The sequence below is a fragment of the Hevea brasiliensis genome, chromosome 9, assembly GCF_030052815.1.
Source record: "Hevea brasiliensis isolate MT/VB/25A 57/8 chromosome 9, ASM3005281v1, whole genome shotgun sequence".
In the NCBI taxonomy this organism is placed as follows: domain Eukaryota; kingdom Viridiplantae; phylum Streptophyta; class Magnoliopsida; order Malpighiales; family Euphorbiaceae; genus Hevea; species Hevea brasiliensis.
Genome location: NC_079501.1, coordinates 18975514 through 19047120, shown reverse-complemented (window position 1 = coordinate 19047120; position 71607 = coordinate 18975514). Strand labels below are relative to the sequence as shown.

The window sequence follows — 71607 nt, the reverse complement described above, 5'->3', positions numbered from 1 at the left end:
GGCAAGTAAAGTTCATTGGTTCTCCCTCAAGGAGGACCTGATCCTTTGATAGAAATATGAAAACAGCTCAAAAAGTAAAGAAATGAATTGAAAGGGAATTAGGGTACCTTTACAGTAGAACCCGCCAAGATTCATTCATAATTCTCAACACATATTTTAAATAATTTATTATTATTATTATATAAAATGATATTACCTAATTCTTAAATTGATGCATGAGATTCACTTATCTTTTTAAAATTACTTTTATTAAATAAAAAGATATAGCAGCTTAACCCATCATATGAATTGCAGGTTAAACGTATTTTATACCAACAATTAACCAATAATTGAGATTGAACCATTCATACATAATATTATATCAAAATAAATAAATAAACATATTGAAATGATTATCGTACTATGTCCAAACACTGTCACTAATTTTAATTGTTGAAATGATGTTTTGCAGATGGATGAAGGCCAACATTATGGATTAGAAATGTAATTAAGATGAGAAGTCAACACAAAAAAAATTTACTTAAATTTAACTCCAACTATAAATATGTAAATTTTATTACGTGAATTTTTATCATATTTAATAATACATGATAATCTAAATTTAAGTAAAAATTTTTCAATTATTATATGGTGTTTAACTATATATGAGTTAAATCAATGAGAGATAGAGCACAATTGATGGGATTTGGGAGGATTTCACCCCTCAATTGATGGGCACGAAGTTGGGGATTTAGGGAATTTGGAGTTGATGGTGAGCTGGCGGAGGAAAATGGATAGTTCAAGTGTACGTGGATTTTGAGGATACGTTGCTGGAGATCCCTTTTGGATGGCCTTCTGCAATTAGAAGTCAGAATTCATATCCAGCCAAACTATATGTTCACATCTCAAAAAAATTAGTTACCGTAAAAATATCCGAATTTTTTTTTCATATTATACAAGAATTTATGGTTTATTAGATAAATTAATTCGCTCATATTTGATTGATTCACTAAGAAATGAAGGGCTCTCAACAAGTATTATTATCATTCATGAAAATCGAATACTCAACATCATTTAATGGATAAAAGTGTCAATCTATTCATACCGAATAATTATCGGTAATGTCTGAATTTTAATTTTGAAAGAAAACTGAATTTTAATATTAAATTTAAATTTATGATATCATAAAGAGTGATTCTGTGAATTATATTTTTCAAATAGCTTTTTTTTTTTTTCAATTGTATAATAAAAAATAATTTTTTAATCTCCTAACTGCAATGACAAATGGGATTTTACATTGCCTCTTCTTCTTCTTGGTCTCGCTTCTTCTCCAAGCCAACCATCTGATGAAGCCGGAGTAAAACCAGTCTTTGGAGTTGGGGTTGAACCTGCTTACCCCGCCGAAGAACTATAAGAAGCTTTGGACGGAGTAGGGACCTTAAAAAAATATACATTAATTATGAACGTATTAAAAAATTAATAAATTACTACTTTTTAAAATGAAAGTAGATTATAATTTAAAATAATGAAAAAAAGCCTATCTTTTTAAAAGAGAAAAAAATAAAAAAATTTTATTTATTAATTATTATATTTTACTATTAATTAATTAAATTTAATAATAATAATAATAATAATAATAATAATCCCAAAATTAATTATTCTCTACTCGTTACACTCAGAGCCTGTGGCCCCATATACTGTAACACCCCAAAATTTTATTATTTATGAGTATTTTTGGTATTTTAATTTTATTTGAATTTTAGGAATTTTTTTGAGATTTTTCAGATTTTAAAAATCGGGTTCGATTTTCTGAAAATATAAACTTTGATGATTTTTAAAAATTAATTTAAAGACCACGTGGCAAAACTAAAAATATATTTGGAGTCTATGTATTTTTCTGAGTTTTATGAAATTTTTTCGAAATTTTTGGACCTCGTTTTCGGTCCCGAGGCAGAGTAAAAATTTAAAATTTTGTATTTCGAATCGAACCGGCCGAATCGAACCGGACCGGATCGAACCGGTCGAATCGGACCGGTCTCTTCTCTTTTTCTTCCTCCCGCGCGCGACGCTCCCTCCCCTCTTCTCTCTCTCGTTTCTCTCTCCTCTCCACCCCAGTAGCGCCACCGCTTAGCCCACCAGCCGCCTCCATTGACCACAATGGCCACGCCCGAACGGCCGAAAACGCGCTGAACGCCCCTGCGCGCTGCGCCGATTTCCTCGGCCAAATCCGGCCGATCCGGCCACCGATTGGACCGGGTCTTGTGTCCAAAATCATCTACTCGGCGAGAGCTTTCCATAGACACCAAGAACGCCGAAATCCATCGAGCGGATTGTCCGATTTTTGCTCGGGAAGATTTTAGCCCATTTCGACTTTTGGGCTAGATTTCTCGAAAACCGTGAATCCCACTAGAAAACCGAGGCCACCAGCACGCTCCAACGACATAAATTTCGAATTTTTTCGACACCGTTTTTCGGTGGGTCCCACGGAACTTCGCAGTGTATTTTCGAGCATTTAATGAGCTTAGAAAATTCTGAAAAATTTATGTACTAACCCCCGTGTTATGGGCTTCGTGTAGGTATCCTCGATTCGCGGAAATTCGACGATTGGCCGGTGCGCAAAATTAGGCGAACAGACCCGTTACCGGAAAAGTCTCCGAATTGGACCGAGGTTTTGGCTAGCCCCCCATTGTCAGACGTCCCGAGCGCGTTCCCGAAGTCGGAATCGGCAAAGGTAAACCCGAACCTTACTTTTTCGTAATTTTCTAGTGCTTAAATAGGATTAAAAATCCATAAAATATTCATGGTAGCTTAGAAAATTACGATTCTTTTTGCAATAGCTTAGTAATATTGCTAAGGACCGCGGGGCAAAGTTTTATAATTTTTAGAGCTGGTTTAGGCAGTTTTTGCAAAAATGATCAATAATAAGGACAAAATTGAAATTTTGCATATTGTGATGAATGACTGATTTGATGGGCCCAGGAGGGGCTGTGTGATATGATTGAACTGTTGATGTATGGATTGTGAGTATAGAAGTGCGTTTTTAGCCCTTTTGCAGGTTGGGTAGGTCCTAGTTATAGGAGAGACTCTGCCGGATTTTCGGCACGACTTAGGACGTATTGGTCTTTTTCTTTGTTTGTATTGAGTCAGACTGTATTAAATAATTGTAATATAATTGTCAGGTGAGCCGGGACAACCTTCTTCCTCTGCCCAGCCGCCACAGTGATTGTCGTCAAGTCTGTGAGTAAAATATTAATTTTAATTGTAATTTCGATATTATTATATGTTCAGCATGCCCATGCATCACTTATATGCATATATTTATGTAGTTAAACTCTAGGCACGATTTATGTTGCATTCATAACTGTTAATGTGCCATGAGTGTTGTTGTGGTAATTTGGAGCAGTGTGCGTGCGTTGGCGTGCGTGTGATGTGGTGTGGACTATGGATAGGACGGGGTAGTCACGGCTTGAGTTCTTCGCTGGGACCCGTTCCTTCGAGGGGTAGTCACGGCTTGAGTTCTTCGCTGGGACCCTCGATTTGGTTTATTAAGCGAAAGTCCGCTTGAGTTCTTCAGCACCAAAGTTGGATTTAAGAGAGTGTATAGGGATCGGCTCCCAATATATTATGATTGATGCTACAGGTGTGTGAGTGCTCCAAATTACCTTTTGATGCTATGATGTGAATATGATGTTGATGTTGCATTTCACTCTACAGGTGCATTAGTTACTGAGATAGTTATAGAGATTATGGTTAAAATTGATATTTTACTCTCTGAGTCGAACGCTCACTCCTGTTCAAAAATTTTTACAGGCCGCAGGAGGATATTTTATTCTGGGTTAACCTGCTTTTATACTTCGCAGGTTGTTTATCGATATTTGTGTAATTTTATTTACTCCTAGAATTTCCGCATGTGTTAGCAGTAATTATTTGAATTTGGTCTGTAATATTATTATTATGTCGGACCTGTAAACTTAATATTTTAAGTCTGTTTTGATGGATTGGATGAGGGAGCTGAGCTCCCATTTATTATTATGTTGATGAGTATGTGGAGGGTGAGCTAAGCTCCCCAATGGATTGTTTATTGTGTTTACAGGTCGGGTGAGTCAAAAACTCCCCATTGGTAAGTCCATTTTATGGCCGGACTCTGTCCGTTTGTTTTCTTGAAATTGGGCCCAAATGGGCCTCAGCATTGGGTAAATGAACAGTTAGGCTTACTACGGGCCTCGGGGGCTTTAGGCTGGCCCAGGTCCTAGTGCCGGTCCGGCCCATAGGTTGGGTCGTGACAAATGTGGTATCAGAGCCAGGTTTCAGATTCTTAGGGAAAAGTTGTCTAAGTGTTGGGAAGAGTCTACTAGGAGTCACATGCGGAAAAAATTAGGGTTCACATTCGTCTTGCATTGTCATCTTTGCTTCTAGTTTCTGCTCCATATGTTATGTATAAATATGAGTCTATAGAGTCATGTAATGTGCGCTTGAATTTTGTGGGCTAATGCCTTGAATTTCGTGAAAATGCGTAGAAGGTGAGAGCTGCCATCGCACTGTAACGGATGTGCCTGACGAGGTGTCGGCACAGGATGAGGCGCCTGCCCCAAGGAGGCGGGGTAGGAGGCCTAGAGCTGCTCAAGTAGAAGAGCAGCTACCCACAGTTCAGGAACAGTCTTTCATGGCACAGGGTCCCATGGACCCCATGGCAGCTACTCTAGCTGGTCTGCAGAGAACCATCGACATGATGGCGCAGTATATGGTCCACCCCCCACAGCAGCAGCAGTCCACCGCACCAAGAGGGGAACCTTATAAACAGATAATTAATTTCAAAAAGTTGGTGCCTGGTACTTATGATGTGTCAGACGATGCATATCGGTTTCTGGATTCCTGCAGACAGGCAGAATGTAATTACGATTGGTGATGGAAGACTGATAGAGTGTATGCAGCACGTCATGGGGCCTATGCCTAGACAATGGATGAATGACTACGTGTTACCTCGGATGGAGGGTTTGACATGGGCTCAGTTTGTGGAACTTTTTATCAATCGGTTTGTGCGTAAAGCTTCAGAGATCGAAGCGGTGGGCCTTTGAGGCCTTAAGACAGAATGGCGTGTCCAGAGATGAATATGCTACTGCACTTCGAATTGAGCAGATATGCCCTACAGCAGATCTACAGAGACTATGAAGGTGAAAAGATTCCTAAAGGGGCTTGACAGAGATATGCAAACACCGCCATGATGTCCGATCTTTTGATGTGGTGGTTGATCGAGCTAGACAGATTGAGATCGGTTATCTTTGTGGATGACAAATGAAGAGCAAAGAAAACAGAGCAGAGGGTTCCTCAGGTGTCCCTTCCATGGGTACTCCGGACAGTGGTGGCCAGAGTAATTACAGAGGAAAAAGTAGGAACAAGAAGAGTGGTTTTAGACACAAACCTCGAGGATTCAGACCAGGGTACGGATCCAGCAGTGGTCACAGTTTAGGGTACAGCAGTTCTGGGTCTGGTTCAGGATCCTCCTTGGCACCTTGTGCACAGTGTGGAAGAGGACATTCAGGACCTTGTTTGATGGGATCAGGAGTATGCTTCAGGTGTGGCCAACCGGGTCACTTTGCTAGAGAATGCCCCGTGTTCAGCGAGCCACAGATGGGGTCACAGGGTTCTGTTGCAAATGTTCCTCGTCAATTGTATCCGGGTGCTTCCAATATGGCAGGCTGTCAGTTCAGTGGCCAACAGGGCCGAGGACAAGGGGGACGTGGATTTGGAGGCGGTCAGAGGTAGAAGTCGATGTCGTGGTTACGCCACTCAGGTAGGTCAAGCTCGGGTTTTCACCCTGACCCACCAGGATGCTCAAGCTTCAAATGCAGTTGTGGCAGGTATTCTTCTGGTCTGTTCCTATGAAGCTCGTGTTTTGATAGATCCGGGTGCTACGCACTCATTTGTCTCCCCTGTGTTTGCCATTAGGTTGGGTAGAAACCCTATAACTTTAGAGTGCCCTTTGTCGGTAGCTACCCCGCTTAGTGACAACATAGATGTAGACATGGTATTTCCGGGTAGCCCAGTGGTAGTGGATGGAAAGATGCTCCCAGCAGACTTGGTTCCTCTACCAGTAATGAATTTCGATGTAATCCTAGGGATGGACTGGTTGGCAACTCATTATGCCACCTTAGACTGCAGGAACAAAAAGGTATACTTCCACATACCTGGTGTGGAAGAGTTTAGCTTTGATGGTGACAGGAGCGTGGCTCCATATAATTTGGTGTCAGCAATTAGTGCCAGAAAAATGTTGAGGCGTGGATGCCAAGGGTATTTGGCATTGGTGAGAGATACATCTGTAGAAGGTGTCAGCATGGAAAATGTTCCTGTTGTCAGAGAATTCATGGATGTCTTCCCTGAAGAGCTTCCAGGGTTGCCACCAGAAAGGGGAATAGAGTTCTGCATTGATGTTATTTCGGGTACAAACCCCATATCCATGCCACCTTACAGGATGGCACCAGCAGAATTGAAAGAGCTGAAGGAGCAACTACAGGAGCTTTTGGACAAGGGTTTCATACGTCCGAGCACTTCACCCTGGGGTGCTCCTGTTCTATTTGTGAGAAAGAAGGATGGGTCATTGAGGTTGTGCATTGACTACAGACAGCTGAACAAGGTGACTGTGAAGAACAAGTATCCACTTCCTCGGATCGATGATTTGTTTGATCAGCTCCAAGGAGCTAGATTCTTTTCCAAGATAGACCTGCGATCAGGCTACCATCAGTTGAGAATCAGGGATGAGGACGTGTCCAAAACGGCTTCGTGACAAGATATGGTCATTATGAGTTCTTGGTGATGTCTTTTGGACTCACTAATGCACCGACCTTCATGGACTTGATGAACAGGTGTTCAAGCCATTTTTGGACCGCTTTGTCATCGTATTCATAGATGACATTCTCGTATACTCTCATCGAGGAAGAACACGTGTGGCACTTGAGGATGGTGTTGCAGACGTTGAGGGAGCACCAGCTATATGCCAAATTTTCAAAATGTGAATTTTGGCTAGAAAGCATCTCATTCTTGGGACACGTGGTTTCAAGTGATGGTATTCAAGTGGATCCCAAGAAAATTGAAGTCAGAATCGATTGGCTTAGGCCTACAACCACCGAGGTGCAAAGTTTTACTGGTTTAGTAGCTACTACAGGCGTTTTGTGCAAGATTTCTCCAGAATAGCGGCTCCCCTAACCAAGTTGACCAGGAAGAATGTTCCATTCATTTGGACAGATGACTGTGAGGAAAGTTTCCAGAAGCTTAAGGAGTGTCTAACCACTGCCCCTGTGTTGACACTACCTGTGAGTGGTGAAGGATACACCGTGTATTGTGACGCCTCCAGAGTTGGCCTAGGGTGTGTTTTGATGCAGAATGGAAAGGTAGTGGCTTATGCTTCAAGGCAGCTGAAGAGGCATGAGCAGAACTACCCCACCCATGATTTGGAAATGGCGGCTGTAATCTTTGCACTAAAAATCTGGAGACACTACCTGTATGGTGAAGTGTGCGAGATATACACCGACCATAAGAGTTTGAAGTACATCTTCCAACAGAGGGACTTGAACTTGAGACAGAGGAGATGGATGGAGCTTCTGAAAGACTATGATTGCACCATCCAGTACCACCCAGGAAAGGCCAATGTTGTGGCAGATGCTCTGAGCAGAAAATCTTCTGGCAGTTTGGCGCACATTTCAGTAGAGAAGAGACCGTTGATTCGGGAGGTACATGAGTTGATGGATCAAGGTTTAATCCTAGATCTGTCAGATGAGGGGGTATTGTTGGCTCACTTTTCAGTGAGGCCAGACTTGAGGGACAGAGTTAGAGTTTCCCAAAGACGAGACCAACAATTGATGAAGATCATAGAAAGAGTACAGCAAGGCGAAGGTGGTGAGTTTGGATTTGCCAATGATGGCGCCCTAGTGCAAGGTTCTAGGATATGTGTGCCCGATGTGGACAATCTCAGAAATGAAATCATGCAAGAGGCACACTACACACTTTACAGTGTCCATCCAGGTTCCACCAAGATGTACCATGATGTGAAAGATAGCTATTGGTGGAATGGCATGAAGAGAGACATCGCAGACTTTGTGTCCAAGTGCTTGACTTGTCAGAAGGTGAAGTTTGAACACCAGAGACCGTCAGGGAAGCTGCAAGAGCTCCCTATCCCAGAATGGAAGTGGGAAATGATTACTATGGATTTTGTGACTGGGTTGCCTCGTACCACGTGAGGATATGATTCGATATGGGTAATTGTAGACCGCTTGACCAAATCAGCTCACTTCTTACCTGTAAAGACTACATACTCTGTGGCATAGTATGCCCGACTCTACATTCGAGAAATAGTCAGATTGCATGGAGTTCCGGCTTCCATAATATCTGACAGAGGGCCCCAGTTCACTTCTCGGTTTTGGAGAAAGTTGCAGGAAGCACTTGGCACACAGTTGAACTTCAGTACGGCTTTCCACCCTCAGACAGACGGACAGAAAGGACAATCCAGACATCGAAGACATGCTTCGCATGAGTGTCTTGGATTTTGGAGGTCAATGGGATGAGCAGCTAGCTTTGGTGGAGTTTGCCTATAACAACAGTTATCACTCCAGCATAGGGATGGCACCCTATGAGGCACTATATGGAAGAAAGTGTAGGTCTCCTCTGTGTTGGACAGAAATGGGGGAAGCAAGGATGCATGATGTAGACCTAGTGCAGTACACTTCAGAGGTAGTTCCTTTAATCAGGGAACGACTGAGAACGACTTTCAAGAGATGTAAGAGTTATGCGGACCCAGACGGAGGGATGTGGAGTTTGCGATGGCGACTATGTATTCTGAAGGTATCTCCAATGAAGGGAGTCATGAGATTCGGAAAGAAGGGCAAGTTGGCACCTCGGTATATCGGACCTTTTGAGGTTACGGATAGAGTTGGAGCAGTTGCCTACCGGTTGAAGCTACCACCCAACCTTTCTCACGTTCATCCCGTGTTTCACATCTCCATGCTCAGGAAATACATTCCCGATCCTTCTCATGTACTGCAGCCGGATGTGATAGAGCTAAAGGAGAATTTGACATTTAAGGAGCAACCTGTAGCCATAGTGGACTACCAAGTGAGACAGCTGAGATCAAAACAGATCCCTATGGTTAAGGTTTTGTGGAGGAGTCAGTCGGTGGAAGAGTGCACCTGGGAGTCAGAACGGGACATGCGTAGCAAGTACCCTTATTTGTTCAATGTATAATCATGTGCTTTATTCTGCCTTGTGTAAAAATTCGAGGACGAATTTTCTGTAAGGGGGGAAGAATGTAACACCCCAAAATTTTATTATTTATGAGTATTTTTGGTATTTTAATTTTATTTGAATTTTAGGAATTTTTTTGAGATTTTTCGGATTTTAAAAATCGGGTTCGATTTTCCGAAAATATAAACTTTGATGATTTTTAAAAATTAATTTAAAGACCACGTGGTAAAACTAAAAATATATTTGGAGTCTATGTATTTTTCTGAGTTTTATGGAATTTTTTCGGAATTTTTGGACCTCGTTTTCGGTCCCGAGGCAGAGTAAAAATTCAAAATTTTGTATTTCGAATCGAACCGACCGAATCGAACCGGACCGGATCGGACCGGTCGAATCGGACCGATCTCTTCTCTTTTTCTTCCTCCCGCGCGACGCTCCCTCCCCTCTTCTCTCTCTCGTTTCTCTCTCCTCTCCACCCTCAGCCACCACGCCAGCCAGCCAAGACGGCCATCGCCTTGACCAGCAGATCCGGCCGCACGCCCGAATCCGGAAAAACGCGCCTGAAACGCCCCCTGCGCGCGCGCGCCGCTTCAGTTTCCTCGGCCAAATCCGGCCGATCCGGCCACCGATTGGACCGGGTCTTGTGTCCAAAATCATCTACTCGGCGAGAGCTTTCCATAGACACCAAGAACGCCGAAATCCATCGAGCGGATTGTCCGATTTTTGCTCGGGAAGATTTTAGCCCATTTCTACTTTTGGGCTAGATTTCTCGAAAACCGTGAATCCCACGAGAAAACCGAGGCCACCAGCACGCTCCAACGACATAAATTTCGAATTTTTTCGACACCGTTTTTCGGTGGGTCCCACGGAACTTCGCAGTGTATTTTCGAGCATTTAATGAGCTTAGAAAATTCTGAAAAATTTATGTACTAACCCCCGTGTTATGGGCTTCGTGTAGGTATCCTCGATTCGCGGAAATTCGACGATTGGCCGATGCCGCAAAATTAGGCGAACGCACTGCACGGAAAAGTCTCCGAATTGGACCGAGGTTTTGGCTAGCCCCCCATTGTCAGACGTCCCGAGCGCGTTCCCGAAGTCGGAATCGGCAAAGGTAAACCCGAACCTTGCTTTTTCGTAATTTTCTAGTGCTTAAATAGGATTAAAAATCCATAAAATATTCGTGGTAGCTTAGAAAATTACGATTCTTTTTGCAATAGCTTAGTAATATTGCTAAGGACCGCGGGGCAAAGTTTTATAATTTTTAGAGCTGGTTTAGGCAGTTTTTGCAAAAATGATCAATAATAAGGACAAAATTGAAATTTTGCATATTGTGATGAATGACTGATTTGATGGGCCCAGGAGGGGCTGTGTGATATGATTGAACTGTTGATGTATGGATTGTGAGTATAGAAGTGCGTTTTTAGCCCTTTTGCAGGTTGGGTAGGTCCTAGTTATAGGGGAGACTCTGCCGGATTTTCGGCACGACTTAGGACGTATTGGTCTTTTTCTTTGTTTGTATTGAGTCAGACTGTATTAAATAATTGTAATATAATTGTCAGGTGAGCCGGGACAACCTTCTTCCTCCGCCCAGCCGCCACAGTGATTGTCGTCAAGTCTGTGAGTAAAATATTAATTTTAATTGTAATTTCGATATTATTATATGTTCAGCATGCCCATGCATCACTTATATGCATATATTTATGTAGTTAAACTCTAGGTACGATTTATGTTGCATTCATAACTGTTAATGTGCCATGAGTGTTGTTGTGGTAATTTGGAGCAGTGTGCGTGCGTTGGCGTGCGTGTGATGTGGTGTGGACTATGGATAGGACGGGGTAGTCACGGCTTGAGTTCTTGGCGGGACCCGTTCCTTCGAGGGTAGTCACGGCTTGAGTTCTTCACTGGGACCTCGATTTGGTTTATTAAGCGAAAGTCCCGCTTGAGTTCTTCACGGCACGAGTTGGATTTAAGAGAGTGTATAGGGATCGGCTCCCAATATATTATGATTGATGCTACAGGTGTGTGAGTGCTCCAAATTACCTTTTGATGCTATGATGTGAATATGATGTTGATGTTGCATTTCACTCTACTGAGTGCATTAGTTCTGAGATAGTTATAGAGATTATGGTTAAAATTGATATTTTACTCTCTGAGTCGAACGCTCACTCCTGTTCAAAAATTTTTACAGGCCGCAGGAGGATATTTTATTCTGGGTTAACCTGCTTTTATACTTCGCAGGTTGTTTATCTATATTTGTGTAATTTTATTTACTCCTAGAATTTCCGCATGTGTTAGCAGTAATTATTTGAATTTGGTCTGTAATATTATTATCATGTCGGACCTGTAAACTTAATATTTTAAGTCTGTTTTGATGGATTGGATGAGGGAGCTGAGCTCCCATTTATTATTATGTTGATGAGTATGTGGAGGGTGAGCTGAGCTCCCCAATGGATTGTTTATTGTGTTTACAGGTCGGGTGAGTCAAAAACTCCCCGTTGGTAAGTCCATTTTATGGCCGGACTCTGTCCGTTTGTTTTCTTGAAATTGGGCCCAAATGGGCCTCAGCATTGGGTAAATGAACAGTTAGACTTACTACGGGTCTCGGGGGCTTTAGGCTGGCCCAGGTCCTAGTGCCGGTCCGGCCCATAGGTTGGGTCGTGACATATACAGTGAGCCAGACACCATTAATAAAAGCAAGTTTAATGCTTAAGGGTCAATGTCTTACCATATAATTTAATTTAACTCAATTAAATTTTTATTCTAAAAATTTAAATAAATTCTCTTTCTCCACTCTAAATAATTTTAGGTTAAATCTTAAAAAATATATAATACTTCTAGGTCAAATTGTATTACTCTTTTCCAAATCAGTTTAGATCAATATCTTATAACGAAAATATTTGAATCATACAAATAAAATAAATAAAAACAGATTTTAGAATTTAAAATTTTATATTTTATATACGTTAATTTTTTAATTATTAACTGTAATGATTGTTCTAAAAATTACAAATTAAAAGCATAGAAGTAATCCATTTATCAATTAAGTTGTAAAAAATACTGTGAATGTTGGTCAAAAAGTTAGTGAAAACTGAGTCAGGCAGCCATGACGAGAGCCGATAATGATGCATGAATATATCATGAATATAATGATAATTGCCTGACTGGAACTTACGCAATCAAAGAAGAGGCCTCAATTGCTTCCCCAACAGTCCTTTCTCCTCTGAATAAATACCACTCACAACTCAAGCGTGAATTCATCCATTCATTCACATATTAGAAATTTTTTAAAAATAGAGAATTTTGTTTGAGAATGAATTTTTTAAATTTATGTGCAAAAATATTAGATTCATTAAAGGTGAAAATATATATCAGATATAATAATTGCTTGGATTAAATATAGAGTTGATTGATTGAACAAAAAGCAGTAGTTGAGATATTTTCTTTGGTTTTATTAACTTTTTCATTGATTAAAAAAAATTGCATGTGAAATGTGGGGGTGTGAGCTTCCGGCCTATTAAAGGACTGGATGGTTTGACATTTAGGTAAACAGAATAACAGATGGAGATTTTATTTAATTTATTGTCACTTGTTTTTTTTTTTTTATACATAGTAAGTTGTCATCACTGCATAAAAATCCAGATCATCAAAGTACAGCTTTCTAAACAATTATAAAATTTTTTTTTTCTTGGCTTTTTTTTTATTTTTTTATTTTTTTAAATAAATGGAGCACCATTCAATCATTAAGGACAAGCTGCTCTATGCCTATGCAAAGCCCTCTTAACAAAAGCTCTGACTGCTCTATCAAGCCCAAGCTCAAACATGTAGAAGCCAAGGCCTTACTGTCACAAATATTACAAACTAAAGCCTAGACAAAAAGAGCCCAGAAGCCTAACTGCAAAAAACTTAAAAAGAGACTCGTGACTCTTCCCCACACATTTACAAATTATCGCAGACCTCAGAGAAGAGCACCAGCTTGCAGAGGAAAACAAAGAAGCACAGACTAATGGGAGCTCAACCACAACAAAAGGGCATGCCGCAGGTCAATGTGATGAACAAAGTCCGCAAAACAAAGAGCCCATAAGCAGAGTATCTAGGCAAGGATTAGCTTTGTTTAAGGAAGCAACAAACCAAAGAGATGCCGAACGAACTGGCAACGTTTCTGACGTCTCAATTTTATCTAGCCAGGACGGTCACACGTCCTTTGAGAGTACTGGTCAACAGGCCAAGCAAAGGAGAGTACTACTGTACCATTCAACCATCTTAGATTCAACCTTTCCACTCTTTTTTCCCTCACACTCCTCCTTACCTCTACTCTAATGCGTTGTTTATTTTGAGAGAATTGAATGAAAAAGAAACAAAAATTTTTTTTTTTTTTTTAATAATTTAAGTAACAATTAGAGATAGAAAAATAAGAAAAAAAAATCAATAGAAATTAGATTTCTTAATATTCCTCTAAAACCTCCCAAAATTTCCGACTAATTTAGAGGGAAAAGAGGTAAAAGGAGAAAAATTTAAAATTAAAAAAAAATAATGAAAACTAAAGTGACAAATATATTATTGACACCAGGTTACATGATGCCTGTATAACAGGAAAAATATATATTTTTCCTTGTATTTTAAGTAAAGTAATCAAAAAATAGAAAGGAAAATAAAATTCTTTTTCCTTTTTTTCTTTTTTTATTATATAATTTTTTTTTAATTTTCATTACAATTTTTTTTTAATAAATTTTCATTACACTAATTAAAAAATCAAATAAAGAAAGTCTCTCTCTCCCTCCATCCCCTCGTGTCTCTCCTAGTGTTGGCTACTTTTCTCTCTTTAAAATTCTAAATCGACAAAACAAAGTTAAATTAAATTCAACACAAATCTTTATTTCAAAAAAAAAAAAAAAAATTCAACACAAATCTCATCTAAAGGGTATCTTATGATTACTTGATTTCATATAAAATAAAATTATTTTATTAAAAAAATAATTTAACATAAATTTAATTTGCAACTCATTTCATGAAATTTTTGTAAAATAATTTTTCTATAAAATACTTAATTACAAAAAATTTATTAACTTTATAAAAAAATAATTTTTCTCACAAAAAAACATATATATAATATTTTTAATAATATTAAAAAAATTAATTACAAATAACACACAATAGTAACTTTTTCCTATAATTTTTAATAAAATTTGTCATATATAAGTTATTTATTAAAAATTATATGTAAATAAACTTTACTTATTTCGTTAATTTAATAAATTTTTAGTGATTAATTATTTTATGAAAATTATCAGTTTATAAAAATTTTATAAGACGAATTGTTAAATTTATTAAATTTTATTATTTTTTATCACAAAATAATTTTATTTTGTAATAAAATTAAGTAATCATGGAATATATCTCATCTAAAGTTAAAAAAAAAAAAACGCATATTCAAAACAAAATTAAAATGCAAAATAGCAATTTTATAATAGCAAATGGTGTAGCAAAATCCATAATTTTATAATAATGCACTCAATATTTTTCTCTCAAATTGTAAATTTAAAATTAAAATCAAAATAATAATCTCATTAGATCAAAATAATAATTTCAATTAGTGAATATAGTGTGTGACAATGATCACCATAAACTTCACAAAATATTTTAACTCAAAATATTTTATTTAGATCACACTATCAAATTTTTAAATCAGATAATAATTTGAGCTCATGAAAAACTTTTTTAAAATTTAAGCAACATCATAACCCGCATATCTTTGTTTTCTCTAACATCATAACCCATATAAAATGTTATATGATTATGTATTAATATGACAAGGCTAGCTTGTCCTCTGGTCTTTCAGCATGAATTCTAACAAACACTAACCATCTGCCAAACTCGCATGACTGCAAGCATACAATGCAAGCAGTCCCACCACGTCTAGTGTAATTTCGAAGAACTGCCCGAATAATTTGTAATTACAGATAAGCCATGGGACTTTGATTTATTTCATTTCTTCTCCCTAGACAAATACCACCTCTACAACTAAATGAATTTAACGTTCTTATTTTGACGAACTTGTTCAACTGAAGCAAATTCTGCCGCGAACACCTGGATTTTCTAAAGCCTGGCAAAATAATGAAACTAATGACTAGTCCCAAGTTTTACAAGTTGTACAAGGAAAACGCTTTTACATTTGTAGGAATATTACAGTGAAACGACCAGAACGTAAAATAGATTTATTGTGCTTCCTGAAGTTTGGCCCTCGGCTAAACAGGGCCTCACATAGCTTAATGAAGATTTAATTTAAAAAAAAGGTCAATGTGCAATCTTATTAGAAAAATCAAAATCCAGCACTCATTTCTTTAACAACACTGCACTGCATTGTGCCATTATCTTTGACGCCCTGGTAATGCAATCGGTCATGTAAAAATTCTCTATGGCAGCTTTGAAAGGAGTCGAACTTATACTCTGAGTGCACTCTGGCTTCAATGATGCCCCAAACGTAGCTGGTTCTCTCTCATCCACGCTCAAGAGATTTGGTGCCACATTTCTGATCCGGGATTGGACAGCCCCAATTGTATCATAGGGCAAGCGCACCCCTGCAACCTCAGAGAGAGCACGAATTATCTTCCAGTCATCCCTGGCATCACCAACCGTTGGAACTGCCGGCAAAGTCTGTTGTGCACAGCCTTCTGTATTTACGTAAGTCCCTTCCTTTTCAGTGAACGCTGCTGCTGGCAAAATGACATTGGCATGATAAACTCCACGATCCCCATGGTGCCCCTGATAAACCATGAAGGCATCCTTTGGCAGCTTGTCCAAGTTCACATCATCGGCACCCATCAAATACACAAACTTGGCAGACTCAATACTATTGCTGGATTCTGGTACAAGTCCAAGGTCAAGAGCGGCAGCTTGCGCAGCATTGAGAAGCAATACATTCAACCCATTCCAGTCAGGTCTCACAACGTTCCCCTTTTTCGCAATGGTCTCGACAGTAGAAAAAATTGCATCCTTGTCCATTCTCTCAAAGATTCCAGCACCAACAATGATTGCGGGGTTTTTGGCATTTAAGATTGTTGAGAAAAAGGGATGGCGGCCCTCAGCGATTTCAACAAGAGCTTGAGGGCCAGTACCAATATGTTCGCAATCATAGTTGAAATCAGTGGGAGGGCCAATGTAACCAACCTTAGCATTGGTTGCACGAACTGTCTTGCGAATTCTGGCATTTACCATGGCAGCTTCTATCCTTGGCTGGTAATTCATCAGAAATAATGAGATCATATAATCAATACTCAGCTTAAAATGTATCCATGCATTGTAAGAAAATAATGTATAACTACCCATTCACCCTTCCTCTATTGCACTTTAAATTCTCAAACAGAATACACCACAAACAAGGCCCATACAAAGAGCAAAAAGATTCCTAATTGAGAGCTAAAAATATAAAAAGAGAAGGCAACTATAATCCAGGTGTTTGGTAAAAGAATAATAATTAATATGATAATGCATTACCTGAGTACCAACCAAGAGGAAAACATCCACCTTCTCAAGCCCACTAATGCTGGTATTCATGATATATCCAGATCGTAAATCAGCGTTTGGGCTTGGGCCATTTCCTTCACACCACACATTATTTGAACCCATTCTGTTTAAGAAATCTTTCAGTACCATCATGGATTCAGCATCACACAGCTTACCAACAACTCCAACAATTTCCTCTGGTTTAACTTGATGTAAAACCTCTGCAGCTACTGCTAAGGCATCTCGCCAACTTACAGCCTTGAAGCGCCCATCAGCACCACGAATCATAGGATCATTTAGCCTCTGCCTCTTCAAACCATCATAAAAAAACCGAGTTTTATCTGATATCCATTCTTCATTTATGTCCTGAAATAGGCCAATCAAACAGGAGGAACAGCTTAACTAGTACCAGAGATGCTTAATGCAATAAAAATGACATCAGAAATTATTTAAATATTTTTATCTTTCATCCGTTTAATCTACTATAATCCTGGTAGAACAGGAAATTAAATTCTTTCATATCTAAATGCTGTGCAGAATATAACAAAAATTAGAATAGTACTTGTAATAGATATGCACCTAATTATTGGCAAAGGAAGGAATCAAATCCAAAAGACTCCACTGGCCCAAAAGCAACACATTCAGTAGTATATTTAACTGTAATTCATAAAAACAACAATTCCCAATGAATGGCATCTCTCCTCTTTGAAGAGCAAAACCAATAGTGGTTTAATGGATATCACCAAGTCATATTAATTTAATTGACCACATCTTGCCAAATCCAAAAAACAGATACAACTATTAATTGCACATCATAGTTTTATTAATCAACACAATAAAATTTTGTCAATAGCCGAAATGCTGGTCATGAGTGACAACACACATACAAGAATTTGATAAGAGACTAAAATTTAATCTTTTATCCAAAAATATGACATACAAGAATTTGATAAGAGACTAAAATTTAATCTTTTATCCAAAAATATGACATTAAAACCGTGTATTTTCCTCCGCAGCATTATACTTGTTCAATTTGCAGGGCTAGTTATTCATAAATTTTCCAACTAATATGATAATTCTTTTTTTTTTTTTTTTCATTATGTATATATTTTACAATTTGATTTTAATAGGACATGCGAACCAGGACACCTAAGCATTTTGGAACACCAGTGTACTGTATTCTAGGAATCTAGGAAATGTGTTCCAAATCGTGGTTCAGAGGGGGATATCAAATTGAAATAAGATCTGGAACTGTTATTTCAGTGAAACAGGACACATACCGAAGCGTTTTGGAATGCTGACGTACCATGTTCTAGGATGTGCATTCCAGATCGCAATTTGTTGGGGATGATAGAGAGGGATGGGGAGGCGCAAAGCCGTAAATTAGGTAACTATGACTAATATCTAAGAAATAACAAACATGATAGGAAGTGCAAGCTCACTCAAACACACCTCATTTAATCGTGGAAGGATGCGCATGACCTCTGGACCTCTACTATCAATACGAATGTTGGATCCAACTGCATCAGTAACATCAATGCTCTCTGTCCCTTTCAACTCCCAGTTTCGGGCTTTAAATGCGAAAGGTTTTGATGTAAGAGCCCCAACAGGACAGATATCTATCACATTTCCAGAAAGTTCACTTGTCATAAGCTTTTCAACGTAAGTGCCAATTTCTTCTCCACTGCCACGACCTAGCATGCCGAGATCCTGGACCCCAGCAATTTCTGTTGCAAACCTGACGCACCTGTTGGACCAAAGATAAAAAAACAAACATGTTTATGTTTGAAGCTTCCTCAGTGTGTTACAAGACTGAACCCAAGTTGCACTAACACCACCCAAATACAAAGTCATAAATACTTCTTATAACTCCTTACTAAAATATATTATTAACATCTTTCTTTAGATATATCAAACCTTAAGTATTCTCATAAAAAATCCATAGAATCAGTAACACCCTAATTTTACATTCTCTCAGGAAATGCAAACAAATTGATTGCATAACATTTGAGCAAAAGAAACCAAAGACAATTTCAACCTCAGCCAAACTTATAAATCAAAAGTGTAGACCATTGCATCAACACAATCAAAGATTGATTGATATACAATATAACACAGCACCTGACCCAGTTTAACCACATCATGACACCCAAGTAAAAGCAATCAACATCAAAATCTAATGCCTAATGAATTAACAAATCAGAAACAAATGTTAAATTTAAACACAATAACCACAGACCATGTTATCTAAATTACAAATAAATTTTACCCTCTAAAAAATAAAATACAGGTAAATTTGTTTGTCAGAAGATACAAGTCTGAAATAAAAAAGATCAAATTCACAATTCAGAAAATAGCAGAATTTCCAACAAACCATAACTATACTAAGAGAAGTCAGGTATCATTTTCTTCAGAACTTTATAGCAACAAATGTGGCAAGAGAAGCAAAAAAGAATATAAAGAAAGGGGAAAAAAATTAATGCTCAAAATATTATTCAGAAATTGGATTGTCTGGACAAGTTAGAACACCTGCAAGAATCGAACTAGCTTATGCAGATTCTTTAAAGCAAACTACATGAATCTGGAGAGGAAAACATAAAAATAAAACAACTGATAATCAGCTCAGCTAGAAAAAGCTAAATCTCCACTCCATAAGGAATGAGAAGGTAACGAAGCTGAAAAATATTCAGTAATTCTATCTATGTAATATGGAGTTGTGAATCCAAAATAAGGCATTCATTGTAACTAAAAGGCAAACCCAAACCCAATACACACATTTTGGCCCCCAAAAAAAAAACTCACAAAGTGCTTCTATTTGAGAAAGAAAGCCAATACTTGAAATATTTCCACAAGTTACCTTGTCAAAAAAGAAGTAGCAAATAATGGTTTTTTTTTTTGGTCTGAATTTCCATATTTATAGAACATCAGAAACAGCAGAATAATCCGCTTGATATACCCATGAAAGCTAAATACAAGGAATAATATTCTCCATATAAAATTATGCAATGATGATAGTTACGGTACATTGGTCAAGAAGTACAGTACGTGCACAAAACAGGGATGCAACATCCAACATCTTCTCATTATTGTGAACAGGCACCAGTTTTTTGGTCCCTCCAATCTGGTTCATTCTTGCTCAGGGACTAATTGAGTTCTTCCACTTTCAGGGGACATGCTAAAGGGTGGTACAGTAAAACAATTTTAAAGATGCAGAAAAAGATTTAGGGGGACGCAACAGGCCATGGATTTGGTAAGTTGAAGAGAAGAAAAAACACAAGTTCTGCAATAATTTCACAAATAAAAATCTAGGAACAAAACAAAAAAAAAAATCATATTCATATAGAAAAGATGAGAAATATATTGTGATACATTCAGACCTTGTGCACTGAATACACCGAGTCATCACTGTCTTCACCAAAGGACCAAGATTCTTATCAACCACAGATCGCTTCATTTCAGTGAACCGGCCACGATCAGATCCAAATGCCATAGACTGATCTTGAAGATCACACTCTCCACCTTGATCACAAATTGGACAATCCAATGGATGATTCATGAGCAAAAACTCCATCACCCCTTCTCGTGCCTTCTTTGCTACAGGTGTGTCGGTCTTAATCTTCATCCCTATAATACAAACCCTCTAATCAATCCTAATAAAAAAACTCAAATACAAACGAATTTAAATGTTTTAAGAAGGAAAAGACTTGATTAGTCATATAGTGCATATCATGGAATTCAACCTGATAGAAATTAACAATTATAAGCTATCAACTTTTTGCTTACAGAAGAAATCAAACAGAATCATATAAAATGTTATAGTATTCATTCAGAAACCCTAAACCAAAAACCTTAAATTTAATCATAATGAAACAAAACCAAACTACTAATAAAAACAGGCAAGGCCTGGCACCAAGTATTCAAATAAGTCACTAAACCGTCTGACAGTAAAAAGGATCAAGCCAAATGCTTCTAAAATGATAACAAAAGAAAATCAGCTAGAAAACCACAAGTAGAACAAAAGCAAAATAAGAAAAATAATACATGAAAAGAAACCTCTGCAACAACTAAATAATGACAATCACAATTTCAAAAATGAAATCAAACTGGAAAAAACTGTGGACTATGACTAGTAATAAAGTAACTACACAGAAGAGAATTATTCAATACATCAAATAATTTATAGAAAAACCAAAACCCCAATGTGGCATATAATTACTACCAGAATTAGCACGAAATGCATCAGAATCCTTGTGCATCTCCAAAATATATCAAATTATAAGACATCAAGAGGATATTAAATCCAACTGTAAAAATGCATGGAGCTCAATCTGATAGACAAATTAGCACAACAAACAAAACTCAATTAATCCAAAATGGTAATAATAAAAGACTTTCTTACTTAAATCATCAAGAAAAACCAGACAAATAACGGTATCAACCATGGATTCAAACCATCAAATATAATCACAAGAATCATGATAATAACCAAATTCTAATACAGTCATTTAAGAACCAAATTGAAAAATCAACCAAGTCATTTACTAACAAACTAACTGAAAAGCCCAAAATGAAGCATTAAAACATAACCCTAACCAGGAAGAGCAGGCATGGCGCAAGACGCCACAGGCTTGGGGGACTTCTCGACCTCAACCAGGCACATACGACAATTGCCAGCTATAGAGAGCCGGCTATGGTAGCAAAAGCGAGGAATGTCGACACCGGCAATTTCACAGGCTTGCAAAACAGTCATCCCCTTGGGGATTTTGACAGGGTAGCCATCAACAAAGACCTCGATCGCATCATCAGGGTTGGGGAAGTGAACCCGGGCACCAGCGACAGGGGTTCGAGGAGGAAGATCTGGAGTGGGGTCAGGTGCTGCGGCTGCGGCGGAAGCTTCAGGGGACTGAAGCTCGGGCTTGGTGACGATGGTGCGGAGGAGGTTTCTACGGTTGGTGTGGAATCTGAGGACCCTGGAAGCTAATAGCCCTAGCCCCATGAGAAGAAGTGGGACAGTGTTGCAGATAGAAAATTGAAGAGGTCTCTATTGAGAAGATCTACAGAGAATAGATTAAGCCTTTGAGCTCCGAGAGTAAAGAAGAGACGGGAAATGAAATACAGGCGTGTGTCAGCATTACTCCCACAGTGATGGGGCTGTTGCGTGTCGGTTTTCGGTTGACCCGTCCCTTTTTTTTTTTGTGGATAAAGGGCTACTCGAGGCCCAATACTCTATTCTCTTTTGCTTATCGATTCTAATTTTTCACTAGGCCCGCGAAAATGAAACACTTGTTTCCCCACGGGCGTCAATAAAACGCTATGCACCATTTAGAGAGAGAGAGAGAGAGAGAGAGAGAGAGAGAGAAATTAGACTTGAAGGTTTTGGTTCAGTTTATTATACATCCAAGCCAACTCCACAGGATCAATTTTTCTTTTTTTCTTGATTACCCTACCGTCACTGCCCGTCGAGTTTCATGCCTGTTTTGTATTGTGTTTAAAGGTTGAAAATTATTTTTTAATAAAGGTATTATTTTAAATATTATTAAAAATAATAATTTTAAAAAAATTATTTTATAATTTTAATATTATTATAATTAAAATTTAAATTATTTTTAATATTTTCATACTAATATATTAAATAAATAAAATTTTTAATAATAATTTTAACCATAACACCAAATAGGCTTATCTTTCATCAATTTGCGCTGTCATGACCTTTGACTCCATCGTTCTACCGCTTATTCTTTAGGTGGCTCTTTGTTGATCATGTCACGACTAAATCGACTACTTCTTCCTAATCGTACTGATTGTATTAAAACTATCTTTGTTTTTAGCTTTAACTGTGATTTCATTTTCTCCCTTTCTACTTTTTACCCTTGTTTATTGAAATTTAATTTTCAAAAAAAATTAATAATTTATTACTTTTTCAAAAGATAAAACTAGCATAGGATTTTATTCTCAATTTTAAAAATTATATATAATATCAAAAATTAAAATTATTTTAAAAATTATGAAGTTTTGAGCTAACCTCTAATCCAAATTAAATAAATTAAAATTATAATAATTTTAACTACTTTTTAAAAAAGCTATCATTTTTTTTTTAACAAATATGGCATATATGGGTGTTTCGTTCGTCAAAATTACCGTTGAAGTGATGCTGTAACAGTAAAATGAAACTTACAACTTGACAGAACAAAACCTACTTATCTTAGTTAATGAATTATAATCTTGATTTATTCCATGAAATTGGAAATAAAAAAAAAAAAAAGGGCAAAACACTGGCACAGACTACATTGTAAATAAAAAGTAATTGACCCTTACTTACAATTGACAAATTATTAAAAGCACCAAAATTCCAATTTTTTTTTTTTTACAACAAGTCTATATTTTATTTTATATGGATCCATAAAAATCCATTTACACTGAAATATTCAATTAATTACTTATTTTTATCCCCATAATTAAATAATGGTATATATAATTACCGAATAGGTAAACTCTAATTTAGTCATAACATTTGAAAAAATCTATCACTTATACCTGTATTTTTCAAAACTAATTAATTTAATCATGAGATTTAATAAAATTTACAACTTAATTCTTTCGGTTCCAATTTTAATTAAATTACTATTAATTTTAATAAAAATAATTACAATACTCTTAACTTTGTTTTTAATCTCTAAATAATTTAATTTCATTGACAATTTATTTCCTCTTATAATTTTAAATCAAACAATTTAATCTTTAAAATTTAATTAAATTTCAATAAACTTATAAATTATTTCATATCATTAAAATTACGATTAATACCTCATTAAATTTAATAAAAATATTAAAATACTTTTAACTCTAATTTTAATATGAAAAAAGGTTTAATAACAATTAAAAGTGACAAATTACAGTTTTGTTACAAAACACATTTAGGATGGCCATAATGCAAGCGCAGAGTAAAGATTTTATTCAATTTTAAAAGTGACAAAATACAGTTTCATTTAATTGAATCAAATTACCATTTCAAGTGAAACTTCTGAAGGGGGGAAAAAAAAAGAGAAACATGAAGCATTGAATAAAATCTGTAAATTCGTAATTTGCAATTCAAGTATCAAGTTAGGAATTGAAAAGGAATTGTATTGAAATGATTAAAATATACATATTTAAAAAATCTGAAATTTATCTTATTCATGTTTTCTGCACAAATTGTCTTGCCAATAAAGATTGTTAAGGCCATAGATAAATGCATTCACCATATGAAAATATCGACTTCAATTACATTCGTTCTCAGCACCAACTGAAATGCAAGGATCATTTTAAGTAGTGCAGCGTCCTAGAAAGCACATAAAAATCATGGTATCTTAAATAATTCAAGCATTGTAATCATGATATTTAGCTCTAATCCTACCATTTCTGTAAGGTGAATTAAAAATCCAATCAAAATTAAAATTTGTCAATCCCGTTTCAAGGTCTTTGTTATGAAAGCTCTTGTAAATACTATTGCAAGGTAAGCCAAGATAGTGACGGCAATACCTCCCAACAAAACAAGATGATCAAAAGTGGCATCCTGAACTGTATATGCTCGAAGGCCAATTGCATCCCAATTGCTCTCTGTCCACACAGGGTCCACTATCCCCATGGGATCAGAGGAATTTGATGGCATAACATTCCACATTCCAGATTCATACTTCAATCGGGTAGAATATGCAGGGACATACCTGTAATGATACAGAAACATTAACTGTAAATTGCATTTTCATAATTACATGCTGAGAATAGAGAATCCCTGCTAATCATCTATCAGTTTCATCATGTTAGCCAATAAATATGCATCACTTAAGCCACGGCAAGCTAGCCTGTCTCTCCACTATGGACAAGGCATTGGCCTAAAAATTGGCTGTACAGCATGAAGACGATGCATACCACATAGACCACCTACAGGATTTGACCAGATGGAAGAAATAAAAAATGAATGATGGTACCTAAGCTATTCCCAGTGCAAGCGAGAGTTTGATATGCTGTAAAAAGGTTTACATGTTGCACTATATGCACTATGCAGAGCACCAGACTATCCAGTTGCCAGCCTTGATGGCAATTTTGAATAAGTCAATTTGGACACAAAAAATAAAAAATAAAAATAAAAATTGGACACAGAGCAGCAGACTAAGTTAATGTTATTAGATATTCACGGTACCTCTGCACTGCCATTCTAATTCACCAGCTCCTAGCTAGAACGTTACCTTGTAGTAGAAATAACACAGACCCCCTTTCCATTTGTTTCTGCCCTAATGCAGACTTCATCTTTGTTGCTGCAACCTTTTGAGCAATCAGAGCTAGTCTTCTCCATTGGAATAGCAGTTCTATCAGCCAAAAAGTTCCATATAAACCTGGAAACATCATCAATGTATCCAAGATATGGAGTTGATGAAGGTTCGCCAATGATAACACCAACATAATGACTAGGGCAAGAAGCAGTAGGTGATATATAGTTCTTCACCAGCTCACAAGTCAAACCCGGGTCACAGTCCAATAGACAACCCATCATTTCTTCAACTAGAGAGGCATTCACATTGATAGCACTTAGAGCTGAACTGCTTAAGTTTTTGCTGCCACTTGCAAGGATGTAAACGGCGCGAGCAACAAGAGAAGCGGCTGCCACTATAGCTGAAGAGTTTATGTTTGCTGCATTTAAGGTATCCCAGTAAAAATATGTAGCATGTACCACTGAATTTTTTTTTCTTTTTTCCAAAAGGAGGAAGCCATTGAAAACATAAATGAACTCACACATATCATCCAGGTGACTATGGTAGAACTTGTTGGCAAAAGCAGTATCAAAATCTTCCAATACAATCCCAGAGGTTGATGAGTTCTGCTGATAGAGAAAAAGAAATTATAATAGCAATATAGATTTCTATGATAACAACCACTCTCTCAAAGCAACAAAGTGGTTTTTCTTTTCTTTTTTTCTTTCTTTTTTTTTTCTTTGCAACAACTATTTACACAAAGGCCAAAGCAACGAAGGGAATTTTTCATTCTATCAAAATATAATGTAACTTTCATGTTGACAATTGCTTATGAATTTATTCCTCCCATTTTTTTTTTATTTTATAAACAACAAAAATGAACCCAAAGTCAGACACGCCCAGAAAAGATAAGAGAAAGAAATAACCAAAGAAAGAAACCTTCAGTTTTAACTAAAAAACATGTGTTTTAAACTACACAAATATATTTCTTCATCCCCTCAAATATCTCACTCTCTCTCCAAATGCCGCAACATGAGGCATAATTGCAGTGGGCTCCAGTCCTTACAACTTTCTAGCTCATGAAACTCCCCTTCCGATAACCAATAATTCATGCAGAGACTTTGGAATGAAGTTAATGACCATAGCTACCTTGCAACTCTACAATGCAATAGAGATGCCAGAGTATCTCCTCACTATTCCAGTAAATATAGCAATATTCATAATAACTTGTTTCCCTTTGCCTCACCTATAGTCCACGAAGAAAGAAATTTATGGCAGTGCCTTAACCTTCCAAATACACTTCCAAGGAATATTTTTGCCCACATTGCCTTGCAATCTCATATAATAAGAACTCAGATGATACCTAGTGTCCCTAATTCCCTAGCAACATTACAGAGAAATAGAAGACAGTCAAAATTATCCGCACTTTTCTCTGGCATATAACAATATGGTCTACTGTCTTCCCATGGTTCCCTCACATTAATACAACATCAATTCATAAAAACTTAATTGCTATTAACAGGATAGTCAACTGTGCCCTAATTCATGCAAATCAGAAATATGAGAAAGAATGCAATAATGACTTCAACTTACTGTCACTAACCTTTCTCAGAAATGCCATCAAAGATGATGGGGGTATCCCAGGATTTGTAGTGCTTGCCCTTGCAATCGCAACATTTTTGGATTCAAGTGAATCTTCAGCACGTTTGAAGGCATTCAATATTTCATTTGTGGCTGAAGAAACCTACATTAATGAACACTACGATTACACAAATCAGACATGCTAAGTAACAAAGCTAATCATCAATTCATCGCATAAGAGGTTCACACATACAAGACAATATAGTACAAAGTAAAGCATCTATTACTTTCCAATGTAACAGGGGGGAAAAAAGAAAAAAAACCCAACCATCCATGACATTTTAGGCAAAATAGAGCCAAAAAAAAAAAAAAACATGTAATTACAGGAAACAAGGGACTAATCTGAATTTCTAAAATAGGTAGTCCTAGAATTTTTTATGCCGTAAAAGACAAAATGAGAACACAAAAAAAAATCTGAAATTTAAATTTCAAATTTTAATCATCCAACAACCTAGGCTAAAGAGATCTAAGAAAACTCATATAAGTACACAAAATAAAACCTAACCTTTGTAACAAAGTCCAATACCCAAATATCCTAACTAATTAAAATGCTCAAATAATTATTTTCTTTTGTTTCCCCTAAAATATGTAGTACTAAAATCTCTAGTAGGTCAGTCCCACATTAGGAACAGATAAAAATGCTAATTTAGGAGTTTAAGGGGGGTAAATCCATGTTATTTGCATCTCTGACTATAAGATCCATGATATCATGATAAAAGAAAGTTCGAGCAAAACAAATCAATGAACATCATTCAAAAGATTTTGTTTCCCGTTAAATGCCCACATTTAGCATGCCAACTACACCACCTTGTCTTTCAACCAAGATTATGGATCTCAAAGAAGGAAATAAGGTAACCAAGTGCAAAGTTTCAAATCTAAATTGATCTCAACTCTCATCCATCATATTATTGATTCCTGGATGTAAATATTAACATATAGAATTTCAATATTTTTGCCACCAAGACTTGTAAAAGAGTTTTAGTCTACTTAACTTACTATTAAGTTGCAGTACTACTTGGATCATGAACTTGCCTGAAAAATTCCTCTTACCAAATTTGCTACAATTTTTAATCTTCCAACACTGTGTGAAGTTTCATGTAATCAGTTGATTAATAATATCAAATACAAATATTTGGAGCAGCAAATGTTGCTGCCACTGTCACCATCTAAAAATGCCAGCATATCCAAGTTTATTTACCAATATAAACTGTTGCAGAAAATTCTTCTACTGAGCAAAAGGAAAGAGGCAGGAGGGTTTATTCTAGAAGAGGACAAAAGGCTCTGGAGAGAGGACAGCAAAGCACCATTCTATTAGAGGGAATACCGGAAATCACATGAGTTGGCAACAAGGAGATGTTATATAGAAAATTGAATAGCTGAAATGACGACATGGATTTTGGCATTTTCTTCCAGCTAGTGGCTTGGGGGCAGTTTGCATGCTGCTGGGATGAGAGGAGGGATATTTCCATTTGTGTTCTTGAGAATATCTTGTAATCCACCTGGAATCCTTACGAAATTATTGAATAAAAGCTCTCTATTCCTTGCTGCTGCAAATTACACTGTTTGTTTCCTTGTTGCACAATTTTTCTGTGTTCTTTACTGTTTATTTACAAATTCTGTTCCTTTTACTCTATCACAAACACTGACACCTCTATCATTAACTCCATATTCTCTAAACAAGCTACAACATAGTTATATTCAATAAACACATCTAGCTATAGAGAGCAAAAGATGAAGAGGAATAAAAAAAGAAATACAAGAAATTGAATGCAAAAAGTAGAAGAGAAAATGTTTGCACCCCTGATGTGTGAGCGAAAAAGGTTTTATTCCCTCCAATGAAGCCTTTCCCAACAGATCCAATTTCTATGACCTATGCAGAATCATTTAGCACACAAGGGGTAAGCATCTTATGATATTAAACCATAGTTTAGAATGATTAAGCTACTAAAGAGTAATGAGTTGCACAAAACCAAAAATAAAAAAACTGGACCATCTGAATTTATCTTCTCTCAAAAATTGTGTTTTTACTAAACTGGACCATCTGAATTTATCTTCTCTCAAAAATTGTGTTTTTACTTTTTAGCAATCTTATTTCCTTGAACAAGTGCTCATTTTTGTGTGTATGTAAAAAGCTAAATAAAGTTAATCACAAAATGTTAGTTATACATTTTTTCAGGTGAGAACCACGATGAATACCATCTCAATTAGTGTGTCATTAAGGCCATTAACTGCATCTGACTGTAAATCAAGTTCAAGCAAAAATCTCCTGCTACCAAGATAGCCCCATGCCTCCCCAGTGAAAACTGAAAAGACAAGCTGCACCAACATTATGAAACTATCAGTAAACTATTCACTAAGGCACACCAGCAATAGAACAAACCACCAAAATAAACAATTCAGTAAATAAATAATAAGGCTGTCTAATGCACAAGATATACCGCAATATAAATAAACAAATATCATGTGCCCTAGGGAGGGGTCAAACATATGCAAACTTACTACTGCACCAAAACTTTTAGAGTACACCCCAAAATAAATAAATAAACGTTAACAAATAAAACTGAGAATATACAATTGCAAAAACATAAAATCAGAATGCACCTATATTACAATTCACCACTAAAAGACAAGAATTGATTTGCTGCTTCCATTGCAATTTTTTAACTGGGCTCTTTCATGGTATGGTTAATATGTACTAATAAGCTCATTGCAAACTGCAATGCATTGTAATTTAATAATCTCTCCAGTTTTATATTTGATTGGCTCAAAAGGGTATATGATTTTTCATAATCATATATAGGTGTATATTTTATTTTATCATGACATTACAGCCATTTCACACATTAGAAGCAATACATGTGGAGTTAACAAAGTTTCATCCACCTATGCTAATGACAAATTAACAGAATAAATATCAGTGCCAAATTCTTTTATAGGTAAGGGAGTTATTTGCCTATTTGTGTCATGAGGAAGGGCCACTTCCTTAAAATCTAAGGGAGCTAAATGGAGAAGGAAAAATCCAAATATCTTAATTTTCTCGGACTGACGACCATAATCCACCAGTTAAGCTACATCCAAAATTAATACAAGGATGACTCCAAACAACATAGTTGAATTCCAAATAAGGGAAAGAAATAACTAGTCCTCTTAACATAACAAAGAAAGAGGCAAAAAAGACAGTTAGTCAAGCAAGAGCACAGGCCTTTGAAACGTTATATGAGAAACTTGGAACTAAAGAAGGGGAAAAAGATATTTATAGATTAGCAAGGAGGAGAGAAAGGAAATGTCAAGATCTCAATCAAGTTAGGTGTATTAAGGATAAAGAAGGAAAAGTGTTGGTGAAAGATGAGGACATTAAAGAAAGATGAGGACATTAAAGAAAGATTGAGAAATTATTTTAATGATCTCTTTAATAATAGTCAAAATGGTAATAGCGTGACTACAGACTATAGAATAATAGAAAAGAATATGAATTATACTAGAAAAATTAGATCTTTAGAAGTAAAGGAAGCACTTAAGAGGATGAAAGTGGGTAAAGCCTGTGGACCCGATGAAATACCAATTGAAGTGTGGAAGTGTTTGGGAAATATGAGAGTAACATGGTTAATTAAATTATTTAATAAGATTCTAAACTCAAAGAAAATGCCTGATGAATAGAGAAGTATTTTAGTATCTATTTTTAAAAATAAGAGAGACATATAGAGTTGCTCAAACTATAGGGAAATTAAACTCATGAGCCATACTATGAAGTTGTGGGAGAGAATTGTGGAGCATCGACTACGTCATGATACTTCTATCTCTCTCAATCAATTTGGTTTTATGCCTGGTCGTTCAACTATGGAATCGATCTTTCTCATTAGAAGCTTGATGGAGAAATATAGAGATGTGAAGAAAGATCTACACATGGTTTTTATTGATTTAGAGAAAGCTTATGATAGTGTTCCAAGAGATGTCTTATGGAATGTGTTAGAACAAAAGAGAATATCTATTAAGTACATACAAGAGTTGAAAGATATGTATGAAGGAGCAACTACTATTGTGCGCACAGTGGGAGGGGACACAAAAGATTTTCTGATCTCAATTGGATTACACCAAGAACCAGCCATAAGCCCTTACCTTTTTACATTAGTTTTAGATGAATTGACGAAACATATACAAGAGAGTATTCCTTGGTGCATAATGTTTGCGGATGATATTGTTCTGATAGATGAGAAACGAGAAGGAGTCAATAGAAAGCTAGAGTTTTGGAGAAGTACTCTAGAGTCAAAAGGTTTTAAGTTAAGTAGAACAAAAACAGAATACATGCATTGCAAGTTCAGTGAAGGCCAAACTGGTGATAGGGAAGGAGTTAGTTTGAATGGAGTGATACTGTCCCAAAGTAATCACTTTAAATATCTAGGCTCAGTCCTTCAAATAGATGAGAGATGTGAGGAGGATGTTAGTCATAGGATTAAAGCCGGATGGTTGAAGTGGAGACGTGCCACGGGAGTTTTATGTGAACGCAAGATTCCCAATAAGTTGAAAGGAAAATTTTACCGTACAGCCACACCACCGACTATGTTATATGGTAGTGAGTGTTGGACACTGAAAGAGTCGTATGCGTCTAAGATAAGAGTTGCAGAGATGAGAATGTTAAGGTAGATGAGTAGCCATACTAAACTAGATAAAGTCCGTAATGAGAGTATTAGAGAAAATGTAAAAGTAGCTCAATTGAAGATAAGTTGAGAGAAGTTGGAGGTGGTTTGGTCATGTGAAACGTAGACATACGGAGACTCCAGTTAGACAAGTAAAGCACATTAGGTTAGAGGATAGAAAGAAAAAAAAGGGTAGACCTAAATTAACTTGGAGGAGAGTAGTACAACATAACCTAAAAACATTACACATTTCTGAGGATTTAATCCAAAATCGTTTAGAGTGGAGAAAGCGAATCCATATAGCCGACTCCAAATTTTTGGGATAAAAGCTTAGTTGAGTTGAGTTGAGTTGAGTTGTCTTTTAAATGGGACAAGCATAAGAAAAACAGCTAAAAAGCTCAAATGAATGGCAATCCATATGCTGACAGAAGCTCTAAGTAGAACAAGACCTTATACATAAGCAAATTGTCACAAATAACACATTGATTAAAGAGCATAAAACTCACACAAACCTGCTTACTAAGATCACCCAGACCATTCATATGAGAAAGTGAATCAACTGCTGCCAACAAGGAAATCAGTCCCTATAAAAGTTTCAAAAGAAAGTCAGTGTATTGATTTAAGACAGAATAAACATGATCAAGAACTAAAAAAAGGCTTTAAGAATGACTAAATATGCATCAAAAACCTTGAACTTACAGAAATAGGAGATTCTGCACCTAAACTTTTGTCACGGAAAAATGAAGCAGAATCCATAGATGCCGCAATTAATATAATGGGCTTGGATTGACTTGAGGATGAAATATTAATTGGCGGGAGTGATGACCAAACACTTCCTTTCACAATTAACATAGAAAATTAAAATTTAAGCTGCAATTTTGAAGTAAAAAAACTTAATCATCTCTACAACACAAAGTCAGGTTACACTGTTAGTGAACCACTGGCTCCAAAATACTGAATTTGTTTTTCCATCAAATAGTTCAACTCAGTTCACAAAAAAGCAAGTGACCAGCTCATGTAAAATCTTCAGCTGCAGGCTTGATGCGACTCATTAGCTAAACAAGCCTCCCAAGCTTGTAAAAAAATTTTACATCAAACACAAGCTTAGTTCCATTGAGCTTGTAGTCTTACAAACAGGCTGGCACCTGGCATATAACTCAGTTTGCTACTTACAGAGGGGAGATGATCCTTATAAGGACTACAGATTTTTTTAAAGTGGGATTTTTCCCTTAGGAATAGTATTAGAACCAAGCAACAGAATATAGTATCTTATACAAGCATACACAAGCTCCCGTGCATTATAAATTCATCAGATAATGATCCAAAATGAGGCTCAGCAGCTCAGCACTAAACAATATAATGATTTTGAAACCAACCGGTTCATTAACCGAAACACTAAACAGCAAAAAGAGAAAAGAAAATCCAACACAACCTACCTGTATCCACCTAAAGGAAGGCAAGTCTGTTCTCTTAAACAAGATTCTGAATTATGAGTCCCAGATTTTGTAGTCTTAAGGAAAAGCCAAACACATTAGAAATCAGTTCAAGTATATCAGCTAGTTCAAATATTTAACAAACAGTGAAGAAGTCAAGAAGATCATCGTCATGTACCTGCATCACCAAATCAAACTCAGCGACATCTGCTGTATAAGCATTCTTTTGTTTCTCATTCTTTGTGGCAACCTACATGAACATGTGATTTTATGAAATGTAAATTAGATCAACCTAGAAATCTGCTCCGGGGAAATAGATCAAACCATATCTGAAATAAAAAGGACACAGAGAAGGAGACTATAATTTTAGGACAAATTAGTTGTGAACCATTTTGTGTATCATTACAGACATAAAATATTCATTTTTGCAAAAAGCCAGGGTGTCTCAACTAATCAGGTGCAGGCAACAACCATGTTTCAATTTGAAAATCTTTTTCCTTGTATGCAGAATTTAAATGTTTCACCATCAACTAAAAACTTCTCCATCATTTAGCAAATTAGATGCTTTGGATATTTTTCTCAATCAAAGTATTCTCATTTTCATAAAAACAATAAAAAAAAAAAAAAACCAAAAAGGAGCTTACGTGTCAAAATACAACAGAAGATAATAATAATTTTGCAGACTATAGAAGCAATCTACTAATATGGTGAATTGGTACTTAACCAGTTCACGCAAAACAACCATAGGTGAGTAAGAGTTTACAAAGATCACACAATGTCCATCAAAAATAAAGTTCATCTTGCTTCTCAGTGTACAGAAATATTATCAAATGCAGAATAACCAATTTGTTCTTGCTAAAAATTATATGTTTTACCTCCTGCATGATCTGACTACTCTCCTCAGAGAGCAAAAATACAGGAAAATCATAAGCTTTCCACATAATACCAGATCCCTGCAAAAGAAATGGTGATGAAACTTTAGCAAGTTGAGCAGATATGAAAATTGCAACTCCCATGATCAATTGTTCACCAGGGTGGAATTCAATTCAGTGAGCACATTTTGCACAAAAATAAAACAAAATCAGTGCCCACCAAAGGGGCACTCATGGCATCAATAATCTTGTGTAATTATACACCAACTGGTTCACCTTTAATTACCCAATAAGGAAGATACTGTGAATGTTTAACTCTTTTTATCAATTAAATTAAATAGTTAAAATTTTCATGATAGTTTATCATTGCACAGAGATCAATAAAAGGAGCGTTCAGAAACCAGCTGTATAAATCAAGTATCAACATATAGAAAGAGGTTGGACAACAAGAAGCTGATTAAGATTTGACTGATAACTACAAACTCTCAGGAATTTGTTAACTAATTAAAAGTCATAACATACAATTGGGTTCCATTCATAGTTGAAGCTTTTATAAGGTGCAAATTCAACTTCTGGGAACTTTTGAGCTGGAGAGAACCCTGGAATAAAGAAAAAAGTCCACTGTTAGCACTAAGTAGCACCCAACAGTAATGTAGCCCACCATAGCTGTAAAAGAAAAGACTACCAATTAGCAGCAATCACCTGCTATTTTATTTTGCATGTTGTTCCTAGAATCAACTAAAACACCACCCACATTCTTGGCAAAACTTGAATCATTTGATATTCTGAAGCAGAAAGCCAGAAACAGATATCTGACATTATTACTATCAAAATAATTTTTGTCTTCAATGAATAATAAAACCCATAAACATACTAATCAATGTGAACCAAGAAAAAAACTAAGCATAAAAATATTAAAATAAAAGTAAAAATAACCAAAACCCCACAGGCAATACATAAACAAATAAATATAGGTATTTTCAACAAAATTCAGTACTCAGGTTATACATTTTAAAAGTAGCAATTATACAGAAAACCTCTACAAAAATAATGATATCTTAAGCCATGGTTTTATACTATACAAAGATAATTGCAGGTTTATAAGCAAAATATTCAAGACTCTGCCATAAACTCATGAACAAGTCCATATTGCATTCACAGTCACACTGTCTAATGAAACTATGAAAGTAAGCAAAATAATTTAACTATTCCATTAAGCTACTCATGTTGCAGCCAAGAAGATTCTATACTTTCCAGCTTATGATAGTGAAAAGACATTGAATTAGCTGCATAAGAAACCAGCCTTCTGTTCAGTCATTTTCATAACTTAGAGAAGATTAGTTATCAGAATAGTAATAATCAATTAGTTATTTTCATAAAATAAAAAAGACCATTGTGTCATTCTATACACATTTTGGGGCACATAAGATAGCTTTTGTTTAGTTCTAGTGTGCTCTTTTTCAGTAAGCAGTGATTGCTGATTTAAGTTATGTTCACACATTTCTAAATTTTGATCTGGCTTGCTATTTGCACTCTAAAAACCCAATATGCTTTGTGATTTTCCAGATTAGAAAAATTAAACTGCACATATAAAATCCACAAGACTTACCACTTTTATCATGTTGCTAGAACAATTAATCAAAAAGCTCAGCTTTGAAGAGAAGATGATATAGAAAAGAAAAACAAAAATGAACATGTTATTTTAGTAAAGAATTGATATACATGCCTGTCAAAAAGTTCTTGAATTTCATCTAATGATACCAAAACAGCAGATGAATGGGCCAGCTCAATTGCATTCTTGAATCTTATAAGAGGAGTGACAACCTTGTCTCGTCCAGGATCTAGGTACCAAAGGGAGAAGAATAGCACAGTAAATATGCATGCATAAAAAGATTAGATTTTATGAAATCTCCTGTGAGGTAAATCACTATGACAAAAGGATGCAAGCTTTTAAAGCATCTTACTGGCACAACCAATCTCTCCAGAAAGATTCAGTAGTCGTACACAAGGATATCCATCAATGAACCTGTACATAGACTTCTGGAGATCAGGAACAGACTGCACAGAGTTTGTCTGTTCTGAAATGCCCAAGCAACAAAGAAGGAAAAATCAATTTCCAACAGACAAATCAACAGCAAAATAGAAATAAAATGATAATTAAAAAAAAATCATATTTTTGTTCTTGGGATGATTAAATTGTCTAATCAATTTAAAAAAATATATATATATAAATACAAAGGATTTCTATAAAACAGTACATGCTTCCTAGCCCACATAGCCAAACCATTTATAATGGCCGCTCCTTTGCTATTTTCAAGCAAACATGCAAAGTCACAATAATGCCAATAAACAATTTCAAGTCCTAGCTAGCACGACGCGAATTAACTGATAAATAGCAAAGCACTCCTCAACTCTGCACAGACGTGCAATACACATCCAAGCATTATAGAAGAAACTAAATATATCAATCATAATAAGGGATTCATATCAAGAAATGAATGTTTCAAATGAAGCCGAAAGCGTGCAAGCGAACCGATTATGAAGATTAAAAAAAAAAAAAAAAAAAGAGGTGGAAAAGAACTCACCAGAGAAAGAAAGTCGACAATGAAAATTGAAGAGCAAAAGATTAATATAAAGAGAAATTAGCTTCGTGGCCATGGCTGAGTGTAATTGATGATTTTTGGTGAAAAATTAGAAACCCTAAGCCATGGCCACACTCAAAATAGAGCTAAGAAACACTCTCTCCTGTTTTTCGGTAATATTGGAGTATTTGGCACGGTTAACTACAGAATCAAATCCCATTTTCTTTTTGGTCTTCGCCAAATGCGAATCGGGTAGGATCGGGCGGGTGGCATTTGGATCCATCTTTTCTACCCCAGGTTTTGTGCCAACAATTTCTATGATTATTTTTATAAATTCATATAGTAAGACATTATACTAAATTAATTACAACAAATAAAATTAATTCTATTTTTAATAATGAAAATATAATCGCTATTATTAATTTAAGATAATATTTTATTATATTATTTATAAAAAATATACAGTTATATTTTATAATAAAAAATTTTTCATTAGCATAATAAATTTGCCATAAAATAATTATTTTTTGAAAAAATGCATTACTTTATGTTAAAATTATGAGATAAATTATATAAATTTTAAAATTTTAAATTTTTTAAAATAAAATGATTTTATTTTTATTTTAAATTAATTATCCATGGAAACTATCAATTAATAGAAGATATTAATGTCATTTTTTTCAAAAAAAACATGTAACAAGTATTAACTAATTTTTTAAAAAAGAAAGTGACTTTTTTATGTGAAAAAATATATATATGATTTTTTATTTTATTTTATTTGAAAATATTTAAAATGGATAGCATTTGAAATTATGCTGAATTCACTATTCAATCTATTTTATAAAAAAAAAATCAAATTAAACTGTTTATATATTATAATTTTATTTAATAATTTGATGTTTTTGTCATTTTAACGATTGCTTTTAGTATAAGCTAAAATTTTAACCAAAAAAAAAAATCAAATATTATCAACGTCAGACATTATGTCCTCTTGTTGCGTCGCGACATGGCAAATTGGCAATTGTGTCGTGGAGCCTCTTCTTCGCTTACTTGACTTTCCTGGTGGGTAAAATTTTGTTTACTATCATATATTCTTTGTGAATGTTTATAGGTCTTATATTTCTAAATTGAAAAAAAGCCTCTTATGTTCTTCGGCTAAACAAGTTCACAATTAAATTTTAGATTAAATAAATTTATATACTTTTTAATAAAATAAAATAAGCTTATGCTTAATAGAATATATTTTTTTAAATTTTAAATATTAAAATTATTTATTATTTTAATTATAATAAAATTTAAAAATTTGAAAAAATATCAACAACATTTGTTTTGTATTAAAACAGTAGTATTTTATTATTTGGCTTTAATTAGAAAATATAAGAGTTTATTTAATCTAAATTTTAATTTTAAACTTATTTAATCTTTAATTAAAAATATATAAATTTATTAATTTTTTTAATTAAAAAAAATAATTTATTTTATAAGTGATTGATGCAATATTTTTTGATGTATCTATAACTTGTCATTTAAGGCCCATCTCCACTCGTAATGAAAATTTTCCATCCCCGCTGGCATTCCAGAGGGCTGATAGGTTATAAAATTGTGTGGGACTATCATATCAAAAAAAAAAAAAATAAAAAAAAAAAAAAAAAATAAAAATATAATTATATATTTATTAAGTAAAAAATAAATGTAAATTAATTTTATATTTTTTTTTTTTTATTTTTTTTTTTTTTTTTTTTATTTTTATTTTTTTTTTTTAATATATTTTAATATATATAAAAAAAAAAAAATAAATTATACTTTGAATTTATTTATAAATAAATTCTACGTTTTGAATTTTCGTGTGCCAAAACGGAGTGTACAAGTTTTGCAGAATAAGGGCAACTAATTATTTTTTTTGTTCAAATGCAATGGGCTATGACTGAACCAAATGAATAGTAATATATATGGTTTTTTTTATTTATAAAACCAATTAGCCCAAAATCAAATACCGGTTGAATGGAATTAATTAAAAATTAAGTGGACCGCCATATTAGGTCCTCCAAGGGAAGTGGGCTTAAATTAATTAAAACAGCGTGGTATGTGACACTGCAGATTCCCAATTTGGGATGAACTTGTGGTTTAGGATTTATTCCTTTTCTGTTAACCTCATCCTTCTGTAAATTAATCCAATAGTGGCACGGCCATGCCCGATGTTTTTGTTTTAGGAAGCCGGCCAATAAAATTTTAATTTAAATTTGAATTTTTTTTAATCCACATCTGTAATACAATGAGAACTTTTTAGCAATATAATGAATTCGGGTATTGGCCACTCTGCTGTATAAAATCAATGGATTTAAAAACAAACATAAGTGAAAAACCATGATATTATGATTTAAAAAATAAAAAATAAAAAACAGCTATGGATATCTTGATTCTTCCACGCAACGCCTTCGCATGGACACATCAAAATCAGTGAATTGCTCAATTAAAAAATAAAGTGTTTTTATTAACATTATTGATGTTATCTATGAATATTGAATATTTAATTATATTACTTAAAAAATAAAAATATCGAATAATTTATATCAAATATTCTCGTTAATAAGTATTTTTTTTTATTTTGTATTATTTAATATGATATATAAAAATTAATTATAATATATATTACTACTCTTTATTATAATAAAAAGAACTAGGATTTTTTTATCCACATTGCTCAATAGGCAGCTACGCGTGTAAGCAAGACAAGGGCAAGGGTAAGGGGAAACTTATGATAAGTTATAGTATTTATTAAATTGGAAATTAGCGGAGTAATACATGACGATAGGTTGGCTGCTGAGATTAATCCTTATCATTTAGTATATAAGTCAACCTAAACCTTACGTCCAAACGGCCACAATCTAACTTATTATATACACACAGCTAATCCATCAGCCGTCATCTCATTACTTGGCTACATTATTCAATACAAAGTGTTCTCTTATTAATGTAGATTTCACGGTCCATGTTTTCCGGTGGTTTGATTTTATGCATTTATATGTAATAATTTATTATGCCACCATAAAAATTAATTATACAATATTATTTTATTTTAACCTTCCATATATAGATGATTTTCCTTGTAAGTCGGAATTTCCCTATGTAGATATAATGATATAATATTAACATTAATAGTAAGTAATTAAATTATTATTTTTTTTAAATAACAGATTAGTTGGAATTTAAATTTGTAGAATAAATGATATATTTTTAATTACAAAATTAAGTCATGGCAGAAAATAATTAAATTATAAGTTACATGAATATTAACATGAATTAACCTCTTTTAAAAAAAAAAAAAGAATTAAGCATTCAGATTTTATTATCTTTGTATAGTTATAATCTAGCGATCTCCACGTGACCTGTTATTTATTTATTAATTAATTAAATTGAGGCACGTACGTTATTTGACAATTTATTTTTTTAAAATCATCAGTGGCTAGCAAACTCTATATATAGAGACGTCATAAGCCAAAGCCATATCAATCGTCGTCAACAGCTCTGGCACCCAAGTTTCTCTTTCTTTTCAACGGCAATCGTCAATATCTTTACTCTCATTTTTTTCTCGTGATTCTTTCATTAAGGAATCAGACTAAAACATTTGCTGTCTCTCTTTCTTTCCCATAAAGTATTTATCTTACGGTTACCCTTCTCATCAACTTGCGGCTTTCTTTCTCTTCTCAGTTTTAATTTGACGGATTCGATTTCCTTGGAACTCTCTCGTTACTGCAACACTTTAATCTATTTAAATCTTTCATGGATATGTACAAGTAATAATCGGCATTGAGAATTGGAGCTGATGAAATAATATGGTGGGTGATAGAGAGAAGAATATCAGGAACAAGGAGGATGATAAGCAGGAGGAGGAAAGAGTATATGAGATTGAGGATGTGAGGGATGGAATAAACTCGTCGCAGGGAAGCAGATTCAATTTGATAGAGAACGAGTTAGGGCTTGAGTCAGGGACTCGCCGAAAGTTTAGTCGTCAGTCAGTCATCAACGGTGTTCGTTACGTCTCAAAGGGTGTCTTTATCCATCCCGAAAACAGGTAATTAATTTTTTATTTTAAATTTTTAGAATTAGAAGAGGTTAAATTACTATTTGTGACTCCAGAATTATTGGGATAAATTTAGGTTTTTCTTTAAAAAAAATATATTTTTGGTCGATGAATCTTAGATTGTGATGAGGTTCAGGGGCAACCGTGTTTCCCGCCATATGATTACAAGTGGCGGAGTTTTACTGGTTGGATTATTAAAGTCACTGCTTGGACTTTCTGAACATCCAACGGTTCAGAATTGTCCAGTTTTATATAGCTCGATTTGAGCGTATCAAAATTAATATTAGATGAGAGTAAGAACTAGTGGTTTGTGCACATGGGTTTTGAAAATTAATTTCTTAACAAAGTTAATTTGAACATGTGTAATTAAAAATAAAAAATATATATATGGTATAGCCGTTTCCAATTAGGCCTTGAAGATCAGTTTGCTATTTTTTTATAAAAAATTCCTTTAATCAACAAATATCCATTAATATCCAAAAAAAAAAATGATAAAATGAGAGAAATAAGAAAAACAAGAATACTTCTATTACTGAAAAACTAGATTTGAATTTATTAAAAGAAAGTAAAAAATGAAAAATAAGATAAGTGCTATTGCTAAATTATAACAACAAATAAAGTTAGTGTCTGTTTGACATTTAATTTGAATGAATCAAATTGCTTTTCTGAATATAAGTATTATTTTAGATGTTATTAAAAAAAAATTTGAAAAAAATTATTTTATTATCTTAGTATTCTTAGAAGTATAATTAAAAATTATCAAATTTACTTTAAATTATTTTTAATACTATTTAACTAGTATATTTAAAAAAATAATTTTAATAGTAATATAAAACAGTCACTTAGAAGGTTTACATAAAACAAAACAAAAAAAAGAAAATTAGGGATCGATCCAGGATTGGACCACAAGATCTTTCTCTTTTAATTTTAATTTAATTGAATAATTAAAAATTCCTTTAATTTAAAAAAAAAATTTGGTAGACAATAAATTAAATTAGATTAGACTAACTGATTTCAATTTTATTTAAAAATAATTATATTTTAATTATAAATTTATGTATCGAGCTTAGTACACAAACATTTATGTTATTTTATCATTATAATGTAACTACAGTGAGAGCTAAATGAAGATTATAATTTTAAGTCAATAGTTTAGTGGTTGAATTTGTTTTTTTTTTATAATACTAATAATGTTATAATTTTTCCATATTTTAAAAATGAGATGACAAATTCGTTTAGTTGTGTTTTCTAGAGATTGAGATTTTGTGAATTTTCTGCAAAGTTATCAAATTCTTTTTTTTTTTTTTTTAATTGATGGCAACTCGCTGCACACCATCTGCTCATGTTTCATTTGATCGCGCTATGCCACCTGTTTGGTGCCCACCTTTGTTTCCTTTTCCTTACAACTGCCACCAAAATTGTTTTTGTTCAGATGAGATCAACATGTGGCCACACATGTCCGATTGTGTGCCTGGGCATCAGTCAGCTCTTCTCTTTTTTATATACATTTTTTCCAATTTTTTATTTGAGGAAATAGATGTGATCTAATAAAAGCTGAGTCAACCTTAATTGGTTATAAGTAAATCTTGAATTGTATGACGTTGCATAAGGTCTTGGATTATGAAATAGATGTGAGATCCTTTCTCATTTATTAGAGTTGTTTTGGAGAGGTTGACGATTAATTATAAGCCATTAAGGAACTAATTTCATTTGTACAAAAACAAAAGTTCTTATGGTAAAAACTTACTTGAGAGAGACCTCAGCTCTTCTTATGTGTCCAAATTCATTAATAATAAAGAAAATTATCTTCCTTTATTGTGTAAATTATGTATTAGCCAAATGACAAACAATAGCACTTTAAATGTTGCTGAATTAACAGTGATGGTGTTTATTAACAATTAGTCTTTCAAGCATTTCCAAGGTGTTGAATTCGAGTTCTTACTTCTTATTATTAAAATGGGTTTGAATTTGAATTCCTCCTTGTCATTAGCTGGCGTTAGTAACTCCTTGCTAAATGATGCAGATGGTATAGGGCGTGGACGAAGCTCATACTGATATGGGCAATCTACTCATCCTTTTTTACACCCATGGAGTTTGGGTTCTTCAGGGGATTACCTGAGAACCTTTTCATACTAGATATCCTTGGACAGCTTGCTTTCCTTTTGGATATAATTCTACAGTTCTTCGTTGCCTACAGAGACAGTCAGACATATCGTATGATCTACAAGCGCACCCCTATTGCTCTTCGGTAAATTTTGTTTTCCTCCAGTGTTCTTCTATGCATTATAATTTTTTCTTCAGGTTTTTTTTTTGTTAAATTTTATAATCTTATATGATATGATTGGTTTGTTTCATGCATAATTCATACTCATTATTGCAAATTTTTAATTATATAGCTTGAGCATTTCCAGTAGTAGGGACCATGAGCGTGAGAGAAAGTGAGTTTGCACCTATTGCATTTTAGTACACACACATAATAAGGCCAAACCTTTCTTTGGGCCACACGTAGCACCTTTTAAGGAGATTATTACTCCTTAAAATGACTACGTGATATCTGTAAAAAAGTTGACAAATGAGTTTTAAAAATATTACTATATTAATAATTTATTTTTTTAGTCATAATTAATTTATAATCTAATTAATAAAAAATTACTATTATACTAATATTAGTTATCATCGATTCTTATAATTGTAATTATATAAAAGATTAATAATTATTTTTATTATAATTGTATTATTGCACTAAAAGAATTTTTTTTAATCAATTTTATTTTCTGCACATTTTTTTATGGAGCTACGTTGGGTGATTATATAAAATGTTACAATAGTATTAATGAAATATGGTAATACTCGTAATTAATATTCATATTATGTCTATGATTTATATATGGAGACCTTCACTTATTTTTATTCAGTATTTACAAAGTGCTAGTAAGGTAGAGCACAAAATCATGTCATACATGAGATTAAAATGTAACTAATGAATTAAATATATTTATTAAGTAAAGTAAATAATTCTTAACCATTTCTATTTTAAATTTGAATAAATATTAATTATATTTATTATTAAATTATAATTTACATAAAATTATGTAATTATACATTAAATTTTTAGTTATTTATGGTATATTATGGCGCTTTTTCCTACAAAGAAAATTTGTTTAAATTTTTTCTCAATTTTTTTTAATTTTTTTAAAAAATTTTTGTAAAAAAAAAATGATCCAACCAACTGGATCTGTAAAATTTAAATTATTTTTTAAATAAAGTAATTTTACTATATTTTGAAAAACGTAACAATATAAACTATTATTAATTTACATGACAAAAAGAATCAGATAAATTATTTTTAATTAATTACACTAAAATTAATTAAACTAAAATATATGAAAAAATATTTAAATTAAATTAATTAAGAAAAATTTAAATAAAAATTAATTTAATAATAATAATAATAAATTATCGTTATTTATAAGATTAAATTAATTAAAAATAAATTTTAAATTATAATTAATACAACTCAACTCAACTAAGCCTTTATCCCAAAAATTTGATTTTGGGTTGAATTCTCAGAAATGTATAATACTTCTAAGTTATGTTGTACTACTCTCCTCCAAGTCAATTTAATATATTAATTATAATAATATTAAATTATAATTAATATATTAAATTAAAAAATTAAAATTATATATCATCATCACGCATAGCACTAAATGAAGCTGAGATATCCCAACCTTTGATTGTCCAGTTTCCATGAACCAAGCATAGGATGGATGGTGTACTAATCAATTTCATTGGGAAGATGGCGAGGATGAAAGAAGGATATGTTTGGATACATGGAAAAGGGAGAGGAAAGAAAATAAATGATGGAAAATAAAGTGAGATTGTCACTTTTTTTATATTTAGAAATGGAAGAAAATATTGAGAGGAAGGAAAATAATGTTTATTTTACGTTTATTATTTTCTCTCCAATTTGGAGAGAAAATAAACTAACCAAGAGAAAAAAAATGTACTTGATTAAGAAAATAACCTATATAACCTTGTTTCTTATTTTAACTTTTAAATAATTTATAAAATTAAGAGTAAAATAATAAATTAAAAAAAATAAGACTATTTTCTTTCATCTCTTATCTCTTCTCAAACAAGGGAAAATAAGTTTTATTTTCTTTTTCTTTATTATTTTTCTTTCATTTTCAAACAAAAATGAAAGAAAATAAAGAATAATAACAATAATAATAATAATAATAATAATAATAATAATAATAATACATCATGTCTTGAACTTCTTTGTTTCCCAACATATCTTTCTCAAACTCTGCTTGCTCAACTTCTTCTTCTTCTAGAAGAGGTTCTTCAACAACGTGTTTTTAGAACTGATTTTCAACATATAAATGCTCAACAATCAAATTTTAGAATGATTTCGGCTCAAGTTATTCAATTTCATGTTTAAGTTGATTTTCAAATTCTTATTCTTGTTCATCTTTAATTTCAAATTGCTATTCTTGTTTTTCATCTTTGAGTTCTTTGATTACTGAGGACAAGTTCTGCACTTTGGATTATTCTCTCTCTTGACTTCCTACTTTTAGGTCAACTTTCCGGAGTCAAATTCTTTTCGATAAGGAGATGATGTAGGGAATTTTAGAGATTTTAGGATTAATTATTTAGGAAAAATATGGAAAATAATAGTTTATTTTATTTAATTTGTAATTCTCAATTAGAGTTGAAATTAAAGTTCCTAATCATAATGTAATTAGGGTTATAAAACTCTATAAATAAGGTTTAGAATTTCTAAATATTTAAAGATTTTATTATGATTATTTATTATTGATTTTGAGAAAATAAATTAAAATTAGTTTCTCTTCAATTTAAGAATTTGTATCTTATTCCAAATCCCCAATATGTATTGATTCTACATCCCTTATGTCGTGTATCCATTCATATTTTCTATTGGAATGTTTTTCTGAAGCCTATTAAATTTCAGTGTAAATAGTATGTATATAAATTCGAGTTCTAATGAATTATACATTTGCTTTCTTTAAGACTGTCTACGTTCGTTATTTATGAGGTTAATTGGCCACTGATTTTCGTTCTCTTACTGCAGGTACTTGAAATCACATTTTTTCATTGATTTACTTGGTTGCATGCCTTGGGACATTATCTACAAGGTATTCATTTATTTCTCTGGTAATTTTGACAATTCAATACCATTTCTTTCTCTCAAAATTTTAGGGAGTCTTCATTGTCGTGGACATTTGTTTCCTAAATTTATTTATTTCTGGTAAACATCTCTAAATATTTTTTATTATTACCTATTTCAATCTGTCCAATTTTTATTGGCGCAAGAATGGACATCACCTTTCCTCTTTATTCATTAGAATTATGCCTGGTTAGATCAGGTTTGTCTATACAGTGTTGCATGTATACATGCGTCTTTATCATTTCCCTCCTTTCACTCCACAAAGAATGAGGTCCAACTAGAAGGATATTGATATTACTTATGCAGCTCGTGATACGATGATGTCTTTATTGTCTGCGGTGTACATTTACCTCCAAACTTGTTTCAACACGTGATGAGAAACCCCTTTTTCTTGTTAATGCCTATCTCATTTCAATGCAGATGTTTCTTGAATGGTATCCGTTGAACGGACATCGCAATTGTGTTTGGTTGTGTGGCTTAGAGTTTGTCCATGTATATAGTTTTATCATTTCCTGCTGATAATCCCTTTGGGAAGGGTCAGAGGCAAATGGAAATATTTTTGCGCGTAGAATGAAAACTAGAATTTCACAATTTTTTTTTGGCTCGAAATAGTGGAGCAAAGCTCAAACAAAGATCACAATATCGTCAATATCTAAAAGGTGTCATATTGCTCATGCTTCCTACATTTGACCGTCACAATGCTCATTCTCATATATTGAATGCTGAAGTTCTAAATGTTTTTATACAGGCTTGTGGACATAAAGAAGAAGTGAGGTATCTTTTATGGATTAGGCTAGGTCGGGTGCGCAAAGTAACTAATTTTTTCCAAAAGATGGAGAAAGATATACGAATCAACTACCTGTTTACAAGAATTGTAAAACTTACGGCTGTAGAACTCTACTGCACACACACGGCAGCCTGCATTTTTTACTATTTGGCTACCACCCTGCCATCCTCTGAAGAGGGTTACACATGGATTGGAAGCTTAAAGATGGGTGACTACAGTTATTCACACTTCAGGGAGATTGATATCTGGAAGCGATATGTTACGTCTTTATATTTTGCTGTTGTCACTATGGCTACTGTTGGTAAGTTCCCTTTTGTTCGCTACATGGTACCTACCCAACCTAAAAAAGTGTTGTTTTCTGATATGCACTTCCCTTGTTTATCCGCGAGCATAGTTTGACTTCAAAAAATTGCAAAATAGCTAGAAGGGTCCAAAATTGTTATTATTCGCTATCCTAATCGGAAAACTAAATAAATGGCTCTGATTCAGAGAAGTTTTAGCTAGATCTACTGGACCAGAAGAATATCACAAACATATATTGCAATTAGAATTTTACTTATCAGTGTGAATTTCTTTTATAGTCTAGCAAGGGCTGAATTTTAAATTGCTGCTGTTACTTCTAGAACAGATTTCTATTCTAGCGTTGATTCTAGCCATCAGACCTTTTTTATTATCTGTTAAAAATTTGACAGTCTAGCTTATATTAGAAATTCGTCCATGGCTATATATTGAAGATACTTAAAGTTGCATTGAATTTGTAGGTACAACCAATGAAATTGAAGTCTCTTCTCAAAGAGATAATTGGGTGAATTGGTGGCTAGTTTGGAAATCTTTAGATTTATATATAACAGATCGGCGGCTTAGTTGCCATAATAAAAATGGAGTTTTCTTTTCTGTTCTAATTTTGCTTGTGCTATTCTCCTCCTCTGGATCTTGGATCTGCCACAACACAAAGAATACCAAGTGGTTGCTTTTATTATCTGTTAAAAATTTGACAGTCTAGCTTATATTAGTCTTGTATCAGATGGGACTTGAAATCCGAATTGCTTAGGAGTTCTAAGGATGCTAAAACTGTGATCTCGAAGGACATCTCAGGATTCTTATATTTGCTTGTTAATTCAAATAATTAAGGTGAGTGTCCATCCGTTCGAGTTACATGTAATAGCTCAGACCCTAACTGAGTATCTTATTTCTTGGACCCTAACCGAGTATCATATTTTTTAGTCTGTTACTCCATACTCGTTTCTGAGTATTATTTTTGGAGGATGTGATTGTGATGATACCTTAGGTTTTCTATGATGAGAATGGCATTTTATGTTTTGAATTATGTAAGGCCCATCTTCTCCAATAAAGAAATCGACTTATTGAGGCAAGGCTGTTTCAACCTCAAGATTAATTATAATGCTATCCATGGCAATTCCTTGTTGCTTGATTTTTAAATGCTTTCATATATTTTTAGGCTTTATTTTCATTAGAAAATGCAGAATTTTTGTTATTATGTTGGCTGCATTTAAAATAATTCTCATTTTTATTTGAAGAATCTTTCTTATTGCACATTTCTATTTGTCGAAGTCTTTTGAATGCTAATGAGTGCTCTCTTTATGTTTCAGGGTATGGAGATATACATGCTGTCAATCTGAGGGAAATGATATTTGTAATGGTATATGTGTCCTTTGATATGGTTCTTGGTGCTTATCTGATTGGTAATATGACAGCCCTAATTGTAAAAGGATCAAAGACAGAAAAGTTCAGGGATAAAATGACAGATCTTATCAAATATATGAACAGAAATAAACTTGGAAGGGACATCCGTAACCAGATCAAAGGCCATTTGCGCTTACAGTATGAGAGTAGCTACACTGAAGCTTCTGTTCTTCAGGATATTCCTATCTCTATTCGTGCTAAGGTAAAATGCAGAACTGAAGGAAGGATCTTGCTTTTCTTTTTTTCAAACTTCTCTAATGCCAAATAAGCATTTTGGAATAGTAGAATAAAGTATCTCCTGAGTGAGCAATTTAGCCTAAGCCCGCCGCGACTGCTTATTTGGATACAGCATCCCTTACATGAGCCCGTTATAGACCAGAACTGGATCATAATTTGCGGCTTCCCTGAACCCCTGAAAAGAGAGAGAGAGAGAGAGAGATGAGATTTCAATCATGTGATGGGTTCTCCTAAAATCTTCTAATACGTCAGGAAGCACCAATGAATTTAATAAACCAATGTATGACACCGTCGATAAACCCTAAAATTTTACAAAAATCTTAATCCTAATGCAGAGTCATGAAACTAACTTTACAATTAACTTGTCTAAAGTGTCTTCAATCCTCAAACAGCCCGGTTGCTCAAGAAAGAAACTGTCAAAATTTTAAAATGTATCTTCAAAAAGAGGGCAGAAGGTTCCAAGCGGAAGAAAGGTTTGGATGTTTTGGTAAAATAAACTTATCCCTCATTAGTATAGATCCCACAAAGGGGAACGAGAATACAATCCCATCTGCACTTAATAAAGACAATTCCTGTCTCTCAGATTAATTATCATTTTCAACATCTCTGTGTGCCTACGGATTTTGAATTCCTTAGATATTATAATTTGACATATTTAATTCTTGTTCGAGGTGTATAGGAAATTCAGCCTTATCATTATATATTGCCCCTTTTGCAGATTTCCCAATCTCTATACATGCCATATATTGAAGAAGTTCCATTGTTCAAAGGATGCTCCGGGGAATTTATTAATCAGATTGTAAGTCTCTTGTGCCATTGCGTTTGACAGATGATAAGTAAAATCGAAGTGAAGGTCCAATGGGTAGGAATTATAGAAAAGTGAAGCTCTATTGCTTCACCTGGTTTAAATCAAGTATGAGTTTCATTGGCATTGCCATAATGCCACTAAAAGTTAGGATATCACAAGAAAACCCAATGTTGTAACAACTATTGGGGTTTCTTGTACTTATTTTTGAATCCTGTGACCTTTTATACAATGTTGCATGGAGATGGGAAGAGGAGGTGGATCTGACTCAAGTGTTCTTGAAAAATGGGTAAATGAACATTGCAAGAAGTCTGTGTTAAATTCATTTTATCAATGTCGAGCCTACGACTCCGACAAAGATAGGCTAAAGGGTAGTAATAATAATCAGCTCATGAGAAATTACTAAATTTTTATGTGTAACCAGTGCGCATCGGATGCATTTTAGAATTTGCCATAGATCGTGGTTTGTAAAGTGGGTCTCAATCAAAATTATGTTGCCTGGGTTATGTGAAATTTAACCGTTCTTATCTGTCCAATGAGACATCCTCTGATGACTCCAAGTTGTGGGTACTGTTTTCCTCTTGAGTCAATCCATGTCTTTATGAATCTTCCTCTTGTTCTTTTAATGCTTTCTACTCGTAACAAAGTCACTTTTTCAGTACTGATGCATTCCTAGGTCTACCATTTTTAATCAATCCCACTCTGTTATTAAATGGTACACCTTCTAGCTTTATCTGGATAGTTTGTTCCATATTCTATGCTTTCTTGCATGGTACGCTATCCATTGGGGCATCCTCATCCTTGTTACACTCATCTTCATTTTTTTTTCAATGTTGCAGGTTATTAGGCTCCATGAGGAGTTTTTTCTCCCAGGAGAAGTAATCATGGAGCAGGGAAACGTTGTAGATCAACTTTATTTTGTCTGTCATGGCGTACTGGTACAATTCCATTTGCTACTCTCAATTTGTTCCAGTATCTAATAAAATTGATGTAATGTTTATGTTCTCCATACTTTTCATAAATTTTTGCACACTGCTCATGTATCTTTTACCATGGATAACACTATGTTAAAAGGCTAAAACAATGATCTCTTTCACAACAATTCCGCTTGTCATTGAATTATCACACACACACATTTTTCTATGCATGCAGGTATTCAGTACTTAATTGCCATTTTTCAATACGGTATTTGCTAGATTGTATTTCCAAGCTATGCTAGTGAGTGAGAATGCTATACCTGTGTAATTTTACGTCTTATGATGTGGTCGTTAGATATCTCTCAAAACAATTTGTGAATAGATAAACTCCATTTGGTTCCTGGTTATATGAATTGTTTCATTTCGAGCAGTTCCTGTAGAGAATAGATCTTGATGTTTTCAATATGCAGATTTATCTAAGCCATTTTCCTCTTCTGGGTGCAGGAGGTGGTCGGAATGGGGGAAGATGGGTCAGAAGAGATTGTCTCGCTTCTACAACCTAACAGCTCATTTGGAGAAATTTCCATTCTTTGCAATATTCCTCAGCCGTATACTATTCGTGTTTGTGAATTATGCCGGCTTCTACGGCTTGACAAACAATCTTTCTCAAATATACTTGAGATATACTTTTATGATGGACGTAGAATCTTGAACAACATTTTAGAGGTAATTGAGCTCTGGTTATGTACAATTTGGTCCAACTTATCTCCCTGCTTTTTTTTTTTCCTTCAACCATACCATCATGCATGTATGTCAGAATAATTTGCATGGCCAATCTACAATATATATTTTTTTAATCTAGTTTAGATATGTACTTGACAAATTGGGATTTATATATGCTATTCAAGATGTCTAAAACTAGAAAAACTGACAGGGAAAAGAATGCAGTCTTCGGGACAAGCAACTAGAATCAGACATTTCATTTCACATTGGAAAGCAAGAAGCTGAACTCGCTTTCAGGGTGAATAGCGCAGCTTATCATGGAGATCTTTATGAGCTAAAGGGTTTTGTGCGAGCAGGAGCTGATCTGAATAAAACAGATTATGATGGGAGATCACCCTTGGTATGATGTGCTGATGGATTATACACATATATACATCTATAAATTTATATTAATCAATGTCTACCTTTTCCATTTTCTTTTTCCCTGTGATTTCAATTTGTCTTGGAAAATCTATCTAATGGTGAACTAAAGAAACTCATTTAACATGCTTCTTCTAATGCATATTATTGCCTTGATATGGTGTAGAGTTAACTAGAAAACAGCCATCTTCGCACTCTTTGCTTTGATGGGGACAATAACACTCTTCACTTTACCCTAAAGCATTATGTCTGATATGGATACTTGGACGTGGTTATGACTCTTTGACACTTTAATGTTTAAATCAGTGGAACAATCTATAAAATTTTGGAAAATGAGCATCCCAACAACTGGATGAACTTGTTCCCAGGTAACATATATTTTCAGAACTGGACTTCAGTTATAGTGTTATGACTATATAATTATTGTTTCATGTCCAGAACATATGGGCTAAATCGTGTCTTGATGTTATTAATTCTGTTCACATTGGAAAATTCTGCAATACTGTTTTTTGCTTATAACTTACTCTCTGTTGCCATATCTTCTTTTGCATTTATCTTAGTTTGTCCATAGTTGGGAAATTCATATTTTCCAAAAGGTAGAAGAAGCGAAAGAAATGTTTAAATCTATCTGAAAAGTGCCTTTGTTTTTTACAGCATCTTGCAGCATCAAGAGGTTATGAAGACATTACACTTTTCCTTATTCAAGAAGGAGTTGATATTAACCTCAAAGGTAATTCTCTTGTCCTTGGCAGTTTTGTAAAAGTAAAGTATTGACCATGTCACAATGATAAGAGGTGATTATTTTTTGAGGTAGATAAATTTGGAAATACGCCCTTACTGGAAGCCATCAAGTATGGACACGAACATGTTGCATCTTTACTTGTTAAAGAAGGGGCTGGCTTGAGCTTGGATGATCCTGGTAGTTTTCTTTGTTTGATTATTTCAAAGGGGGATTCCGATCTTCTCAAAAGGATTTTATCCAATGGCATTGATCCAAACTCCAAGGACTATGATCACCGGACCCCACTTCATGTAGCTGCCTCAGAAGGACTACACATAATGGCCAAGTTGCTGTTAGAAGCTGGAGCTAGTGTTTTCTCGAAAGACAGGTAGATTTTGAATAATTTTATTTGTTATATGGAAAAATAGAGGATTATGTTTATGAGCATTTTATTAGTTCTCCTTGAACATTGATAAATCTGAGCCTAACTAGATATAAAAGAAGCTAGTTTTCACTATTTTGTGATATGAATGAAGCCAAGAAATTAGTTCTAATTAGTATCAGAGAAGCTAAGCTTTTGATAATTTCTAGAAATGGAAAGGGGGAAGAAATGAAGGTTTGGAAATTACCAAACAATGCATTTTTAAGGCTTTTATTTTCCTTTATCTTGTACTTTCTAGTAGCTGAATAAACAGATATGACTTAAGCTGGGTCTTTAATTTGCAGTTGAATGCAAAAGCAATTGATATGCTAAAATGATGTTTGTGGAACATTCGCTAATCCTTTCAGTGGAATTATCAAAATCTATTCTCAATTAATGGTTGGAATATTCTGATAACCAACTGTTTTATTGCTGTTTCAACTCTCTAGATGGGGGAAAACTCCTCTTGATGAAGGCCGGATGTCCGGAAACAAGAATTTGATCAGGCTATTAGAAGATGCAAAATCTGCTCAGCTATCAGAATTCTCTCGCAACTCTCAAGAAGTCACAGGTATTGCCTAGCCTCTTACTGGTTTCTATCTCACTCAAGGAAACTGAAATTTTCCAGATGCTACAACCAGAAAGTTAAAAATGGCTCTCAAATGATTTGGTTTGCTGGGGGGAAATATTTAGCTAAAAGATACAAAGAAATTAAATTCAGTGAAAAATCAATATGGTTTGCTTCCTGCAGATTGTTTCATTTAGGGGAAGGAGGGTATTCATTGGTGGTTATGTAATCATGCCTATGTTACCAGACTTGAAGCATGATTAGGAATAATTTCTCCAATCATTTGTTAACTGGGTTGAGCCAGAAGTGGCATAAAAAAAAATGAAAGTCGAGTTTTGGGGTGATTTGCTGAATACAAGTGTTTCTTATAAAAGGTTACAGGAACAGAACTTTTCATGCTAGGATGGATGGGCTTATTCTACTTTACCCTTGTTTCTCCTGGTTCATACACACCTGGAAAGATTAGTTAAATGGAAGAATTGTTAGGTGATTCCATCTAACTTCTTTACAAGCACATAGGCTCATATCAGAGAGAAGATGTGCACAATTTTTTCTCATAGTGCTTGAATTTTGGCTAATGCCACAGAAGTTAATAACAGAATTTCTATTGCCAATTGCAGATAAAATACACAGAAGGAAATGCACAATTTTCCCTTTCCATCCGTGGGGCCCCAAAGAAAATAAAAGACCTGGGATAGTGTTATGGGTTCCACAGACCATGGAAGAGCTAATAAAGACAGCAGCAGAGCAGCTACAGCTTCCATATGATTCATGTATACTAACAGAAGATGCAGGTAAAATTCTTGATGTAGACATGATTGATGAAGGTGAGAAGTTGTATTTAATCAGTGAAACACAAAAATTGTGAACATGTTGTTGTATGGTATTGTAGTCTAGTTCTTTCTGTATCCAAATTCCACATGTATGCTGCCTATCTGGATTTGCAAGTGTTTAACACCAAGGCATTACAAATGCAGCATTTTTCAAAGACATGCTCCTAAAGTAAGTTTTCTGTTATTAGTTAGAATCGAGTCTGAAGTTGTCCTTGAGCCTGAACCTTCTGCAATCCTAAGTCCAGTTAGACATGCAGACAACGAAAACAAAAAATCTAAAAATTTATTTGGTCGGCTAATGCTTGATGTCCCAATACCTCTCAGCTTCAAGTAAAGAGTACCTATAAAATGAATCTGTCCTTGATATATTATTTTACGAGAATTCTTTTGGTTTTTCAGATAGGAGAGGATTGTAAACTGAGAACTATTAAATAGTATCAATTTTGTACTAGTATTCCAATTTCGAAACAATTGGAACCTGAATCTTGGCATCATATGCCAAGCATTGGATTCACTTCGGGAGTTCTGCCATCACACATCTATCAAATTCTACGAATTTACCTCTCATTTTTGTTCTTCAAATTTTTCTCAAAACTATATCAAGGGATTGTGAAACTGCTTTATTTCTTAAAACACTGTAAACTATTTATAGCACTAATAAGATGAACTAATATTCTCTTATTTTTCAACTCTTTTATCTCTCTCTCTCTCTCTCTCTCAAACACTATAAATGGTTACATTTTACTTGAGTATCAAGGGATTCCTACTGAAATACACAATATGAGCTTCTTCATCTCATTTATTTTATCTCATCAGTTAAGACCAATCATGGAACATCAAATTTATGAGATTGATTTTTTTACTTTTGTAACACATAATTTATTCTAGATATCCATGTCACCCAACTTGTGATCCAAGTCTATTTATTACAAGGATTGATCAGTAGGAACTAGGACCTTTAACATGACCAAAACCCATCTATTAGGCTTGAAAGATCTACAAGAAACAACAAAGTATGTAACAACAGAGGCAAACCATGCAAGATTAATGGTACAAATTCGATATCAAGCTCCACGGATGTGTTGGATTTGCTGGAAATGCATCTGGGCTGCTCTGTTATTAGCTGCTGCTTCATCAATTTCCTCATCATCTACAATTGTAGTTGCAGAACTTGTGGTTGACTCGTAAGAAAAGAACAAGTGGAGTAGAGTTCCCATCATACAACCCAGTATGGGAAGAGAGGAACACATCACCAAGGCCTGTCTCAGATTCATCATGTGATTAGATTGAATTGGCTGATGGCAGATGAAAGAAAATCCCTTGAAAATGTGAGCATAGAAAAAATGATAGGAATGTTAATTTGGTATACATATATATATGTATAAAATACATTACGTGGTTATCAAGTCTAGGAATGAAGCAACGAGTTTCTAAAAGGTCAAGCCCACCAACAAGCACTGAACTGCATCGTATGAAATGTCAAATTGACAATGACCCCATGCAACATATTTCTAAGCACCTGCTTTTGCCTCTGCGGGTGATTGGAATTTTCTTAAGAATCATGACGTGGACATTTCCCATTAGTTGCCTTTTGAACCTATTATAAATGTTTCTTGCTTTAATAGCTCAATTATTTAAAGTAGATTGGACTCACTAGATAATTATAACCACTTACTACGAAGACGAGGCACTGCGGTAGGAAAAAAAAAAAAAAAAAAAAAGCATGTTTTTAATCTGTTTGGTTAAGTGCCAAATTGAGTTTGATTTATTCAAGACCCAAATTTTAAAAAAGATCAAGATTTTTTAAGCTTTTGAGAAACCGATCAGTTACAATTGGTTTTAAATTTCATATGTACCAAAACATCCTTAATACTTTTAAATATTTACTCTTATACCAATATCAAATGTTAATTCTTTCTCACTCTCCCTGCTATTGAAGATTCGAAGAACCCTAACCGGCGGATTTGACTCAGTCGTGCCACCTTCAACAATCCGATGACGATCTTAAAACACTGCAAGGTCGCAACACATTTTAATCTTTGAAAATTCCCAATGTACCACTTTGCTAAGACGCCGAAAATAATCTAAAGAATGCAAACGTGGGAAAGAAGAGGCAAAACAAAGCAGAGCAACAAGAAAACCCTAATGTTGCTGAAGCAACTCGGCTTCTGATTTCCCAAATACTTGAGCAGTTCTGTGCTGCTGAGGATCAAGGTATTCCATTTTTTTCCTTGCAATTAAAACGCTCCTGGATTGATGCTTTCTTGCTTTTTGTTAAGTCCTCTCTCTCTTATCAATTTATTTGGGCATTTTTCATTGTGGAAGTTGTTTAAAGCGTAGAAACTTATTTGGAAGGAGTTACTGAAATACTTAAATGGATAATCTCTACCCTTCCATTTCATTCTTCTTTTTGAATTCCTCCCCTTCTCTTGCTATTACATTTTCTCATTTTACCTACTTAAACTAACATAAAGCAAAATATTACTTCAAAACCCCTGAATTGCTTCATAATTCAAATGATCATATAGTTTTTTAAAAATAAGTATTCTGACAGTGATATGTCTGCAGATTGTTGAAGAGAGATCTAAGCTTTCAATTGCATCCTCTAGCTAGGGATGTCATTACATCCACTTTAGAATCTCACAAGGTAATATTTTGCCTTGATAACTCCTTACACACTAACTTTTTGTGCACTCTATCAACCTGTGTTTTTGCATTTACATTTCTGTCATACTTCACAATACTCCTTTCTGGTTCAATGTCCCAATGCAGGTTGTTCTTATTTGTGGTGAGACTGGGTGTGGAAAGACCAGGGTTGCTAGTTCTTGCTTTATTTTCTTTGTGATATACTTAATATAACCTGTCAGGAACTTGTTTTCAGAAAGAATTTTTCCTCCCTAGTCCCTATGATATGAATTTTATTCATCTGTGTGGGCTACTTGTTAAGATGCAGGGAATTTGTTGCAAATGTAGGAGAGACACTGCCTTTATCTATAAAGAATTTATTCTTTTTTCGGCATTTTGAAATATTTTTTTTAGGAGTGCTAAATGATAGCTTGTGATGTATCAAAGAAATTTCTGAACTTTACAGCAATATGTAATTGATATAATACCACCTTAAAATAGTCGAATATACAACAATGGATACCCTAACAACTCTATCCTTAAGGATAAGCTTGTAGTCGAATTTTTCTCAACCGAATTTTAATAGAATTATATTCAATATTTATATAAAGACCTTAAACCTTTATAATCAGGTACACCATTCTCTTTTATTAATTTTACATATTTCTCTCATATTTAGCTCATTTAAATTGAGCATTGGAGAATCATCGTTGTGAATATTCAAATCTTTAACCCATTTATTTTCTGTTTTACAGGTATATGCCTGCAAGGATTTAATACTTAATCAAGCATTATAATATTTAATTTCTAAAATAATATACCAATTGGCTCACTTTTTAAGCCTTTAAGGTTCTTGATGTTAATTTGTATTTGTTTAATTCAAAACTCAATTAAATTCAAATTTTGTGAACTGAATTTAAATAGCTTAATTTAATTTACACATATCTAGATTCTATTAATATAAAAATGTAAAATTTTTATTTTTCTAAAACATAGTATTTCATTCATATATATATATAATTACTAACCAATAAGTACTGAGTATAATTGTAAGATTCACTATGCTCTTAAGAGAGAATTCAGGTTTAATGTTGAAGAAGACATCTACAAAGTTATAAAAGAAGTTTTTATAGACTATATAAATATAGAAACTCTTATGTAAAAAAATAAAATAAAATAAAATAAAGAAAATTTATAAAAAAAGTACCATGTAGTTTCATTTCATTTTTACTTCAAATATGTGATTCACTTTGTAGCAAAGTCATATCTCGCACTATTATTAAAACGTAACTTTTCATCTCTCTCGATGTAGATAATAATGGCTTATGTGAATAATAAATTTTAAAGTGAAAATGAATAGAATCACATGATACTTTTTTTATAATTTCCACTAAAATAAATTATAAACTTTGATAAGTACTATAATTATAGTTAAAGTTGTATCTTTCGCGTATCAATAAATGGATATTTATATACACAGCTATAGAAGAATGTAAATTTACTAAAATGAAAAGATTTAGCTAAAATTAAAATGGGTCGATTTTAAATTAACTTAATCCAACTAACTTAATTAATAAAATAGTTACTAAAATTTCACATACATATATATATATATATATATATATATATTAATTATCGTATTAGGCCATACGTTGGCAAAAATATAGACCCAATCCAACTTAGGTCAAGCAACTTACTGACGTCAGCAGAAGATTATCGGCTGCAAGTTGCCGCATCTCCAACTAACCTTCTAACGGCAAAAGCAGTCTTACGGTTTAGATCAATCTTTAACTAATTTCTCTCTCACAGTAGCCGTCCGATCTCTAACAAACCCAACAATAACTCAAATAGACTAGAGCGAGCTTAACCTTAACAAGCTCGAAAATCAGGTAAATATGTATCCCTCACAGGGGCAGCATCGTCCACAAGCATACTTTTTAAAATCGAGAGGGAAAAAGCCTCAGTAACAAACTCTTGATTTGCTTCCTCACAAATGGCTTTCAGTTAATTTCATTCTTCAGCTGTTATAGTGAGAGAAATAAAGCCAAGTTGGGTTCAACAATGTCTCTCCCAATTCTCGAAACGTGTAGGAAGAGAAAGAGAGGGCCAAAGCTCTACAATTTCCACAGTTTCGGAGACCCTGGTTGCCCAATAAGCCCCATAGGTCCTTTCCGCGATAATATTCGGCTTTTTCTTCAAGAATGTGCAGAGCCTGAGGATTACAATGTGGAGGGTATGCCCATTTGGTGCACTCTTCTCGTCATCGAGAGTAATAGCATTGTTGTCCCTCTTTACATCATTGAAGAAAATGTCAAGTTCTCCCCAAATCCCTTCTGTGATCACTGCAGATGCACCGGTTAGCCTCTTATTTATGTCATATCTCAATTCGGTTTTTGTTGTTTTTATCTGGGTTTTTGTTTTTGGATCTTGATACTGTTAATTCTGTGATCAATTTTGTTATTTTCAGGAATGGGTTTTTTGTTATTTTAATGTGGGGTTTTTGATATAGATTGCAATATGGGAATTGATTGATTCAGGTTGGGGTGATAATCTCGTGTCTAAACGAAAGTATCATGTGATAATACCTATTGCTGGAGAGTGGAGCAAGCGATTGGAAGAGGGTGCTTTTGAGCTCCACACTCATATATTGCATGGCATGATTCATTGCAATGGTTTCGGCCATTTGCTCTGCATCAATGGCATAGAAGGAGGTTCTAAATTCCTCTGTGGCAGAGAAATCATGGATCTCTGGGATCGCCTATGTGCAAATCTACATGCTAGGTAACCTAATCCTTCAAATTTATTGATTCTATATTGGATTTGAACTCGACGTGAAGGAATCGCCAATTTCTTCGGTTTCCTTCTTTTCTAGGAAAATCAGTGTCGAGGATGTTTCAAAGAAGAGGTCCATGGATCTTCGCCTACTGTATGGAGTTGCATATGGGCATCCATGGTTTGGCAGATGGGGGTACAAGTTTTGCCGCGGAAGCTTTGGTGTTACAAAGCATAACTATGGCAGAGCAATTGAAATTCTCAGCGCCGTGGAACTTGATCAAATCATTCAGGACTTCAAGGACTCGGACCAATATGAGGAGATGAAGCAGATGATTCATTACTATAGAGACTTGAGTGAAACCCAGTTGATGACATTCAAAGATCTTCTCAGGTTTATGCTCACTGTCAAATCCTGTCCTTGTGCACAGAAGAAACGAAGTATGGCTGCCACTGCTTCATCTTCCATTTCCAAGCATTTGCCCCGTGTGACCTTGCAGAAGAAGCCCCTGATGAAGGAAAAATGTACAAGATATAGAAAATTCAGTTCTTTAGTTGGTACTTTGGATAGTAGATGGCCTACAAGAAGGCTAGAATACGCAGCAGAGGTAATTGTGAATACTTTGAAGGAAAAGAAGGCTGATAAGTTGAGTAAGGGAGGGATGAGTCGGCAAGATGTGAGAGATGCTGCCCGGTTGCACATTGGTGATACTGGTTTGCTTGATTATGTACTGAAATCAATGAATAATGTGATTGTTGGAACTCATATTGTCCGCCGTGCAGTGAATCCCACAACAAAGATTTTGGAATACTCAATTGATGAGCTTGACGGTGGGATTAGGCCTGTCAGGGTCGCTGAACCAGAAGCAGATGTGGTTCCTGAGCCCCTTCCAGTACTGCCTCTAGTTCCAGGAGCTGATTTGTATGGTGATATGGCTTTTTTGTACGCAAAAGTTCTGATGAATTACCCTGAACCAGAAGTGATGGAATTGGCAAGTCAGGCAGTTCTGGACAGCAAGCACTTTGTGAAGGAGTGGCCATTTGAGGATGATGAGGACCAGCTATTGAGGTTCATATGCCAAGCGATGCCAAATATTATTGATCTTGAAGCTAATATGAATAGAGAATTACCTCCTGGGGAGATTGTCATGCTTCCATTGCACGCCACAGTGGCAGAACTCAAGCAAGCAGCTGAGAGTGCACTGAGAGATACTTACTGTATTCTGGAGAAATTTGTAGTGACGGAGATAGATCGCATGGAAGAACTTGAGGACTGGGAGCTGCTATTTGGAGCTGTTGAATCTGGTGCAGAACTTTTTATGAGGGGGGATGGCATGGATTTAAACACTGAATTGAGGTATGAAGGTGGGCCTGACAATTGGAAGGTACGATGTGAATGTGGGGCTCAAGACGATGATGGAGAGAGAATGGTTGCATGCGATATCTGTGAAGTGTGGCAGCACACTCGCTGCAATGGCATTGAGGACTCTGGGACTGTGCCTCCGCTTTTCATCTGTACAGGATGCTGTGAGTCTCTTGGGCACTCAAGAGGTGAACCTCAAGAAGAACTTGATAATTCTGATGATTTGTTGATGATTCCAGCTAACGAATACGTAGCACAATTCCTAGAATGAGGATAGTGTTGGAATGCTGCTGTGATTATGAGTGCAAGGTGATAACTAAGGTTCCTTGCATAGTTTAACCATGTGAAGGTGATGTACTGCAACTGCAAATTCTGAAGTCAACCAATATCATACTCAACCAACAGATGTAGGTGATTTTTCATGTATGTGTCAATTGTTTTGACATCTAAAAATCAGAGTTAGCACACGATTCTTTTTGTGCATGATGTAAAATTGAGATTTTGTACAGAATGGGAGTTAGTACACGATTTTTTTTGTGCATGATGTAAAATTGAGATTTTGTACACAATCCATGTAAGTGGATGATATAAAATGAGATTTAGAACAGAGTTCTTACTGGTGGTGGAGGATGCAAGTGAAATTTGTATTTTCTGTATTGTATATGTATGCCTTCTCTCTATGATTGTAAGTGGATGGTGTTTCTGCATTGTATGAGATTTAGACCACAATTGTATTTTGCAAACGTGCAGAGCAATATTCAGAATTCAAGGGGCTAAAAGGATAATTTTGGAGTTTCTTTTGTGGTAATGTAATTTTGCAGATGCTATAAATAAAGGAAACAATGAAAATTGTTATGCACAGAACAGGGTAGGCTATATAATTGGTTAAGCATTGATTGATTTCTGTGTCAGAACTATTCAAATGGAGCAGAAACTCTTCTGTTCCTTAGTTACTGAATTGAAAAGAGGCATCATCTCGCAGGCTGCAAAAAATGTCGCCTTATCAATCTTCTATACTGTTATGAAGGACTTTTCCTTGTGACATTTCTGGAGTTTGGCAACTTATGCTTACTGCAGTTGCAGTGATGACCCTGATCTCGGCTATTTATCTGTCTAGGATATCTGGGATTTTGTTGTGTTGTCAAGAACTGGGCCTGATTTTCAATTTGAAATCTCAAATCATTTTATGATGACCCCAGGGAAGAAATGTGTAAGAGAACAAATGTCGTTCATTCTCAAACCATCTCAAATGAATAACAATTTGCTCAAATCATCGCTACTGGTTTAGGCATTTAAACATTGGGAAGTCTAGAGTCATAATCCACATTACAAAATTCCATATTCTTAGTTCAAAATATAGAAATGCAGAGTTATAATCAATCATTTTCCATGTCAAAGCAATTCCAAACTTTTAGACTCAACCGCCAGCATGCTTATCAAAACTTTTGCCTCCAATATTGGTGCTTCTCCTTTTCTTGCTCACAGTGACTAGACTTCAAATAACACGGTCAGACCATGTCAAAAATAATCTCCTAGAACATTAAGCACTTGTAGAATCGTATTCTCAGAAGTTGTTTCTTTGGTCACAAAATAAAATTTCTTATGACAAACTGACAATGGTCTCTGAAAATTTCAGAATTGGACGCAAGGAAGGAAGGAAATATATTTTGCAAATAGAGCTTACCTAAGTCTTTAGAAGAAGGGAGCCCTGCAAGGTATTCCCTTCCTTTTTCGCTTTTGTTTCTCAGTTTTTGACTCTTTGTTTCTTCCTATGTTGGTTGGAATTTGGATTGAGAGAAAGGGAGGATCGGACTCGCTCGACTTCCTTCCAAATGCTGTAACCTGAAATGAAATTTAGTTTTGAAAGAGAGAAAATAATAATGCAGAACTTATTAGAAGTTTAGCTCAACAACAAAATGAATAGAACTAGAACCATCAGAAAGTAGTGATAAATTACCTTGCAAGAAATAGAGCAGTATTTGTAGAATTCGGGCTCAGCCAATCTTCTCTTGCAGACATCACAAACTCCGTTATTTGATAGCGGACCGCAGTGTGGGAGAGGATTCAGAGAGATAACCAAGCGCTTGTTGCACTTATATGGCTGAAACCCAGCTAGTATATATTAAGAAAACAGTAAAATGATTGCATGAGCACTCATCCTGAATGTAGACACGATGGCAGAAATGTACCTGAATGTGAGAACAGTCAATGTACTTTTCCATTGCAGCAAGGGAGACAACATCCTTGTAGACATGCCTATATATTTTTAGGATTTTATGATGCCTATGATTAGCAGAAGACATGCAATACTGACAAGCAGATAAATTGCAATTTATGCAATATCTATTCGTCTCATTTCTACGAATTGGATGAGTTGTACAAGATTCAAAGAAATTTCTCTTCAGAAAATGTTCAAGCCACTCTACTGGTTTCTTGTTCTTCCTTAGGATTGTCTGTGCTTGTTCTACCTGATCAAAATTTATACTTGCTTAAATAAGATATTCTTTATTAATATTGTGAAAATCATACCAACACAGAATAAGAAATGCAAAGTGATTCCACATAAGTCTACTCTCCAATCGCAATCAATACATTGCTCTCATCAATTCCCTCGCTATCCTCAACGAAATTAATACATTTTGGAAGCAAGTCACAATGTTTAACATATTGGAGAATAATGTCCTCAAAATATAGTCATATGAACAGGTTAATTTCAAGAAATTTGTGGAAAAGGGAGAGTTATTTTGTTAAATTTTCTTTTACTAATGGCTAAATTTATTACTTCTATCCCTGTTTAGATTAAGTGCATCATAATTTATTGATATATCGTATAATATATTGTAATATAATATTATATTGTATAATTTTTATTGTTAACATATTTAGAAAGATGATACGGTATATGATTGTTTTATAATTTTATTTTATTTGATTAGATGGTATGACATGATAAAATAAATATAAAAATTACTAAAATACTATTTATTACTGTTTTAAATATATAGATGATTTACACATATTTATTTAAATAAAATATTAATTTGTAAATAATTTTATTATAGTAATAATTAACATTTTATTTTTTAACTAAATATACTTTATAAATATATAACATTAAAGTTATATAATTAAAATTTTAGATATCATGTAGAGATAAAATAAGAAAACAAAAATTCTAAATCATTGCAAATCACCAATTTGGTGATTTAAAAAATTATGATAAAATGATATTGAAGCCCTAAACCACTACTTTTTAATAATAATCTTCTCAAATATATAGAATAGCCATACCATACAACATCAAATCATCTGATACAGACATAATAAATATAAATTATTATTTAATATATATAATTTAATATGATAAATTCATCAAATTAGAACTCCCCAATTATGGCAATGTTTCAAAACAAGATATAAAACAATCGGTACATATTCAAATGTTGATACTTTTAGTTTACAATTATTTCCCACGTCATAAAAATTTGGCCAACCAAGCAAAATTTTAAAATATAAGTATAGAGAGAAGATGAATTGCAAATACTTAAATATTCTACTCTATTATAATTTGGAAGTATAGTAGACGCAATCAATATATAATTCAAAAAAATTAAAAAAAATAAGAAAAAAAAGAAGTGTGAAATTAGGGAAAGTAAGAAAATTAAATAAAGTAAAATAGAAATTACAGAAAAAAAAAAAAACCTGATGATCCATTTCTTTGGAGGAAGATTGGGTCGCCATGTTCATGTTTTTCTTTCAAATAATGGATAGTGATGATTATGTGGGTTTCTAACCATACCGATAAAATCTAAGTGCCTAAGCCAATAGAATTTAATTTCCTTCTGATTCTTGAGGGTGGAGATTTAACTTTTTTTTTTTTTTTAATGACATTCGTCAAAATTTGCAGTAGAGTTCCCTTCCTTTGACCATAAAAAAAACAAAAATAATAATGTTATTTAAAGGGTATTAGTTATAGCAATTATTATATTACCATCAGCGAAGATATCCTTCAGTCTCTTGGGTCATATCTCATTCAGTTGCCTATTTATTATTAGTTTTCAAATATGGTAAATTTCAAAAAAAAAAAATATTCAAATATGGTGCGTAGAAAATAACACAAAGAAAAAAAAAACTAAGAAGTCAACAAAACTGCTCTCTTTCTTTTTTTTTTTCGTTTAATTCTTAATTTAAATTTTTTAATATTATTTTTACAAATTATAGTTAATAAAAATAAATATCACTGCTGTCAAATCAAATCAGCGTCAGTGGGACCCACAATGAATAAAATATTATTTTATAATTTTAAATATTTAAACTTTCTTTTTCTTTTAAATAAAAAAATAGTGTTATAAAATAATAACAATAAAAGAAATAGAATGAAGATAATTTTATTACATGAATGAAAAATGAATCCAAAAAGATAATCATTATACACTTAAAGAAATTTTATTTATAACATGCAAATTATATCCTAAGAGACATAATATTAAATAGTCTATTAAATAAATTTAAGGATAAGATAAATTGATTTATCGAAAATACAAATAGGCATCCATTATAAATATGAATTTATAACACTCCCCTTGAATATTCATTTCACAAAGAATATGCCTCATTAAAATTTTACTAGGAAAAAATCCAATAAGAAAAAAAATCCTAGTAAATGAAAAGAGTACATTATTCTTTTATAAAATATGCAATAAATACTGCCTCGTAAAAACCTTTCCTGGGAAAATCGAGTGGGAAAAAAATCACAATAAAGGAAAAAAAAAAGTATAGTGTGTATTAACTCCCATTTATGAAGATGCTACTTGAGTCTTTACATCCCAATCTTGTGCATCAATTTTTCGAAACTTGCAATTAAAAGTGCTTTGGTGAGCATATCAGCAAAATTGTCTCTTGAGTGAATTTTTTGAATATGAATTTCACCATTCTTCAAAAAATCATGAGTAAAGAAGAATTTTAGAGAAATATGTTTTGTTCTATCTCCTTTAATGTATCATTCCTTTAACTAATTTACACATGCAATATCATCTTCATACAAAATAGTTAAAACAACCTTTTTGGTAAGTAGATCACAAGTACTTTGAATAGGTTGAATTGTTGATCTCAACCAAACACATTCTCAATTTATTTCATGAATTGCTAAAATTTTTGCATGGTTAGAAAAAGTAGCAGCTATAATTTTTTTGTAGAATGCCATGAAATAGTTGTACTTTTACATGTAAATATATAGCCTGTCTCGAATTTACCATAATACGGATTAGATAAATAACTTGTATTTGCATAACCAACAAAATCTGGTTGTAACATGTTAGCATACGACAAACCCATATCCATTATACTTTGATGTTGAAATACATGCTTAACTCCATTCCAATGTCTTTAGGTTGGAGCAGAGCTATATCTTCCTAACAAATTTACAGAAAAAACTATATCAGGTCAAATATAACTATTAATGCACCTATTGCATTAAAATATAGTCCTTCAGAACAAAGGAGTTTCTCATCGTTTCCTCGAGGTCGGAAAGAGTCTTTTTGCTTATCAAGTGACCTCACAAACTATGGTGAACTTAATGGATGGGCTTTACCCATGTAAAATTGTTTTAATACCTTGGTTATATAAGTAGATTGATGAACAAATATGCCATTTTTGAAATGTTCGATTTTCAGGTCGAGAAAAAATTTTGCCTTCCCTAGATTTTTCATTTCATATTCTGTTTTCATAAATTCTATAGTTTTGGAAAGCTTTTCAGGAGTTCTAACAAATTTTAAATCATTAACATAAATTGCAACAATGGAAAATTCAGATCTTAATCTTTTTATGAAAATGCATGGACATATGTATAAGATCATTTTATAGTTGTTTTTTCAACAAATGTTCACTAAAGCGATTATACCACATGTGTCTAGGTTGCTTTAATCCATATAAAGCTCTATATAATTTAATTGAATAAAGTTATCGAGAATTTAACTTTTGTACTTCAGGCAACTTGAATCCTTCAATGATTTTCATATAGACATCTTTCTCAAGTGAGTCATATAAATAGGCAGTCATTATATTCATTAAACGCATTTCAATGTTTTCATAAATTGTCAGACTAAGCAAAAACATAATTGCATCCACCACAAGAGAATATGTATCCCCATAATTAATGCCAGTGTAACAAGTCATGCTTAATATCTCACAATTTCAATTTTCTCATTTCGTTTTCACATAAATCCATTTATATCTCACTGGCTGGACATTTTCTGGTGTCCATACTATAAGTCCAAAAACCTTACATTTCTTAAGTAAATTTAATTCTGCCTTGATTGAATTATTCCATTTTGGCCAATCATTTATACGTCTGCATTCTTCTATAGACTTAGGTTCATGATCTTTATCATCTATCACAACATTTAGACATTTATTTTCAAATCAATTCCATCTTTGTCCTAACATAACATAATTTATCAAGTTCTCCTCATTTTCATTACTTTTCAGATACCTAAATTTCTTCTAAAAATTTATTAGTATGTCTAGATTCTCTTTTGGAGTTTTCTCTGCTAGAGTTTGCTCTTTTAGAATTTGACCATCTTGAAATTTTACTCCTTTTCATTTTCGAGGATTTTTATCCTTGGAATCGAAGGTCTACCACACTTCAGGCATGTTGTAGACTCATTAGCACAGGCAGTTTATGTAGTTTATCCTTCAGGTACTTTAATTCTAGTAGGAGTATTGGTAGTTGATATATGAGATTTAGTTACTCTCTTTGGGTTAGTAAATACATTTGGCAATTGATTGGCAATATTTTTGAAATGAATTATCTTTTGAACTTCTAGTGTACACTTCCTGGCATGAGGATCAAAATGTGATAATGATAATTCTTGCCAAGTAATTTGCTTGTCCAGCTGCTTATTTTCTCCCCCTAATGCCTAGAAAATTAATTAATTAAAGTGACAATTGGCAAACCTAGCCATAAATAAATCTCTTATCAAAGACTCAAGATGTTTAATTATAGATGAAGACTCACAACCATTTGTCACGACCCAACCTATGGGCCGGATAGGCACTAGGACCTGGTCTAGTCTAAAGCCCTCGAGAACCATAGTAAGCCTAACTATTCCTCAACCCAATCCTAAGGCTCATTTGGGCCCAATTTCAAGAATTCAACCGGACAGAGTCTGGCCATACAATGGACCATACAATGGAGAGTTTTTTACTCGCCCGACCTGTAAACACACTATATAATAAGTTGGAGAGCTCAGCTCACCCTCCACATACTCATAATATCATAAAGTCTAATGAGAGCTCAGCTCCCTCATCCAATCCAGTCATGCATGCATTTAATGTTCTTACAAATTCAACACAATATTATATTATAGTCCCAAATTGATTAAAGTACTCCTAACACATGTGGAGTCTACAATTTGACTAAATTGTACAAAATACATTAGATATTACTAATTGACCTGCGAAGAAGAAGAGCAGGTTAGTCATAACAAGTAATCCTCCTGTAGCCTAGAAAAATAATATGAACAGGAGTGAGTGTTTAACTTAGAGAGTAAAATACCAATTTTAACCACAATTTTTATAGCTATCTAAAGCTAATGCATCATAAGGAGTGGAATGCAACATCATCATAATTTTCATACAAATCACATCATAACAACAAAAAGGCAATTTGGAGTACTCACACACCCAATAATGTTCAAACAGTATATATATGAGAGTTGATCCCCTATACAGCTCTCTTAATTTAATCTTTGCCAGCGAGTGTCTCTCAAATCGACTTTCGCTTAATAAACCAAATGCGGGGGTCAGCGAGTGTCTCTCAAGCCGCGTCTACCTGTCCTATTCATATCCAATACCACACACCACACACACGCACACTGCTCTAAATTACCATAAACAACATCCATGGCACTTCATCAATTAAGAATGCAATATAAAATGTGCTTAGTGTTTAACTATATAGACACATATTTATAAGTGATACATGAACATGCCTGAATATATAATAATATTGAAATTATAATTAAAATTAATATTTTACTCATAGACTTAAACAAAGGTTATTGAGGCAGCTGGGCGAAGGAGGAAGGCTGTTCCGGCTCACCTAAAAAATTTCATTGTAATTATTTAATATATTTGACTCAATACAAGTTTGACAAAGACCAAAGACACCCTAAGTCATGCCGAAAGTCCGGCAGAGTCTCTCCTATGCCTAGGATCTACCCAACCTGCAAAAGGGTTCAAAATGCACTTCTATATCCACAAGTCACACATCCATAACTCAATCACATCACTTGGCCCCTCCTGGGTCCACCCAAACAGTCAACAACCACAATTTGAAAAATTATAATTTAGTCCCTATAATTACCCCTTTTTGCAAAAACTGTCCAAATGAGCTCTAAAAATTCTAAAACTTTGCCTGCGGTCCTTAGCAATATTATTAAGCTAATGCAAAAGGAATTATATTTTTCTAACCTACCACGAATATTTTATAGATTTTTAATCGAAATCAGGCACTAGATAATCAAGAAAAGGTAGAGTTTGAGTTTACCTATGCCAATTCTGACCCTGGAGATGCGTCCAGGATGTCTGAAAATGGTGGGGTAGCTTATACTCTCAACTCGGTTCTGAAACTTTCTCGGTAGTCTGTCTGCCAAGTCTGAAATCGCAGACTCGAGCAATCGTTGAATTTTCTTGAATTGAATGTACCTACGTGAAGCCCACAACACGGGGGTTAGTACATAATTTTTATGAAATTTTCTAAACTCATTTAATGCTCGAAAAAATGCTTGAAATTTCCCGGGACCCACAGAAAAACAGTGTCGAAAAAATTTGAAATGGGTATTGCCGCGAAACTCCGGTACTCTCCGATTTTTTGTAGGGTTTACAATTTTCGGATAATCTAGTCCAAAAGTCAAAATAGACTAAAACTTCCCAAGTAAAAATTAGACAAACCGTTCGATGGATTTGTGTGTTCTTATTTCTATGGAAAGCTCTGGAGGTGTAGATGTGTTTTGAGACAAGACCCGATTCGATTGGTGGCCGGATTGACCGGAATCGGCGCGGGATGTCGAAGCGTCTCTCGCGCATAGGGGAGGAGTTTGGCATGATTTTCTGGTGGCCTGGAGGCTTGCAAGTGGCAGGAGAAGGGCGGGGGAGGTCACTGACGGCGCAGGGAGGGGTGGGGGAGTGATGGTCGGCGCGGAGGGGGAGGGAGGATGTCACACCTTATCCCTCTGTAAGGTATAACATGATCCCGTAGAATACCTAATGAACTACCGAACTTCACCTACCGATAACTCATTAAGTACCCTACAAGGGATTTTAAAACAATTTTCTTATTTTTGATAAGTGGTGAGCATTTTCCAATAGGTATTTAAAACATATGATTAAAAGTAAATCAAATTAATATTTTTGGTCTATTTTGTTTTTACGCAAATTTTATAAAAATTTTGACAGAGTTCCCTCTGTATTTTGAGAAACTAGTTCTTCAAATACCTGAAATAAAAGCACTTCCAATAATTTTCTAACCACTGCTTCAAATTTATACTCAATCTCAACCAATTTCTCATATTCACAAGTTTAATAATTCTCAAAATACTGTCAATCAATATCATTCATATTTCCTTAGAAACAAAACAATTTAGATACATCATTACAAGAAATTTACATTAAGAAAATCCAAACTAAAATTTATTACAACTTTATACAAACTTTATACAAGCTGCTCAAGACCGATTTTACATGTCCATACAATTACGTGTAATATATACATCAAAAGAAATATTTACAGTCAGGGTATAAATTATACCCGATAACTTCTAGTAGGTAGCTCCCCTGTCCTTAGCAGCTCAATCTGCTGCTCCTCTAGTCTCTATATCTGCGACAGCATACAAAGCTATCGCTGAGTGGTAAATTCAGTGGTGCACAACTAATAATTTAAAATTTAATGCAATTTGTGCTTGACAATTCATAACAAGTAGAATTTTAAAATTTCTAACTTCTTCAAAATACCTGACCTTCTGAAATCAACATTTTCATTCATGCAAATTATTCATTTGAATAACATTTTGATCAGATAATAACGATTAATTTACATTTCTTTTAGATTCCGAAATAGTACAAAATCTTTTGAATCATTGACAAATTATTTATTTCAATCACAATTTATCAAATCATGCATAATTTAAAGGGCGTTGCCAACAATACACACAGTCGAACCCATGACCCAAAATTCAAATAGATGCCGTGTTGTACACCACGACATTTCACATTCTCCCAATAACCGAGGCTAAAAGGGAGAAACAAAGACTAGCTAGTATATATGAGTACTCATTCACATCATTCCCCAACTGGCAAGCCAGAGAGGAAGAAACTCGCCCCATCAAGTGGAGGAGTTATCTCACTAGACAAGCTAATGAGAATTCACAACATATTTTGTCATGTCAACTGTGGTTTCAAATCATATTCAAAAAAATTTTTATTTACAAAGTGTTTACAAATCATCAGCATATTTAATCATCATAAATTCATGTTCAAGGTTGGCAACACATCAAACTTAATATTTACAATCATCAAAGCAATGCAATAAATCCTTAAATGCATAAGAAAATTTATATTCAAATTATACAATTTCATTCAATAAGTTAAAATTCTCAACACAACAAAATTCATGAATCATATAATAATTTATTTCAAATCAATTTGGAATTGAAAAACAACAAAAAAGTTAGTTGTGCACAAACCTCAAATGAGTCGCCTGTTGGCCTTGACTCGACTCCTCGGGTTCTGTACCGGTATTCTTTTCCACTGAAACACACAATTTTATAGTGTTTCAGTACCATAATTTAACATAAATCCAAAAATAAATTTAATTTCACTTTTACCTAGCTCTAACGTGCTAAATTTGACGTTCTTGAAATTTTGTGTTTCGGGTTACTATTCACTGCACTATTCAAGTCAAATTGTTGACTTTTTAAGGTTTAATAGGTATGGAAACTCCAACTTCACCCACATACCACATTTTGGCCATTAAACTTGTTGGTTTTGGTCATTTTCTCAAAGCTTAAGTCATTTTGGCAAAATTGCCAATTTTCGGTTTTGGTGCTCCGAAGTTGCACTGTTCCATTGGTCAATCTACTGTTAGAATTTGGCAAAACTTCCTTCATAGAAAATGTTCCTTATTGTCATTTTTGGATCACCTCAATCGGAGTTTTGTAGCTCAAGTTATAGCCAAAATACAATTATCGCTCACGCAATCGCTCATGCTGAGATTTTGGTTCTGGCAGATTTTTGGTCCAATTTTGTTCAGTAATTTGATCAAGTTAAGTTCATAATTTGGT

At 34.1% G+C, this 71607-nt stretch overlaps 5 protein-coding genes and 2 long non-coding RNA genes across 9 annotated transcripts; 4 read left to right on the top strand and 3 right to left on the bottom strand.

Moving 5' to 3' along the window:
- Positions 1-2614: 2614 nt before the first annotated feature.
- LOC131183379 (uncharacterized) lies at positions 2615-4011 on the top strand. Its single transcript, XR_009151486.1, has 3 exons — positions 2615-2710; positions 3159-3216; positions 3790-4011. It is a non-coding gene; the product is annotated as an uncharacterized LOC131183379 (long non-coding RNA).
- A 6218-nt stretch (positions 4012-10229) lies between these two features.
- LOC131183378 (uncharacterized) lies at positions 10230-11617 on the top strand. The gene is made up of 3 exons (XR_009151485.1): positions 10230-10318; positions 10767-10824; positions 11396-11617. It is a non-coding gene; the product is annotated as an uncharacterized LOC131183378 (long non-coding RNA).
- A 3776-nt stretch (positions 11618-15393) lies between these two features.
- On the bottom strand, positions 15394-21858 carry LOC110645917 (NADH dehydrogenase [ubiquinone] iron-sulfur protein 1, mitochondrial). The gene is made up of 5 exons (XM_021799185.2): positions 21301-21858; positions 20085-20331; positions 18160-18454; positions 16699-17073; positions 15394-16437 (listed from the first exon to the last, which is right to left on the bottom strand). The coding sequence occupies exons 1-5, from the start codon at positions 21701-21703 to the stop codon at positions 15538-15540; spliced, it is 2220 nt and encodes a 739-aa protein (XP_021654877.2). The 5' UTR covers positions 21704-21858; the 3' UTR covers positions 15394-15537.
- A 2058-nt stretch (positions 21859-23916) lies between these two features.
- Positions 23917-36311, bottom strand: LOC110645919 (nicastrin). Of its 3 annotated transcripts, none has more exons than XM_021799187.2 (16): positions 36101-36311; positions 35480-35593; positions 35242-35356; positions 34218-34300; positions 34038-34114; positions 33519-33596; positions 32822-32893; positions 32647-32720; positions 31910-32042; positions 31723-31794; positions 28773-28892; positions 28375-28446; positions 26539-26679; positions 25477-25561; positions 24933-25374; positions 23917-24410 (listed from the first exon to the last, which is right to left on the bottom strand). In XM_021799187.2, exons 1-16 carry the CDS (start codon positions 36171-36173, stop codon positions 24146-24148), a joined length of 2016 nt encoding a protein of 671 aa, XP_021654879.2. In that variant the 5' UTR covers positions 36174-36311; the 3' UTR covers positions 23917-24145. The 3 variants fall into 3 exon arrangements, with proteins under 3 accessions (XP_021654879.2, XP_058009275.1, XP_058009274.1); XM_058153292.1 differs by having other exon boundaries at positions 35480-35541; positions 36101-36301; XM_058153291.1 differs by lacking the exon at positions 28375-28446.
- A 3310-nt stretch (positions 36312-39621) lies between these two features.
- Positions 39622-54050, top strand: LOC110645918 (potassium channel SKOR). Its single transcript, XM_058153290.1, has 13 exons — positions 39622-40169; positions 42202-42426; positions 45277-45340; positions 46121-46460; positions 47770-48065; positions 48819-48899; positions 49745-49843; positions 50327-50548; positions 50757-50945; positions 51620-51695; positions 51780-52074; positions 52557-52678; positions 53296-54050. Exons 1-13 carry the CDS (start codon positions 39931-39933, stop codon positions 53541-53543), a joined length of 2496 nt encoding a protein of 831 aa, XP_058009273.1. The 5' UTR covers positions 39622-39930; the 3' UTR covers positions 53544-54050.
- A 4044-nt stretch (positions 54051-58094) lies between these two features.
- Positions 58095-60983, top strand: LOC110647529 (PHD finger protein MALE MEIOCYTE DEATH 1). Its single transcript, XM_058153289.1, has 3 exons — positions 58095-58489; positions 58671-58914; positions 59006-60983. The coding sequence occupies exons 1-3, from the start codon at positions 58195-58197 to the stop codon at positions 60537-60539; spliced, it is 2073 nt and encodes a 690-aa protein (XP_058009272.1). The 5' UTR covers positions 58095-58194; the 3' UTR covers positions 60540-60983.
- A 977-nt stretch (positions 60984-61960) lies between these two features.
- LOC110647523 (protein RGF1 INDUCIBLE TRANSCRIPTION FACTOR 1-like) lies at positions 61961-64009 on the bottom strand. Its single transcript, XM_058152156.1, has 4 exons — positions 63971-64009; positions 62458-62736; positions 62226-62369; positions 61961-62110 (listed from the first exon to the last, which is right to left on the bottom strand). Exons 1-4 carry the CDS (start codon positions 64007-64009, stop codon positions 61961-61963), a joined length of 612 nt encoding a protein of 203 aa, XP_058008139.1.
- Between the last annotated feature and the right edge of the window lie 7598 nt (positions 64010-71607).

What these genes read in the sequence shown, in the direction of transcription:
- LOC110645917 (XM_021799185.2), bottom strand. Translation starts at nt 21,703, where the DNA reads ATGGGGCTAGGGCTATTAGCTTCCAGGGTCCTCAGATTCCACACCAAC. An exon ending in CGGTGTATTCAGTGCACAAG is followed by an intron (nt 18,455 to 20,084) that starts GTCTGAATGTAT and finishes TTGGTCCAACAG; the next exon opens with GTGCGTCAGGTTTGCAACAG. An exon ending in TCCTCTTGGTTGGTACTCAG is followed by an intron (nt 16,438 to 16,698) that starts GTAATGCATTAT and finishes ATGAATTACCAG; the next exon opens with CCAAGGATAGAAGCTGCCAT.
- LOC110645919 (XM_021799187.2), bottom strand. Translation starts at nt 36,173, where the DNA reads ATGGCCACGAAGCTAATTTCTCTTTATATTAATCTTTTGCTCTTCAAT. An exon ending in CATGCAAAATAAAATAGCAG is followed by an intron (nt 34,115 to 34,217) that starts GTGATTGCTGCT and finishes TCTTTATTCCAG; the next exon opens with GGTTCTCTCCAGCTCAAAAG. An exon ending in TTTTCGCTCACACATCAGGG is followed by an intron (nt 26,680 to 28,374) that starts GTGCAAACATTT and finishes TCATTAATGTAG; the next exon opens with GTTTCTTCAGCCACAAATGA.
- LOC110645918 (XM_058153290.1), top strand. Translation starts at nt 39,931, where the DNA reads ATGGTGGGTGATAGAGAGAAGAATATCAGGAACAAGGAGGATGATAAG. An exon ending in CTTGGGACATTATCTACAAG is followed by an intron (nt 45,341 to 46,120) that starts GTATTCATTTAT and finishes GTTTTTATACAG; the next exon opens with GCTTGTGGACATAAAGAAGA. An exon ending in TCTTGAACAACATTTTAGAG is followed by an intron (nt 50,549 to 50,756) that starts GTAATTGAGCTC and finishes AAAAACTGACAG; the next exon opens with GGAAAAGAATGCAGTCTTCG.
- LOC110647529 (XM_058153289.1), top strand. Translation starts at nt 58,195, where the DNA reads ATGTCTCTCCCAATTCTCGAAACGTGTAGGAAGAGAAAGAGAGGGCCA. An exon ending in TGATCACTGCAGATGCACCG is followed by an intron (nt 58,490 to 58,670) that starts GTTAGCCTCTTA and finishes TGATTGATTCAG; the next exon opens with GTTGGGGTGATAATCTCGTG. An exon ending in TGTGCAAATCTACATGCTAG is followed by an intron (nt 58,915 to 59,005) that starts GTAACCTAATCC and finishes CTTCTTTTCTAG; the next exon opens with GAAAATCAGTGTCGAGGATG.
- LOC110647523 (XM_058152156.1), bottom strand. Translation starts at nt 64,009, where the DNA reads ATGGCGACCCAATCTTCCTCCAAAGAAATGGATCATCAG. An exon ending in CCAAAGAAATGGATCATCAG is followed by an intron (nt 62,737 to 63,970) that starts GTTTTTTTTTTT and finishes AATTTTGATCAG; the next exon opens with GTAGAACAAGCACAGACAAT. An exon ending in TTGACTGTTCTCACATTCAG is followed by an intron (nt 62,370 to 62,457) that starts GTACATTTCTGC and finishes GCTGGGTTTCAG; the next exon opens with CCATATAAGTGCAACAAGCG.